At 35.3% G+C, this 72,089-nt stretch overlaps 6 protein-coding genes across 6 annotated transcripts in view; 2 read left to right on the top strand and 4 right to left on the bottom strand.

The window, feature by feature from the left end:
- The window catches only part of LOC143571071 (GDSL esterase/lipase At1g31550-like), a 14,293-nt gene extending 919 nt beyond the window's left edge, over positions 1-13,374 (bottom strand). Inside the window, exons 1-3 of the mRNA XM_077056586.1 lie at positions 13,119-13,374; positions 10,622-10,858; positions 10-158 (exon numbers count right to left, since the gene is read on the bottom strand). Coding sequence (XP_076912701.1) covers positions 10-158; positions 10,622-10,858; positions 13,119-13,374 — 642 coding nt within the window. The remainder of the gene's footprint in view (positions 1-9; positions 159-10,621; positions 10,859-13,118) is intronic.
- A 16,135-nt stretch (positions 13,375-29,509) lies between these two features.
- On the top strand, positions 29,510-30,747 carry LOC143571075 (putative UDP-arabinose 4-epimerase 3). Its single transcript, XM_077056591.1, has 6 exons — positions 29,510-29,596; positions 29,671-29,812; positions 29,896-29,990; positions 30,081-30,210; positions 30,296-30,440; positions 30,509-30,747. Exons 1-6 carry the CDS (start codon positions 29,526-29,528, stop codon positions 30,745-30,747), a joined length of 822 nt encoding a protein of 273 aa, XP_076912706.1. The 5' UTR covers positions 29,510-29,525.
- Positions 30,748-31,220: 473 nt separating this feature from the next.
- LOC143571074 (replication factor C subunit 1-like) lies at positions 31,221-37,193 on the bottom strand. Its single transcript, XM_077056590.1, has 20 exons — positions 37,169-37,193; positions 35,693-35,839; positions 34,961-35,583; positions 34,800-34,875; positions 34,655-34,716; positions 34,385-34,572; positions 34,197-34,294; positions 33,922-34,110; positions 33,739-33,860; positions 33,414-33,621; positions 33,100-33,323; positions 32,941-33,031; positions 32,663-32,844; positions 32,515-32,554; positions 32,301-32,425; positions 32,140-32,218; positions 31,975-32,067; positions 31,657-31,894; positions 31,528-31,581; positions 31,221-31,452 (listed from the first exon to the last, which is right to left on the bottom strand). The coding sequence occupies exons 1-20, from the start codon at positions 37,169-37,171 to the stop codon at positions 31,337-31,339; spliced, it is 2,958 nt and encodes a 985-aa protein (XP_076912705.1). The 5' UTR covers positions 37,172-37,193; the 3' UTR covers positions 31,221-31,336.
- Positions 37,194-39,067: 1,874 nt separating this feature from the next.
- LOC143571086 (carboxyl-terminal-processing peptidase 1, chloroplastic-like) lies at positions 39,068-44,173 on the top strand. The gene is made up of 10 exons (XM_077056597.1): positions 39,068-39,517; positions 40,656-40,775; positions 41,994-42,131; positions 42,212-42,316; positions 42,395-42,563; positions 42,640-42,761; positions 42,844-42,927; positions 42,998-43,036; positions 43,754-43,816; positions 43,913-44,173. The coding sequence occupies exons 1-10, from the start codon at positions 39,068-39,070 to the stop codon at positions 44,171-44,173; spliced, it is 1,551 nt and encodes a 516-aa protein (XP_076912712.1).
- Positions 44,174-45,873: 1,700 nt separating this feature from the next.
- LOC143571070 (protein MEI2-like 2) lies at positions 45,874-49,875 on the bottom strand. Its single transcript, XM_077056585.1, has 11 exons — positions 49,835-49,875; positions 48,621-48,730; positions 48,108-48,532; positions 47,850-48,008; positions 47,670-47,786; positions 47,437-47,588; positions 47,279-47,352; positions 46,497-47,160; positions 46,325-46,409; positions 46,174-46,242; positions 45,874-46,080 (listed from the first exon to the last, which is right to left on the bottom strand). The coding sequence occupies exons 2-11, from the start codon at positions 48,712-48,714 to the stop codon at positions 45,874-45,876; spliced, it is 2,046 nt and encodes a 681-aa protein (XP_076912700.1). The 5' UTR covers positions 48,715-48,730; positions 49,835-49,875.
- A 14,662-nt stretch (positions 49,876-64,537) lies between these two features.
- On the bottom strand, positions 64,538-69,589 carry LOC143571069 (eukaryotic translation initiation factor 4E-1-like). The gene is made up of 5 exons (XM_077056584.1): positions 69,245-69,589; positions 65,208-65,373; positions 64,991-65,116; positions 64,853-64,918; positions 64,538-64,765 (listed from the first exon to the last, which is right to left on the bottom strand). The coding sequence occupies exons 1-5, from the start codon at positions 69,541-69,543 to the stop codon at positions 64,715-64,717; spliced, it is 708 nt and encodes a 235-aa protein (XP_076912699.1). The 5' UTR covers positions 69,544-69,589; the 3' UTR covers positions 64,538-64,714.
- Between the last annotated feature and the right edge of the window lie 2,500 nt (positions 69,590-72,089).

Raw genomic sequence — 72,089 nt, 5'->3', positions numbered from 1 at the left:
GCTTCTTACATTGACAGCCGAGATGATGGTATCAATAACAAGCGGAACATATGGTTGGATCTCATCAATGTGCTTTCCTAAAGATAATGGAATATTGTAATCGTTACCACCAATTTCACCCATGAGTATCAAAGAATTACCAATGAAGTTTCGACAGTCTGCAACAATTATAATCCATCAATATTTGTATTTATGGGAACTTAGTAAGAAAATCTTAAATGTGAACTAGTAAACATAACCTACATCAACCCAATGTTGTAAAAGTCGTTAGGCGGTCCTAGACGGTCGACTAGGGAGTTGTGAGTACTCGGGAGTAGTCGGGGATTACTCGGAAAATACCTAAAGAATACTCGACCGAGGCAGGGAGTACTCGATTTAGACGGGAAGTAATCAGGGAGTACTCGGCCGCCTACTCGAGAGTTTTACAACATTGCATCAACCTACATCAACATTAATAAATTATTTGAAAACTTTTTCATTAAAAAATGTGTTGAAAAAAAAATATTTATTGAAACAGTGTTGTTAAAATAATATATACTAAAATAATAATGATTTTTCTATAATTATTTTCTTCCATTATAATCAAATATAGTTTTTTTCTTGCTTTTAAACAACTCATTACAATATTTTTCCTTTTATTTTTTAACCATCCAGTTATAACTTATAACTATTACATTTCACTTTATTATTAATACATAAAAAATTAAAAACATGTGCATTACACAAATTTAATAAATGCTTTTTAAATAACTCAAAGTTTAACATTAATGCAGCAAACACACGTACAGCATAGGAATCGAAAGAAATTAAGGGTCTGTTTAAATTATTGTTCACTAGATTTTATCCCCCGTATTACAGGGGTTGTTTTATATTATTCGTTTTTAATATTTATATATGTATATCTGGATTTTAATTTTATTTATTGTAAAAAAGTTAATAATTAATATACTTGAGGTTTGATAATAAAATGGTTTCAGAAATAAATGATATGTTATAATCCGGTTTAAAAGCTATCTGGGTTTGATGATACCCATTACCCGTTTATTTTCTTTATTATAAAATTGTTTCTTAATTATAAATAATATCTTTTGTTTTTAAATAAAAAGGATATTAATTTTTAGTATATGCCTATTTTATAGGATTTTCATATCAAATATTACAACCCGTTTAAAAACTATATCGGATTTGGTGACCCATGACCCGCTTATGTTTTTTACTATAAAATTGTTTATTAATTATAAATAATATCTTTTTCTTTTTAAATTAGATATTAAATTTTAGTATATCCCTATTTTATAGGATTTTCATATCAAATAATTGGTAAGATTAATTTTAATTTATTGAGATGTTATAACCCGTTTAAGAGCTATCTGGTTTTGATAAGACCCATACCTATGAATTTGGGTTTAATCAATGAGAGACCTCCATCTAAAAATCTAACAATCTGGTGGCTTCCACAAAAGAAGAAAGCGACCACATCGCGACACATGAGATTTTAGGGTTTTCGTTTATATATATTATTAGATTTTAACTCTTAACATGTACGCATTTAAGATCATAACTCACAAGTGTAATCTATTTATCCAAAAATAAGTCAAACGAGTTGTAATAATAATAATAATAATAATAATAATAATAATAATAATAATAATAATCTTAAATCTTTATTATACATAAATGAAACCTTTAAAAGCTCTCTGGTTGCTCCACATCTCCTCTCAAGCCAGATTGCTTTATTTGTAAATTGAGCATTCTCATGCATTTGACCTGAATTCACGGGTATGGTCTTATAACCAAACTCAGATAGCCCTTAAGTATGTTATAACCAATGTCGTAAAAGTAGGTACAAAGCCGAGTACTCCCCGAGTACTCGCTACAAGAAATGTCGCCGAGGCGAGTTTCTTTAACTTCACCTAATTATTAAGAATCGATCAAAGGTGATCAACCATAGCCAGAATCGCATCTAATCGGTGAACTTGGGCTGATTTTGACTTTAAAAAATAAAATAAAATACAATTCGTATTTCTATAATATTAAAGAACAATTTTTTTTCATTAATGACTAGCAATTTTTTAAAAATATTATTATATTCACATATTTTGTTATAAATATTATTAAGTTTATTATATTTCACATATATATAATATCCAAAAAATAATTTTCTCTATATCTATCATGTCCGAGTACTCCGAGTACACCCAACTCCTAGCTGGCCGATTAGGGTTCGCCTAGCGACTTTTGCAACCTTGGTTATAACATCTCATTATGCAAAAATTAATCTCACCAAATATTTGATATGAAAATCTTATAAAATAAGGATACACCGAATATTATATCCTTTTTTTTTTCAAAGGATACTATTTATAACTAAGAAACAATTTTATAGTGAAAAAATACGCGGGCTATGAGTCTCACCAAACCCAGATAACTTTTAAACGAGTTATAATATCTCATTTATTTGTGAAACCCTTTTATCATCAATCCCTAAATATATTAAAATTAAAACCCAAAAAATATATAAATATTAGAAACCCCGTAATACGAGGATAAAAGCTAGTAATAATAATAAACTAAATTGTAACATCTCAAAGTTTCTAATTATAAAAATAATGTTGTATTATTAATATTGTCACCTTTATTTTATACAATATTATGAACTAGTTCTTAAATGGGTTTATTAGATTTTATGTATTAAAGTTTATGGACTAAACAATTTAAACAAAGTATCAAGAGGGGTGCTAGTGTAAACATTCAAAGAAAGGAAGAGAGCCAGAAATAGGATAAGATTTTTTTCCCGAATACTCGTATATGTACCCTTACTCGTTCTATATGTACTCGTACCTGTACCTGTACCTGTACCTGTACTTGTACCCGTACCTGTCTATTCAGTACGGATACATGTATCCAGATTTATTGATTTTATGTACGGATACTTTCGGGCATAGGTACGAGTACATGTATAGGTAGCACAAGTATTCGGTACCCATTAGGAATATGTAGGGGTTTTTATTGTGATATCCAAAACTCATAACTCTAACCGTGTTTTTATTGAGATATCCTCAAGGCTTCAAGCAAGCTTTTCAAAACCATTGATAATCAAAATATTAAGGGGGTGTTTGGGATTGCTTTTAATATGAGTGGGAAAATTTAATGAGTTACATTTTTGTAACTTATTAACTTAATGAGAAGTCATATGGAGGTAAAATATGGAATCCCAAACACCCCCTAAGTACAAACAGTTCTAGTCAAACCAATCAAATCCTAGTTCTCTTCTTCTTCTTCCAATTAACAACTAGTAACAGTCACCATGAATGAATATTATATTATGGTTGATTTGTGTCATTTTTAATTTTTGTATTATGTTTTGGTTGTGGTGTTACGGTTTTGGTATTGGTATTATAGATAATAGATTGCGATACTGTACTAATATCGATACCAAGTTTAGTGAAGACTTTCTTAAAAGAAGAAAAAAGAGGCACCAAAGCGAGTATCATACTTAAAGTACCCAGATTTACTGATTTTCGGTATGGGTACTTTCGTATACATGTACGAATATGGTACCGATCTCATCCCTAGTCAGAAACACTTATTTCACCATCTTTATTTCCTTCTCTTCCAAAAAAATCTTAGACAGTGAAAGCTAGAGAGAGAGAGAAATTGGGTTTGAACTTTTGAGCTCGATTTCGAGATTTGAGCACATCATCCGAGATCATCGTGTAAAGAATCGTATTTCGTGAAGATCGACAGGTGGAATCATCAACAAAAACCTTAAGCACCATCAATTTGTTCAGAAGTGTGTTAGGCCCAAGTAAAGGCAAGAAACTATTTTAAAGTTCTTTTTTTGTTTTTTTTGTTAAGATCTATGTATGGAAACTTTAGGGTAGCGTTTGGTATACAGGAATGATAGTGGGAATGTAATGATTCATTTACATGGGAATGGAAAAAGTGGTGTTTGGTTGCTTAATGGAATGGAATCATTCATTACACATGGAATCTCATTCCATCAAAACCATTCATTCTCACCTCTCTTCTATTTTTTCATTCCATTCCCCCTTCATCATACTTTCTCAACAATACCACCACCTAACAACGACCACCACCACTACCATTGCTGTCACCACCACCTGACCGCCACCATCGTCGTTGCCACCACCTCCGTCACCGCCACTGCCGCCGCCACCACCGTCGTCGCAGCCCTACCATCGCCATCACTACTAATGCTACCACCGCCACCCCACCACAACCACCGCTCACCACCACCATCGCCACCGACACCACCATTTTCGTCGCCGGAGCTACCACCAACATCGCCATTGCAAGTTTTTTTTTTGTAAAAAAAATATTTTTAGAGGAGTGTTTTTATTATTTGTATTCCATTCCTACAATTTTTTTGTATACCAAACAAAATAAAGTAATAATTCATTTCGTTCCCATAAGTTAACCAAACAAGACAAAAGAATGGTAATGATCCATTTCATTCTCTTGTCCATTCCATTCCTTCTCCTATTCCATTCCCCCTTCATTCCATTACCTCTAACCAAACATACCCTAAGGGTTTTGTAGCAAGTTTGTAGCATTGTTTTTTAACGTTTTGTAGCAAGTTTGTAGCAATGTTTTTTAACATTTTGTAGCAAGTTTGTAGCAATGTTTCAGAAGATTTTTCAGCAAGTTTGTAGCAAAATTTTTTAAGGTTTTGTGGCAATTTTGTAGCAAGTATAATTAACACTGTGCCAATTTTGTCATAATTGAAATTTTAGCTTTTGTCATTATTGATTAATTAGTTTTGTTAATGTTATTATTAATAAGAATAATTTAAACCATTTTTAATAAAACAGTGACAAACTTGTCGTTAACTTGCAGGAAAAATTATTGTGGCAAAATTGTCGCACCATTAGCGACAACTAACAATTGTCGTAAATCTGCAGCAAAAGTTGTAGCAAATTTGCCGGAAACTTGATTTGCCACGGCTTTTTTTTCCTCAAACGTATTTTGTCGGAAGATTGTGGGTATAGGCTATTTGCCACAAGTTTGCTACAAAAATTGCTGTCGCAAATTATTCTGTTTTCTAGTAGTGTTGATAATCAAACCCTATAGATCGATAAACTAACAATCTTGATTTAAAGCAGGCATCGGAATGTCAATTATAGTAATATCATAATTGAGTTTTAGGGTTTCTCAAGGATAACAATATTTTTCGCTTTCAACAGGAGTCTTCGATAAATTTCGCTTAGATATTAGTTTTTGCATATACTATCAGCACTTAGACATAGTCATCCCCTAGACATATGGTTCTTGTTAAGCCGAAAATATCTACGGCTATTTTTGGCACTTATATCATAATTATTTTGTGAATATTTGTTAGTTTATGTTTGATTGTCTTTCCAAAGTATTCTCCTGATTTCACTCATCAGTTTGTATATTTATAGTTTGTACAATATTCAATGAAATCAAGGAATTATGTTATTTTACATGGTATCATACCCCACGGCCTGATCTCGATCACGCCTCCATCCTTCCTTCACTCTTTTCCAGCCACTTTCTCACCATCATGGAAGACGAATCTGATCCCAAACCACAGCCCCTTCACCCCGTTTACACCGTCACGAACATCCAACACAAGGTTCCTCCTCTTGATGGTACCGAAGTCACATACCCTACATGGGTCAAACTTTTCAAGCTTCATGCCATCGGGTACGATGTGCTAAACCACATCGACGGTTCGCCGGCACCCGAGAAAACGTCGACTGATTATTCTTCTTGGAAGAAAATTGATGCGGTTGTTTTACAGTGGATTTATGGAACTCTCAAACACGACCTGCTAGTTCGTGTTCTTGAAGACGAGTCAACAGCATATGAAGCCTGGGAATGAGTCAAGACTTTGTTCCTGAATAACAAAGGTCCGTGAGCCGCGGCATTACAACATGAACTCACCAACTTGACCCTCTCCGCCATGCCGGATCGTGAAGCTTACTGTCAGCGTATCCGTGAACTCTCTGATCAACTCACCGCGGTCGATTGTCCGATTAACAACACCCAACGAATCCTTTACCTGGTTCGCGGACTACCCCGTGAATACGATGCAGCTGCCTCAATACTTAATCAATTTCTTCCCCCATGGGAAGAAGCCATTGAACGATTACAATCCGAGGCTCGTCGGATCGCGGCTCGTGACACACTTTCTCCTACCCCCATGGTAGCCGCCACTGTCACATCACACCAAGATTCTAACAATCGGCGTGACAATAACCCTCCTCGTGACAATACCAGTCGACGGGGCAACCCACCCCGTGACAGTCACCCTCGTCGCGATTCCTGTCGTGAAAATAGCCGCCGTGATAATAGTCGGTTCAACAATTATCGTGGTCAAAATCAGTCTCAAGCCAGAGGATACCCAGCTCAACAATCTCAACCTGCACACTTTTGGGCTCATCCTCAAACTTATGGGCCTCTACTTGCTTATGGGCCATATTGGGCTCCACCTTCATGTCCCTTTCCCACTCAATCTTGGACTTAGCCATGGAATTACCAAAATCCAAGGCCCAACAAAAACCAATCAGCCCAATCACCACAATCCTCAGCACAGGCTCACTTAACCGAAACCGACCCTCTCGAACCGACTCAGTTGGCGGATGCTATTCATGCTCTATCCGTGAATCCAGGTGGTGATCAGTGGCACATGGACACAGGTGCATCTTCTCATGTTACTTATGACCAAGGTAAACTTAATGCATTTTCCTCACATTCACCAATATCATCAATATTTATAGGAAATGGCAATCGAATTCTAGTTTTAGGATCGGGAACCTCCACCATTCCTACATCCTCAAAATCATTACACCTAAAATCAGTCCTTTACAACCCGACCTTTATTAAAAATCTTATTTCTGTTCGTAAGTTCAATATTGATAATTGGACTTCCATTCAGTTTGACCCTTTTGGATTTTCTGTGAAGGATTTCAAGGATGGCACGATCCTGAGTCGTCACAACAGTACGAGTGATCTTTACCCGCTCACATCAAATGCTTCCGCCACCGCTTGTCTTGCTTCAACTCAAGATTCTCCATATTGGCACAATCGTCTTGGACACCCGGGTCAACCAGTTATGGAGTTTCTCCGTTCGAAGAATTTTATTTCTTGTAATAAAATAAACTCATCATTTGTTTGTCACTCTTGTCAATTGTCGAAACATAAACGTTTGCCTTTTTCTGATTCTACCAATTGCACTTTTTTACCTTTTTCTATTTTACATTGTGACTTGTGGACCTCTCCGATAGTGAGTCATGCAAGTTATAAATATTATTTGGTTTTGGTAGATGATTTCACTCAATACACATGGGTTTATCCATTAAAATTTAAATCTGAGACGTTCACTAAATTTACTCATTTTCATCAATTCGTCTCAACCCAATTTCACCTACCGGTTAAATCTTTTCAATGCGATATGGGGGGTGAATTTGACAACACTAATTTTAAGAACTTTGCCACCCAACATGGTATGCAACTTTGCTTTTCGTGTCCACACACTTCACAACAAAATGGGAAATCCGAGCGCATGATTCGGCGCCTAAACGAGATTATGTTCGCTCTTCTTACTCATGCCTCTCTTCCCTCCTCGTTCTGGGTCGAAGCACTCCACACGGCTTCATATCTTCACAACATTCTTCCCACAAAATTACATAACAACCAAACCCCCACATCTCTCCTATACTTACGCCAGCCGTCTTATGACCACCTTCGCGTGTTCGGTTACTTATGCTACCCAAACCTCTCTCCCACTCGCCCTCACAAACTTGCTCCAAGATCTGCACCATGTGTATTTCTTGGCTACCCGGCCAACTACCGTGGATACCGGTGCTTAGACATTTCCACGGGAAAAACCATTTTTTCCCGCCACGTCACTTTTGACGAAACTAACTTCCCTTTCGCCACTCCCTCTCAACCTCCCCCGTCACATTCTTTCCTAGACCCCTCACCCATATTATTTTCCCCATTCACGTCTTTCCCCACTGTTAACACGCCCCTCCACCAACTAAATCCTTTTGCCAATGCAAATTCACCCACAAATGGTCCTTCCATCCCTCCACTACAAACTCACGACACATTCCCTAATAACCAACCACCTCCTAATACCCCACCATCTCTCCCTTCTCAATCCTCACACCCTCTAAATTACAAAGACCCCAACCCGCCCCCACATCCACCCACCACATCCAATCACTCCATGCGCACTCGATCACAATCTGGAATTTTTAATCCCCGCCAACCTGTGTCGCTTAACACACAAACTTCCCCACCCACTCCGTCTATATCTCCGTTACCCAAATCACATCTTACCGCTCTTACTGATCCCAACTGGAAGGTTGCCATGACTAACGAATATGAAGCTCTATTGGAAAATAACACTTGGGAACTTGTACCGGGACCCACCGATGCACCAATTATTCGTTGCATGTGGTTGTTTAAACATAAATTTAACGCCGATGGAACTTTGGAATGGCATAAAGCTAGGCTTGTCGTCAATGGCAAAAGTCAAACCGTGGGTCTTGACTGTGATGAGACATTTAGCCCCGTCGTTAAACCCACTACGATTCGTACGGTACTAAGTTTAGCGGTATCCAAGGCGTGGCCCATCCATCAATTGGATGTTAAAAATGCTTTCTTGCATGGGCATTTGAAAGAAATGGTATACATGTTTCAACCACCGGGGTTTTCCTCCGACACGCACCCTAACTTTGTTTGCAAACTTAATAAGTCTCTATATGGCTTAAAGCAAGCCCGCGTGCGTGGTATCAACGATTTGCAGGTTTTCTCTCAACATGTGGATTCAAAAGTAGTGTTTGCGACACCTCGCTATTTATTTATCAAAAGGGTGACCAAATGGCTTACTTACTCTTATACGTGGATGATATTATACTCACCACATCTAGTGACACACTACTCCACAAAATAATCACATCATTATCCGCGGAATTCAAGATGACCGACCTCGGTAAATTACATCATTTCCTCGGTATCACCGTCGAACAACAGAAAACGGGTTTGTTTTTATCTCAGTCAATATACGCGGCCGACATTTTATCAAGTGCCAACATGTCAACATGTAAACCTGCTAGCACTACAGTCGAAATTGGGTCTAAATTGAGTGCTACTCATGGTGTGTTTTTTACCGATGGTTCTTTATATCGGAGCCTTGCCGGTGCACTACAATATCTAACGATTACCCGGCCGGACATCTCATATACAGTTCAACAAGTTTGTCTCTTCATGCATGCCCCGCGCGAGCCACACTTTCAACTTTTGAAACGGATCCTTCGCTACATTAAAGGTACATTATCGCATAGCCTCCTCATAACACCCTCCCCATCCACTAAACTGACAGCCTATTCGAATGCCGATTGGGGTGGGTGTCCCTACTCCCGCAGGTCAACCTCCGGTTACTGTGTGTATATGGGTGAAAACTTAATTTCTTGGTCCTCGAAACGTCAGCCTACAATCTCTCGGTCTAGAGCCGAAGCTGAGTATCGAGGAGTCGCCAACACCGTAGCCGAGATAAGTTGGATTCGTAATCTCTTACTTGAACTTCATGTCCCAGTTAGACATGCCACCATCGTTTACTGTGATAACATTTCAGCAATCTATTTATCCGCCAACCCTGTGAACCATCAACGGACCAAACATGTAGAACTTGACATACACTTTGTAGAGAAAAGGTTCGCCTCGGCACTCTTAAAGTTCTACACGTTCCAGCTGATTACCAATATGCGGATATCTTCACCAAAGGACTACCTAAACATTTATTCCAACGATTTCGTTCCAGTTTATGCCTCCGCTCTTCTACGGCTCAAACTGTGGGGGACTATTAAGCCGAAAATATCTATGGCTATTTTTGGCACTTATATCATAATTATTTTGTGAATATTTGTTAGTTTATGTTTGATTGTCTTTCCAAAGTATTCTCCTGATTTCACTCGTCAGTTTGTATATTTATAGTTTGTACAATATTCAATGAAATCAAGGAATTATGTTATTTTACAGTTTTTGCGTTTGCAGAGTTTTTGACTTTTTGCAAAAGCTATGCAAAAACTACAATAAATAAGCGATAACTTGGTCATATATAGCAAAAGATAGTGTTACGCGAAAACTTGAGCCGAATACAATACCTATAGAAGTTTTCGCCTTTAGTTTGGGTATTGACACGTAGACCTTCTACAGAAAGATAAAAGTTGTGCTATTTGGACCAATTTTATCCGACTAGCGCCTAGAGCCTTAGATCAGTCAAAATCGAGACACCTGGGATCCGATAAGCACCTAGGCGCCGATTAATCGACCACCTAGGTTAGTTTTTGCAACACTAGTCAATGAATGGTTGTACAACTTATGTGATGAGAGTGGTGAGGATCGCTAAGGGGTGAACGAACCCTAGGTATATATAATTTATGTTCTGAGCAATGACAATGATACGTAACGACTAACTCTAACATGCAGCATGTTATGTTTCGTGGTGAGCAATGTCGGGCGATGCGGCCATACCCAAAGTAGTTAGCACATAAAACTCATCACGATATTGTTTTAACGTTTTTAAAGCTTGAAAATCACATCATCAAGAAGCAACCGACCATACCTGAAGTAGTGTTGCCACAAATAAAAGGCAATGACTGTTTAAACCATTCTAACTGAACCCTTAAACATCCAGTTCTGTTAAACACAACACTTCCATACCATTGTTCTTCAACAAAGGCTGAATTCATTGCTGTAGTACCCGCGACCGCGTAGTTAACTCCTTGTCTCAGTGCCGCCACACCACTCCTCCCCTTGATGTTCAAATACGGTGGCATCAACCGAAACCCAAGACTATCCGCTACATTCAAAAACAAACTTATTTACACGACTTAAACAACTCAATTTAAGCAAAATGTTTAGACATATATGTATGCTATGTAGTAATATACCTACATATGATTTAGAGATTCATACACATAATTCACGCATGGGTCGTAGGTTCTGTAAATAAACAAATTTTAATGATTTTTTATAGAATGTTAAAAAGATATGAGTAAACGTTATTTCAATTACTTTCTTATATTTTAAAATTGAAAAAAAAAAAAGTGATTTGGTTTGTTTGGAAAAAAACTTCGTCGTCATATATTAGAAGTGTAAATAAAATAAAAACAAACATACTGTATAACTTTGTGCAATACCAACTTGAAGGACCTGATGATTAATACGAAAAATATAAGGGTGGTAAAGAAGATCTTAAATGACGGTTATGATGGAGATCTAATGTTGAGGAACCAATGCTGTTTTCCTAGTGCCTAAGTTATTTATTTATAGAATTTGTTATAATTAGAATTAGAAGTTGTTTATGTTTCCTAATTCGAGTATGTCTTGTTTTCTAAGTTTTATGTAGCTTAATAATAAGTTGTAATTTATTTGTTTCGTAGTATTACGTTCTTGTTTATTATTAATAAAAAGAATCGTATAAGTTTTATGCAATATCAGGTTCGGTGTTTAGATTCACTAGATCGAATAAGTTCAACACATACTTTCTCGTAATGAAAAATTATATAAATTCAATTTTGTTATATTAAAGTTTATGTAGACATAAACTCTTAGAGATTCTCAATTTATCTCACATCCCAATCTATATAATTACACTAAAAATTACTGTATTTCTCTCCATGTTCAATTAGATATTATTTTTTTATATATGTTTATCGTTATCTTTTCTATCTTCTCCATCCACAACCACTTTCAACAAATACTAAAAAATAAATGAGGGCAAACAAAGTTTCCCTAAATTTATTAAAAAAAATCACCATCTTTTCTTATATCTCCACTAACAACCTCATCCTATAATTTGCAAAATCCCCCCGCAAATTTTAAGACGTTGTGTTAAGGATGCTCTAGTTTTTCAAAGTTTGGCACCTCGCTTAATCAGCAATAGGAAAACAACTATTGAGTACTTTTCAGTTTAAGAAACATTTAATTTTCTTTAATAATAGAGCATGAAGTTCAAAAAAAAAATTAAAACTCATCGGTACGTACTCTCTCCTAGGGGCGTGCCAACCTCCGTTCGGGTCGGTTAGCACACTCCACCAAAACCAAAACCAGCGGATCAGTTATGGGAATGGACAAAAAAAAATCAAATATCGATTATCAAGCTTGGTTATGCTCGGTTTTTGTTATTTTAGTTAATTGTCAAGTGCTTTCTTTTTTGCTTAATTTCAAAAGCAAATACCATAAAAAGCCAATATACTTTCTGTTTTTTCTCCTCTTTTTTTTTCTTTTTTTTTTTATAAAAGTTCCCCCAACAATATTTGCACGTTAATGTTACTTTACATGGTAAATTTGAAGAAAGTTGTGAAAAAAAATCACTTTTTCACAACCCACAACATTGAAAAACTAATACCACAGTGTAAAAGTAGTCAAATATATTCTTTTTCTTTTCAACTGTATTTCCACACCTCATAAAAATATTGTAGCCACAATAAATTATGTTTTGAGGTTGTGACAATTTTGAATACCAAACCACTGGTGGGTCTAGAGCCTCAAAAAAATTGGTAAAGGGGTTTTTTATTTTTTTAAGAAGTAACATAATTATATATGCTAGTTTTTACAGTATTTGTCCTTGTTTCAATTAAAAATGGTTCGGTTATGATATTCTAAGCCTGTTTATGCATGTTACAAGCTAAAATATGTATATTCTAGCTAAGGTTTGCATAGAAATACATTGAAAAAACACGGAAATATGCATGATTTGGTTTCGGTTAAATTGATTAACCAAGGGGGCTAAACCCGATGACTCATTATAGAGCTTCACTTAACCATAGCCAAGTAGTTCGGTCAGATTTTGGTTAACTTCGAATAACTTTAATGGGCTTGTGGTTACGGTTCAGTTAATAATCACCCCTATTCTCACTTATGATCCATGAGTGAAGTGGTCATCGGTGATCTATCAGTGAACTAATTTGTTCACGACCGGATTCCCCATATGATACATAGTGTCTTTATGCATCCAAGCATTTAGTATCCATAAGGTTAGTACCCAAACTGTTTCAAGCCAACAAAATATACTAAAACACGAACATAAGAGTTTTCACATAGACCAATAAAGTTACCTAGAAAATCGATGATGAGACGGCCATTGGAGCAACGACCAGTGGACTGCCCGATGAAATTTTGGCCGTAAGGTGGACGGTCACATGAAAAATATTGGTTGGTTGCTAAAGCCAGATATTTTCGGTTGCCAGTGTCAGCAATGGAGTCACCGAAACGGATGATGGATGAATAGCATGCATTAGCATTATGCAGCCTACCACTCCATAACACCATCAAGAAACATGCAAATAATCTGGATATTGAACAAGTCCCCATTGTTGTATTTTATTAGCTAGATTTTATTTGTTACAAATTGTTAACTTATGCTACATTATATAAACAAAGGAGAATATTATTATATTATATGTTATATAACTAACAAGTACCATGAGAACACTTGCCGAAAGAGTAATTAAAGACAATTTTATTATATTTAATGGTTGGTGACTAATTAAAGACAATTTTATAAAATATTAAACACTAATAACGTGAATTATGTGGCACCAAAACTTTTAGAATATATAAACAAATAATAATAATCAAATTATTATTTTAGTCACCAGGCATGAATCATATGGAAGATGTCGCATGTACGTGTGTTTTAAAACCATAAATAGCAATCATTGTAACACATTATTCCAGAGGATACTTTATTGATCGACAACAATCTTGTATTTAGCTTCCGCATCTTTTAAGTTTGGAGAGTCTTGATGTTCCATTTTAATCAAACTATATTGTTTTAGTCGTGCTCACACTATTTTTAAAGTTTGGGTTGGGCGTTTCCCGGAGACTATACCGCCGACTGCCACTTGATAGTCGTTATGCCACCACAAGAGCAGAACTCTCTAGCGTAACACACGGTAGGATGAAAACCCGAGTGGGCTTAGGGTTCGAACTGACAACCTTTGCATAAGGCCTAGCTCAAATCCTTCATTGTTAATATCCATCCTAAAATAACAGAATTGGGATTCAAAGTTGAGCTTCCACTGAATAACTCAAACCTCTTATCACTAGACCACAAATAGGGATCATAAAAACCCAAGTTAAGGAAACATTAATTAAAATAATAAAAATCTGGTCTATTTGAAAGTGTTCAACTTTGTTTCACAAATGTTTCTTTCACATATGAAAAAATTCTGTTGTGTTTGAAATATTAATAAAAGAATCTTTGTCACTGTTGTTTTCAAACCTGTTTTTGTAACTTTATAAAACTTGCCGCTTGGACAAGTGGTCTTTATTTAATTTCCAGGTCTTCAGCCAGTACTTGTGGCTTCTAAAACAAAAGAAGAGGGATGTTGTTTGCTACTCAAACATTAGCGGCAAATGTTTTTCGTGCGGCAGTATTGTATGAAACGTTGCCAATGATAAGCGAGTCCATAAAAGAGTTTAAGACGTAATCATCTTTTAAATCTAATCGTTTTAGAGCCATGTATGTTAGAAAACAAAAACAAGTAAAATAAAATAAAAGTCTAAGGGATTTACAAATTTACATCATTTCCAAGTTTAGTTTGTTGGAAGGAGACTAAAACAAAATATTCACATTCCATGATTTGTGCATTTTCCTTTGCTGTAATTGTCAAACATATGTATTATTTATTTTACCTTGTTCATTAGAAAGTGAGATATCAATATACAATACTTTTTCTATGTATTATCCTATTTAACATGGTATCAGAGCAGTGATCCAAGGATCAATACTACTCATCATCTACCTTGCATCAACCCAACAGTCAACTAAACCAAACAAACCCCGCAAACTGCCATGTCTGATATAGACGACTATAACCCTTGACAACCTCAAAATCCAGATTGCAAACCTCCTCAAGAATGGTTTTAATTTCCAAACACAAAGACTGGATAGCAATACCATGAACAACAAATTTACAACCCAATCAACCATAAACATTCTTCAACCCCAAAAACAGAATCCTAATCAGGGTGTGGCAGCGGGCTTGGTGATCATTGAGCCAAGTGAAACCGGGAAAACAGAGGCAGCCGCCGCCGGAGCTAAAGCAACCGTCGACGTGGATAACGGATACGCCGCCGGTAATGGTGACTGCCAAATCAGGAAAAAAAGAAAGGGCGGTTCCTGGGTTGTGGAAAATCATCAAGAAATTGAACAAGATTTGATGATAACACACATGCCGGCACCACCGTGGGCAACTTACACGTCACCAACAGCAACTGCGACCAGACAAAGATGCCCAAGGATGTTTTTTCCGGCGGTATTGCTTCAGCCGGAGAAGCGGTGACTGGTATCTTCAACAGAGGTAATGGGTTTGAGAACTTATTCTCAGACCCTTGCATTTGTAACCCTAATTTTATAGAGCCTCATGTTCTAAGCCTTTTAAATTGTTCTCCGGTTGAATCCTTTGGTTGCACCATAGACCCAAAAGATATATTTATTAATAAAACTTGTGAACCATTTTACTTTTCTATTGAAACAGTTAAGGATAAAAACAAAAAAGGTTTCCTCGATGCAGGCACTAATAAAAATCATGTTATTTATAATAAGAACCAAAAAGAGTATTCTTCTTTAGATACTGGTCAAGAATTTAACAACAAAATTTTTGAAGAAGTTAATATGACCAAAACATATGAAAATTCAGATAAACAACCTTGGATTTTTTATTGTGGTGCTATCGATACTATGACTTTTGAACCATCTAATATTATCTTAAACTCAAAACCTAAAATCAATCACATCAAAACTGCCAATGGGGTATCGTTCCTGTAATGGGGGGGACTATTGAAATATCGCCAACTTTAAAACTTTCAAACTGCCTTTACGTCCCTTCCTTGTCACATAAACTATTATCCATTAGCCATGTGACAAAGGAATTAAATTGCACAGTTTTAATGCACCCGACCTTTTATATCTTACAAGATATCAGGACGGGGACGATTATTGGGCGTGGCACTGAACGCCAGGGGTTGTATTATGTGGAAGAAGTAACTCGCCATGGTACCGTGATGTTAGCCCATGTAACAATAAATAGAGAAGCTTGGTTATGGCACAGGAGATTGGGACACCCATCTATCAGTTATTCGCATATTTTATTTCCAAAATTATTTTCAATTAATGAAACTTTAAGTTGTGACACATGTCTCATGGCCAAAAGCCATAGACATAATTTTAAACCAAACAACACAGTTGATTTACCTTTTTCACTAATCCATTCAGACGTATGGGGGTCGGCAAAGATTATTGGGGGGCAAAACTTTCGTTTTTTTTGTTTTATTTGTTGATGATTGCACTCGTATGTCATGGATTTATTTTCTAAAAAATAAATCTGAAGTTTTTGATAAGTTTAATATGTTTTATACCATGATACAAACACAGTTCAAAACCAATATCCAAGTTCTTCGGTCCGATAATGGGGGGGGGGGGGAATTCGTAAACGATTCCATGAAACAATTTTGCCAAACAAAAGGAATAATTCACCAAACATCATGCTCCCATACTCCCGAACAAAACGGTACCGTCGAACGAAAAATCGTATTTTACTAAAAATAACTCGAGCTCTCCTGATTGAATCCCAAGTTCCTAAACCTTTTTTGCCTGAAGCTGTTGCTACCGCTACGTATCTTATAAACATACTACCAACAAAGACCCTTGATCTAAAAACCCCTCTTCAAGCCCTTTCAAAATTCACTAAACTACCACCACCCCTTACTCTTCAACCACGAATATTTGGGTGTTCGGTTTTTGTCCACATACCCAAAATCAATCGAAGAAAACTTGACCCATGTGCTGAAAAGTGTGTTTTTGTAGGCTATGGGGTCAACCAAAAAGGGTACCGATGTTATAGCCCAACAAAACGTCATATATACACTACCATGAACTGTGACTTTCTTGAAACAGAGTTCTATTATACCTCCCAACACATTAGTGAGGGGGAGAAAGAGAATGACACACCGAGTTGGTTAAAATGGGTTCCAAAATGGGCCTCATCTTCTGAAGAAATTAATCAAAGTACCCAATGTAAGTCACTGTCTTCACAACAACCCGGTGGGCCTTCAATTAGTGTTCCAGAACCAACTTCGCCTGACCTTAAGTAATTCTCAGATACTTGAAAATACAACTCATGAAAATATTGATATATCTAACAATCATGAAGTAGAAGAAGAACAAGCGGTGCAGGAAACAATGCAGGGAATGGTACAGGAGGAACAAGAAAACCCTATACAAGAAGAAACAAGACAAGAAGAAACGACCGAGAAATATGTCCTCCCACCAAGGGTTAATGGAGGAATACCTGCAAAAAGATACTCTCCAGAAAAACAATCCAAATCCTCTAGATACCCCATAGCAAACATAGCTTAAGCAAACCTATCCAAAGAAGCCAAAGCTTTCAACGCTTCATTATACACTGAACAAATTCCAAACTCTGTGGAACAAGCCCTAAAATCAAAGAGCTGGAAGGATGCTATGGAAACAGAAATGAAGGCCTTGATAAAAAAATGATACATGGGAAAATGCAATCGTCCACTAGGAAAGAAACCGGTAGGATGTCGATGGGTCTTCACGATTAAACACAAACCAGACGGAACCATTGAAAGATACAAAGCACGATTGGTGGTTAAAGGATATACCCAAACGTATGGGATCAACTACCAAGAAACATTCTCTCCGGTAGCTAAAATTAACACAATCAGGGTCTTATTTTCAATCGCTGCTAATGAAGGATGGCCTCTTCATCAATTTGATGTTAAGAATGCATTCCTTCATAGAGAATTAAAAGAAGAAGTTTATATGGAAGCTTCACCTAGTTTCACAGAAAATTTCAAAGCAAACGAAGTATGTCGTTTAAAAAGAACTATCTATGGCCTTAAACAATCTCCTAGAGCTTGGTTCGGCAGATTCACTTTAGCAATGACGGGATATGGTTTTCGACAAAGCAATTCTGATCACACCCTCTTCCTTAAAAACAGAGGTAACCTTGTAACTTGTTTAATCATATATGTTGATGACATGATAATTACAAGAAACATTGATGAAGAAATGCAAAAATTAAAGGCGAACCTATTTAAAGAATTAGAAATGAAGGACCTAGGAAGAATAAAATACTTTCTTGGAATTGAAGTACTAAGGTCTAAAAAGGGTATCTTTATATGTCAAAGAAAATATATCCTCGACCTCTTAGCCAAGACAGGAATGATCGACTGCAAGCCAGCGGACACACCGATGATGGTTAATCATAAGCTCCATGTGGAAGAAGGAGGAGAACTGGCAGACAGAGAAAGATATCAACGCTTGGTAGGAAAGTTAATATATCTATCACACACTCGTCTTGACATTGCATATGCAGTAGGGGTAGTTAGCAAATTTATGCACCAACCCCAAATCACTCACATGGAAGCGGTATGGAGAATTGTAAGATATCTCAAAGGGACAACAGGTCATGGGGTTCTTTTACAGCCAAACAACCACCTAAAAATCCAATTATACACTGATGCAAACTGGGCAGGGGACAAAGACGATGGAAGATCAACAACGGGATATTTCACACTAGTTGGTGGAAATCTAGTTTCATGGAGAAGCAAAAAACAGAAAGTTGTAGCACTATCTAGCACCGAAGCAGAATTTAGAGGAGTTGCATGAGGTGTGACAGAAGTTCTATGGATACGTAAACTTATGACAGAAATTGGTTTTCTTCAAACCGAAGCCAGTAGGATCATGTGTGATAACAAAGCTGCAATACAGATTTCAAAAAATCCAGTTCAACACGATTGTACAAAACATGTAGAAGTTGATAGGCACATCATCAAAGAGAAGCTCGAAGCAGGAATTATAGAATTACCTTTCGTCCGATCCGAAGACCAACTAGCAGACATACTAACCAAGGCCGTCAATGGAAGAATATTCAACAATTGCATTAGCAAGTTGAGTATTTGTGACCCTACTACTCAACTTGAGGGGGAGTGTTAGAAAACAAAAAAAAGTAAAATAAAATAAAAGTCTAAGGGATTTACAAATTTACATCATTTCCAAGTTTAGTTTGTTGACCGTTGGAGGGAGACTAAAACAAAATATTCACATTCCATAATTTGTGCATTTTCCTTTGCTGTAATTGTCAAACATATGTATTATTTATTTTACCTTGTTCATTAGAAAGCGAGATATCAATATACAATACTTTTTCTATGTATTATCCTGTTTAACAATGTAAACCTATACAGTGGAGTGTGGAGGGGAGGAGGAATACGTAGAGACAGGCCCAAGCTGAGTTGAGGAACGAATTAGGCAGAATTTGTTATACTTACACCTTTCTGAGAACATGATCGATGAAATTAATACATTGTCCAAAATAGTTAAAAATAAAAAAAAAATAGGCAAGGCTCAAGCTTGAGCTTCATATCTAAATGGGCTTTATTTGAAGCCTGGGCTCAATAAGACTCGACTTGTTTCGAGCTTTGTATCAATATGTTCTCCAATATTCGCAAGTCTCTTGGCTCATAACAATTCTTAGTTTTTGTTTAAATCTAATTTATATATATTATTTTCACATTGTTTAGAATTCAAAATTCATTGTAAAAGTTTCATCTTATTATTAATTACTACGTTTTATATATAGAATGTTTTTCACCATTATTCAAACTAATAAGTTTATTCTACTGTTCAAATTTGAATGAGAAAAAAGGTGAATATGTTGAGTGAAGTGAAGATGGTGATTACTAACATGATAAAGACAGGGGGCGTAACGGCATGAGGTTGACATGAGAGAACATCCGACTAACAAGTCACGGTTTATTGATTTAGGTACTGATGTTTCAAATGAAATTGACTAGCTAGCTAGCTATTGGTGATGATACATTTGAAACTGGAGCAGATGACTCAATGTATGATTTTAAAACAAGGAGCAGAAAGTTGAAAGAACTAAAGAGCAGGAAAAAAAATATGTTTTAAATCAAACTTTGTAAAAATTTCAGGGTTTCTCTTTGCAAGATGGCTCGTTATTTTTATTTCTTGTGTTTTGCAAAGAAATTTGAAATTTTACAACGTTTGATTTAAAACATGTTTTTTTGAGAACATCTCTTTGCAAGATGGCTCGTTTTTGAGAAACATGCTACAACTCTTGCAACGAGCCAATGCCATTTTAGTAATTTTGGCATTAGAAATAAAAATCAAACTTTGTAAAAATTTCGAGGTTTCTCTATGTTTTATGTTTGCTTCATTTTCCATCTGAGTATTTTGAGAATTGAGATTTGAGCATTTTTCAACAGTTTTGCGTTTTTGAGAGCTAGAGAGGTAGTTTGATCAAACAAATACACTCAACCTCTTTTATACTAACTTATGGGGTCAAAATGAGTAAAACCTGTTTCTAATGAAGAAATTTTAAAGAAAGTACGAGCGTGGGGTGTTTAATGAAAGCTTTTAGGACAAAAACAAAGGCAACACAAGTGAAGGGGGACTACATTAAACAGTAAGAAACCCTTTAAAGAGATGACAATGTTATTATATATAATCACATATATTTTATTGAGAAGTTATTTTCATATTTTAAAATTAAATTAAATAGACTAAAATACACATCACTGAAAAAAACATCAAATTTTATGCACTAGTTTATAGCTTACACGTGAATATTAACAATTTATTAAGTATAAATAATTTTTTTCAAACATCTAATTCTTTTGGCATTGAGCAATACAAGCTTGCATTATTTTCGTGGAACTTGATTATCCGACCGTTGCTTGCAATGCTGATGTCATCGGGCACAAGGAATAAATTAGTCACGACTAAATAAGTTTAATGTCTCGTAATCAACGCCCACGAGTAATTCATAAGTCCTTTAATCGCGACAAGTATGTTATAAGGTTAAACTAGTCACGACGAGCTAACTACTAATTAACTACGCGTCTAGGGATTATAAGGGTAAACTAGTCGTCGCGACTAAAGGACTTACGAATTCCTCGTGGGCGTTGATTACAAGGCATGAAACTTATTTAGTCGTGACGAGTAAATGATTAGTGAACGTGCTCGTTACGGTTAGTTTAAGGACACGCGGCAAGTTTTAATTGGTTCTACAAACTACTCGTCACGACTAGTTTATAATACCTATTTCTGAATTTTTTGCAAATGATACCTAAAACTAAAAATTCGTTTTCATAAATGCTTATTTTGGGAATTTTCCCATAAATTAAACTCGTGTGTAACGTATGACTCTTGAAAATCACTTTGTATGCTACTTTGGTTAAGTGTAGTCAGTGCCACACCCTGACCGAAAGCGACGGAACAAGTCGGGCGCGACGTGATTATTTCATTGCACACAACACTATTATAGTGACAATATTTAATCAACTCATCTATTTCATTTAGCATCAGATACAATAATCAAACTTGTTTCTCAGTATATTTTGCATAAAATATAATTTGTTAAATATTCAATCAACCAATAATCAAACCTGTAATGTTACATAAAATATATTTTGTCAACACGAATGTTGGTGAGTAATTCCATGATTTTTGTATATATAATATGAGGCAAAATCCATAACTCATATGTGAAACTGTAAATAATAGCGACAATTGAGGTATACAAATCATAAATAAATGAGGCTCTTTTCTAATAGGTAAAACTATCAAATTACAAGGATGAGCGTATGATCATACTTATTGAGGATGAGGAAGAGGCCGATCAACAAAAGCAATGAACATTTAGCAATTAATCAAGGGCGAAGCTCTTTGGGGACCCAGGATGGTCTCGGTCACTAACGTAGGTTGTCGTGGTCTACTCAAAAACAATTAATTAAGACTTAAATACCTATAAACTAGTACGGGTAAGTAAGGTCGTCTCCACAGGAACTCAAGGCAAGTGCTAATTTTAATATGACTAAATTAATTAATTAACTACGACGGACAGACGATGTCAAGCGGTTTTTAGAAAAAGATTTAATTAAAAGTAATTATTACTTAAAAAGATTTGTAAACAATATTAATTAAAAGTATTCATTCTAGGTTCGGGTAATGTGGCAGTTCAACTTAATCACAGATTTACTTGTGTTGATTGCGCAGTAATTACTAGAGCTACTTACCCGTATTCAGCGGGTCATGCATAGTAATGTTATGACTCCAAGATCAGCAAATATAGTTTTTAAAAGATTGGGTTTTGCGATTCAAAAAGGGGGTAGTGGCGCAGCTTGTTGCCCGCTTGCCTCCTGTTTCGATGTAATCCAATAAACAATTAACACAATGATAAATAAAAGGAGATACTGATCATATTTAAAAAAAAAATTACTAGACCTAGTAGTTTGATTGTGATGACAAACGATACCCCAACCGAATTGTTGACACAATTGAACTCGATCTACACAATTACCGATTTATGTTTTATGACAACTAATTAAGTAGCATGAACCGATGATTATAAGTTCAATGACACAAGAGCCTAACCCTAAGTGTTGATGAACAAAACCAAACAAGTGATGTACTAATCAATAATCGCAAATATAAATTGTTTAAACAACCAAGCAATCAATTAAACAAGATAAAAGCAACAACTCAAAATCAAGTTCATAACTTTAAGCATAGCAAATCTGATCTCAAGAGGAATTACAAAAAACCCTAGCCTAGAATGAAAAAAGGACTTAGCCGAACATAATCATAATGTCAAAGCACTTATCTTTGATGAACATGCAAACCCGAGATGAACCAGAAGCCTTGGAATGTTGAGAAGTCGTCTAACATAGCCTCTTTTGCCTCTGGAAATCGTTATTAGCCGAATGGGGAGGTTAAGGGTTTAAATAGGGAAAACCTAAATTTTTGGCCGACTTAAGCATCTTCTCGTATCGCAAAGATGTCCCAGCATGCTTCTTCGCGTATCGCAAAGGACAAAATAGTCGCGGCCGACATCCTGCAGCTTCACGTATCGCGAAGTTGCCCTTCTTTGCATCTTCGCGTATCGCGAAGATGTAAAACTTCATATTTTTCATTTTTCTTTTCTTGAATGCCTCGTGATGCGTGCATGTCCAATCTTTCACTTCTCGATCTTCGTTCCAAGCCCGTAAATATCCTCGTTAAGCTCCATAACTTCCAATATCCTGAAAACACATAACCAATGCTTGAAGTACCAATGTTCATTCGATTATTTACCTAAATATAACTAATTAATATATAATAATAACTAACTTTTTCCCAACCATCGCATCCCCACACTTAACCTTTTTTCGTCCCGAAAAAGATTTTGCAATGGAATCAGAATCAGAGATCATTCTCAAAATACTTCATAGATTATCTTAATTAAGCACAAGAACACAAAAACCACAATTGCGACCCACGCCTTAATACTTACCGGGAAAAATAAGGTGCGACAGTGTCATTAGTTCTTATGATTAAAATGGAACCCACACCTCAAAGCCCTGAAGCCGCCTTACCATGCTTCATTATAATTTTACCGAACCAAACCACCCCAACTTGACTTAAACCTTAAGATTAGACGATCAAAATTTTGCACATTTGTACAATTTTTCAAGCCCATATGTAATAGATAAGACAATCTTGGATATTTTTATCGAACCACAACCTAAACTTAAGCATTAAAGTCTACCAAAATGGCCATTAGATATGATTAAGGTGCAATTAGGTAACCAACTAGTAAATAGCCCCTACTACATGACATACCCCCGTTATCAAGCAATACCCCGAAGTCCATCACCATACGTGAGTAGGCACGAATTCATCTGTAGGGCTTACATATGACGTGTCCCGTGTGGTCCGTTTCTTAATGGTAATGAGACGCAAGCACGGGGACCCCACATGACTAACAGTGTGGATGATCAAGTCAGTAGTGAATTTGTACTTTTAAAGCACTTTTTGTGATCATGTTTATTGACTTTTGAATTGGCAGATAAACTGTGGGTTTACTCTTTTTAAGCTTTTTTAATATGAATAAATCCATTTAGGATTTAGGCATACCAGATGATAAACCCATACCGACCCATGGTCTCCGTTCCCGGGGCATCCCATCAATATAGGATTTAAGGCCATAAAACCATACGCCTATGAAGTGTTAGCTACTTAACTAGCAGTTTTTTCATTTATGTTTATATCACAAGCCATTTAGCATACTCTAATGTTAAGCCTATCCAAGCACTGTACAATAAACTATTCATATTAAAATATATTTTTTGTGATCTAATCTAATAGAAAGGCTTGAGTATGGCCTAGTCTTTCATTCCAGTCCTTACACAGGCTTAGCTAAACAAACAAAACCCTGAAGGCGTATCCCACTAAAAATCAAGCATTTAAAGTTTAATTAAGTCTACAACCAAATTATCCTTTCATTCTCAAGGCTGAGCTACCAACACATCCCAAATTAAGTGCGTCCCCGTTTTATTTATCTCATATTATATAATAATTTTGAAAAATAACCCCCCGATTTTTCTATCATTTTCCATTATTTTGCAAAAAATCTTAATTCAAGGAACATTAAAAACTTTTAAATTTTTTCAATTTCTCCCACATCCCCACACTTGAGGCAAACATTGTCTTCAATGTTTAAAATTTAAGACATAAAATAGGGACAGGGTTTAAAATTCACTTAACAATTTTCAAACCGGGCCTAATGTGATGGTGGTTATTAAATATATACAAAAATATAATTACACTTTTAACACAAAAACTAATAAAACAAATAAGATTATGAAAACGAAATCACCTGATAGAAAATAAAACTCTCATGTGCAACTCTCGGTGAACTCAGTGATGCTCTCGGTGAACCTTACCTCCTCAACTCTCAAAATAAAATCTGCAAACTCTCAAACATGTAGAAGCAAGCTTCTCACAAATATTAAAAATATAGGTCTTTTAAATCGTTTGCAAAACCATTAATTTTAAATAACCGACCGAGATTAATAAATTTCATAACCAAATTTGTTAAACGAGTAAAAATGTTAAAAGACCTAACTCACTTTCGTAGGAATCACGATTGCATTTAGCGTATGCAACAAGCCCTTTAAACCCCCTGGTAGCCCAGGTGGACGAGTATGGTCTCGTGAGGGTTTATAGTGAACTACACCCACAAAGTTCAACTACAACAAAAATATACACGTACCTGGATACAAGTCCGGGTTGCCTCCCGGTTAGCGTTAAGTTTTTGTTAAGCGCTTCAGCCGGACCTTACCTCATTTTTCGGTTATGGTGGTCTAATGGAGTGCTTACCTTCCTCCACCTCGTTCTTCTTACTCCTCCAGCATAGTGGTGCACTGTCCAGAACATTCCACCTTGGACCGAAGCACGCCAACCTTCTTTGCTCGTTCTCAAACCCTGGTGGCTTCTTTACCTTCTCCTTCTTTGGTGGTTTCTTCTTACTTGTTTTGCCAATCTCATTATGAATCACTTTTTCTCTTACAAGCTTGATATCACCTCCTAACGTTACCACCTCTTCAACATGAACCTCTACCGCATTCAGCTCCTCTTTTTCTCTCTCCCGCTTCGACCTATCAAACACAAAACTTTCTTCTTTGGTGTCATCCTCACTTACATGAGGAAGACAATTGTTAGTAGCACCTGCCCTAAAAGATTTATTTTCACAAGAATAATCAAATGAATTTGAAAAGATATGCAAAACTAACTTACGATTACCAAAGGCCATGCACACTGTTCCGTCTCGGCAATTGATTTGAGCATTAGATGTTGCCAAAAACGGTCTCCCCAATATCACTCTCGGCTCTTCTTCATTCTCTACCAGCTCATAATCCAAAACAAGAAAATCTTCAGGATAATAAAACTCACCAACCTTTAATGCAACTCCAACCAACTTCCCTCGGGGCCGTCTTCGAGTGAAATTAGCTAACACCAATGTGGTGTCAACTTCTTGTAAAGGTCTAAACTCAAACCAGTCATAAACACTACCCGGTAGAACACTTGCACTCGCACCATAATCAACTAACGCCTTGGTGGTCTTGAACTCTCCAATCTGAATGGGAATAAGTGGTGCCCCTGTTTCAAATTCTTCAACTGTGTCGCTCACCCCATGATCTTCAATGGTGATTGCACTAATGTGTACGTTTTTTCCATTTGATGAACTGCTACTCTGATGGCTCGGATTTTTCAATGTGTCACACGGTAGCTTTTTCAGGTCTTTCTTCAAGGTGGCCATTTCTTCCGCCAATTGACTCATTTTGCTTATCTCTTGCGGCATTCGCTTTTTCTCGAATCTCCATTCTTCGGCTCAAATCTTTCAAAAGTGTCAGAATTTCTGAATCTTGCGAAGAACTTTGGCCCTGAGTTACCCCTTGACTTTGTTGACCTTGCTGGTAACTCTTCTCATAACTCTTGTTATACCCCCCCCCCCCCCCCCCCCGACTCCTTTTGATTATACTCGCCTTGATCGCTACCCCTCTCGTTCCCATATTGCCGCTGATTTGACTGATAATTTGCTTTTTGGGAATTACCTTGAAAGTTTGGGTTTTGTTGCGTGTTTGGGTTTCCAAAACTGAACTTTGGGTGGTTTCGGAGGCCCGGGTGATAGGTGTTTGAATTCATATTATTATTGTACCTCTTCTCACCCTGAACAAAGTTCACCTCCTCTTCTTCCTCTTCTTCTTCGTCTTCCAACACTACCCCACAAATAGCCACTACATGGCCTATTCCACCACAACCTTCACAAACTGGATACGCCTTTCCTGACTTGCCTTTATCTCTCACTCCCACACCCATCAACTGATCCAACTTTTTCTCCAACCTAGCCATACAATCATCCGACTCACCGCTATCCACGACTTTAACAACCGCTATTTTTATCATGCGATTCGAATGAGCTTGCCTTTTCGAGTTCATTGCATGCCTTTCTAAGTGTTGCCAATCTTCATTCTCATCATTAGTAAAAAACGACCCGTTTGTGGTCGACTGAAGATCACGCACATCGTCACTCGACAACCCGTCATGAAACGCTTTGATCAACTCCCACAACGCAATCCCGTGATGCGGACAAGTTCTCAACAACCTCTTGAATCTCGTAAATGCTTCATGAAAATTCTCACCTGACCCTTGCTGAAAGTTTCTGATGGAGGTTCGAGCTTCGGATGTTCTTTGCGGTGTGTAATACTCGTCCAAAACTGCTGAGCCAGATCTTGCCACATGTGGATACTTGCTGACGGTAACGATAAAAACCACTGCTTTGCTAGATCTTTAAGGCTGAACTGGAACACGACTAGCTTGACTTCATCAGCAGTGAAACCTTGACTTGAGATGGTAGCACAAATTGCATTAAACTCACTCAGATGCAAGTATGGCTCTTCAGATGCTTTCCCATGAAAAGAAGGCATCTCGGTCAGGTTCCTTTGCCTTACTGAAAACGTTCTTCCTTCTCGGACCAGGATTACAATGGGAAGCGGGTTCGTGGCCACTTGTGGAATGAAGTGGCTTTGAACCCCCCGAATGGGCGGTGGAACAATGCCCTCGGAACCCCATCATCGAACTCATATTCCGGAAACTGCAGCTTGGGAATCTCTTGTCGTCTTTGGGCTCGGCGGTTTCTCGGTTGTTGAACGGGAGGGGGTTGTTGTTGTGGTCTTCTATAATACTGACCCCCCCCCCCCGATCATCCTCCATCTCTTCTTCATCCTCAAACTCATCAAAATCGTCAAATCCCCTCCGCCGATCATACTCGAACTCGAATCTATTGTGCGGTGGTTCAAACCTGATTGAACAATCATCTCTCATTTGATATCTTCTTTGAGCTCTCGGGTTTCGGTTTTGGTGAATGGGTGGGTTGAATAGTGGTAGGTCATGGATTGGTGGGTTTGTGGAATGTTTTGTGGGATATTTGGTGGAATGGATTGTTCTCGATTGTGCGGCTGGTTAAGGTTATCGGGTTGAAACGCCGGTGGAACCAGGTATGGGTTATCTTCTTGATGATTCATGTCTTCTTCTTTCGGTCTTGAAGTTTCACCCCTTCTTTGTTTTGCTCGGTTTCTTCCCGCGGCTTTCTCAATCTTGGGATCAAACTGCAACACCTCCTTGTCTCGAGCAAACCTCGTATGCATCAACCTAAGAGATTAACTGCACACACCAAACAAGCACACCTCGCATAAAATCAACGAAGAAAAGAAATTAAACTAAAATGAAACTAAATTACGCTAATTTAAACTAAACTAAACTAGCACTAAGCGCGTTGAGTCCCCGGCAACGGCGCCATTTTGACATAGGCTGTCGCTGTCTACTCAAACAATCAATTTTAAAGACTTAAATACCTATAATAAGTACGGATAAGTAAGGTCGTCTCCACAGGGACTCAAGGAAAGTGCTAATTTAATATGACTAAACTAATTAATTTAACTAAGGTGGACAGACGATGTCAAGCGGTTTGTTTTTATAAAAATTTTAATTAAAACTAATTATTACTTAAAAACTTTTGTGAACAATATTAATAAAAGCATTCATTCTAGGTTCGGGTTATGTGTTCCATACGTTAATCACAGATTCTCTCGTTTTTGGAGTTATAATAATTGCTAATCCTATAGTTTGATTTATGATACAAACGATACCCTAACCGAATTGTTGACACAAATGAACCCGGACTCCACAATTGTCAAATCTATGTCTAGGACAACTAACTCAATGATAAGGTTTGATAATTTTAGTTCAATGACACAAGAGTTTAAACCCTAAATGTTGATGAACAACCAAACAAACGTTACACAAATCAATAATCGCAAACACAAACTTTAATCAGCCAAATAACCAATTAAGCAAGACAAATTCATATAAAATCAATCAAGCTATAATCATTAAGCACAAGAATCTGAACATAACAGTATTACACACAAAACCTTAGCCTAGAATGAACACACACGACTAGCCGGGCATTGACATAATCGTTAAAGCACTTATCTTGATGAATATACAATCGTAGGACAAACAGGAAGCTTCGGGATGGCTGAAAGTCGATATATGCCGAAAAGGGTCAAAAAATCGTTTATATAGCGAAAAACCCTAATTTTTGCCGACATTGAGCATCTTCGCGTATCGCGAAGTTGCATGTCCTGACTTCAATTCAGATTCCTCTCGTCGAAAAACATGAAATTCATATATTATGAATTCCTTAACTCATTTTCTAGGCCGAGATATGCCCGTTTTACTAAAAGACACTTTCCTGATAACCCATTTTGTTCAGTTTTCACTTTAACTTCAGGTTTCTCATCCAATCATTTCCCGAATCCTTCCTAACCCTCAATATATGTTTCCCCATACTTCCATCTTCTCGAGGCTTGCTAAATCTTCATCTAGATGACTCTGAATTAGCTCGTTTAAGCTCCTTAAATTCCAATGTCCTGAAAACACGTATCAATGCTTGAAGTACCAATGTTTATTCATTTATTTAACTAAAATTAACTAATTAATATATAAAATTAGCTAACTTTTACCCAACCATCGTTACCTTGATATAATATGTTTCAGGTAAATAAAATCTTTTCTGAAAATGCATTTGACGCCGGTGATGCATTTTGCAGCGGTTGCATATGTTGGAGAGGGTACCCTTGATCCACTAAAGTAAGTAATCTCTTTATAGTTTAAATAATAATCATATTCTTAATCTTTTGTTAATTATTTGTAACTATATGCAGGTATTATCGCAATATTACATCAAATACTTTGATTGTATTGGAGGCCATGGCAGCACATAATGTTAATACTCTGATTTATTGTAGCACATGTGCTCCTTATGGAGAGCCCGAAAAGATGCCGATTACAGAAGAAACTCCTCAGGTACCAAGGGCATATATGTCATTCAGCTTTTTTTTCGTTGCAGCCCGTGTCTCTTGCTTAATGTTGTGTATTATAATTTATAGCATCCGATTAATCCCTATGGGAAGGCGAAAAAGATGTCGGAGGATATTATTCAAGATTTCCATAGAAACTCAGACATGGCGGTCATGATTTTAAGGTTAGAAAATGATTGGTTTTAAGTTTTAAGTTTTAAGTTTTAACAGTTTGTGATCATCGGGTTAATAACACGTTGACTTTTTATTTTCAGATACTTCAATGTGATTGGCTCGGACCCGGATGGAAGATTAGGCGAAACACCGAGGCCCGAATTGCGTGAACACGGAAGAATATCGGGTGTGTGTTTTGATGCAGCCCGTGGGATTACTAAGGGGCTCAAGGTAATTGTTTGTTCTGATATATATATCTTTAAAAACAAACATTATTTAACTAAGAAAAATGTGTTATTGGTTATGTGATTTTAAGGTTCGAGGAACGGATTATAAAACCTCGGATGGAACGTGCATACGGGACTATATTGATGTAACTGATTTAGTCGATGCGCATGTGAAAGCACTTGAAAATGCTAAGCCCGGGCGTGTTGGGATTTATAATGTAGGTACTGGAAAAGGTAATATTGTTATTTAGTTATTTAATGTCAATTTTTTTTTAACAAGTTTATTATTTTTGTTATGATAGGTAGATCAGTAAAAGAGTTTGTGGAGGCCTGCAAGAAGGCAACAAGGGTAACAATTAAAGTAGATAATCTGCCGCGTAGGCCCGGTGACTATGCTGAGGTGTTCAGGGACCCGTCAAAGATACGGCAAGAGCTTAACTGGTCAGCACAGTTTACCGATCTGGAACAGAGTTTGCAGGTTGCATTGAAATGGCAAAAATCGCTTCATAACGGATACGGGCCTGCGAGAGGTTTGTATTAACTGATGATACGGGGTTGAGTTTAGGGTTGGTTATATAGATATAGACACATTTGTACTAGAAACTGGTTACTGAAGATTTGAGGAATAATGGCTTTTTTTGTGTTAGACAAACATTTTTTATTTGATTCATTTCTATCTAATTATTTTTTGTAGTAGTTATGATGTTACTTACGAATTTAGTTTTCAAAAGACATGGTTTATGTATTATTAAAATCCAATGTTGATATTAACATCAATTTTTTTTTAAAGTTTCGTTTTCGTTAAAACCATTTTCCTCCACCGATCCTTCATTAACCGGAGCCTAACCTCGTTAGTTCTTGGTGATGTGGCACATGTTCTATGGCTTCATAAATACAGATTTGATTCTAATTTACTTTAAAATAAATATAAGTGGTTGTTAAAAAGGAGACTGCTAAATGGTAACCACTCATTTTCTCAATCCAAACACAAAAGGCCAACAAATATGAAATCCAAACAAAGGCCTCAAAAACATCACATTTTGTCATTTGCTTACATACCCAACAAACACTAACGAAAATGGAAACCATAACTCTTACTCAAAACACGTAAAAAAACCAACGTTTTCCGCTCATCTTTTTCGTTTAGAAGAACTGGCACCAGCAGCACCACGACCACCACCTCTTCCTCTACCTGCAGGAGCCCGCTTAGTACCCGCGGCCTTAGACTCCACTTGTAGTTGAATTCCTACACAAAGAAAACCAAATAAAGTATAAAATTAATATATGCAAGTAAACATTTAATATGTTTGTTTCAAGAAACCTTTGGAACTTAGACTCTGGACATCCACTTTTGGCTTTTCCTCTTCACCTTCACCTGCACCTTTCGATATTAACCGCAGCTAGTAATAATAAGTTAATAACATTAATCAAATATAGAAAATTTATATACCCAAATCCTCTGCATCCGAGTTGTTTTCATCATTCTGTGCAACATCACTGTCCGCGACCACACCATCATCGACCGGTTCCAGCATGGCTGCCACTCGTTTCTTTGGAGCCTTTTTAATACCTGGAAGTGTGATTAAATCTGCAGAACGAATCACACGTGTCTTACTCCCTTTATTATACGCCTTTGTTAGTGCGGCTTTTACAGCTGGCGCGACACCTTCAAGCGGGTTCGGACGCCCCTAAATATTACATAATCATTACGCTTTTATTAGTTTAAATTAAAACCGTAATATAAAAAACTAACGGTTATTAGTCATACCTGAAATTTAGACATGGCCATTAGTGACTCAAAGTCCTCCTGGCTGATAGAGTACTCATCCATAAACTCAACAACCTTTTCGACAGCTTCATCCTGTTTTAAAATAATTATTACGATTAATATAAAAAGTAACTCTTCAGCACGAGTAGAAATAATTAAACGAACCTTTGTCAGAGTATTCAACTTTAGTGGATCAGTCATGTGTTTGAGAAGAAGAGAGAGATACTCGAGACACAAGGTTGACCTAAAATAGTTAAACAAATGTAATCAATAAAGTTATTAATATAATTACTAACAAGTTAATAACAAAAGAAGCCTAAAATTACCTGCCCAAATTGAATTGCAGGGACGATAGCAGATGAACATGCGCATCTTCGAGAAGCCTGTAATTCTTTCCCATAGTAGAGTTTTTCCCTAACCACCCTCCAAATCTGTTAAAGTTCCTTTCACCCTACACACATATAAAAAAGAAATATGTCAAACTAAATAGATACTTAGAAACATGATATTTTAAGTGCGGTATAAGCATGCATTCATCACCGGTTCAAATGTTTCCCTGCTTCCATGGAGCAAAGCAGCCCTTTTTCATATGAAAAACAAAATCAAATAAAAAGATTATTAGTTTACAAAACAGTTGCATATACAAAGGTGTATTTTAAAATTGTTAACAAAATTTTGCATTACTTACGGGATTATAGAAGACTGAAAAGCGCTACTAGGAAAAAGCTGCCACCTTTGATATCGTCTTATTTGTACATTAATTAAATCTGCGTTTGCAATAGAATCAGCAGCACGTGCAATCAGATTCATCCTTTGAAGTCCATTTTCATCTTTCTTAACCGAACTTGGCCTGTAATTGAGGTAATTTTCCTGCATAATTTCCAACAAATGTTATAAAATATAGTAATAAACTAGCATATTTTACATTTTTACAATTTACATTTATAAATATTGTTTCAAAGATACCTGTACAATAAGAGGTACTAAATCTGGATCACTTGTGCTAAGATCGAGCCGATCATCCATCCGCAGGTTACCACCATTGTAGTCAAACAGTCTGCACAACAAAAATAAAATTAGCATGAATAACGTTTTGTAAAAAAGATGACGCGTATCAGTTCATACTTTTGAACAGCTGTAAAAGGTGACATGTCTTCATCTTTGGAGCTACTCTGAAGCCGTTGTCTTACATCATCATATTTAATTTCTCTCATAGAAAGACTCATATATTGCAACTGGTTCAAAGCCATACGCATGTCTCCATTAACTCTAGAACCAAGTTCCTCAAGTGCAACATCATTTACTTGAAGGCCTTCTGTCTTTGCAATTTGTGCCAATCTCTTTGCCATCTGTCATCACAAAAGATAAAAAACCGTTAAAGATTGTTTGTTAATGTTAAACTATTAAAATACACAGTATGCAGAGAAAGATCCCAAAACCTGTTGTTTTGTTGGCTTGTGGAAGTTGAGGGGTAAACAGTAATTCACAAGACTTTTTAGTTTCTGACTGTATCGGTCATTGCATATACAAATGATGGGTATTTTGGACATTTTGATGCTTAAGATTAGGTCAGCTACACCGCCCCTATCTCCACCAGACATACCATCAACTTCATCCATAATCAACACTGCCTTTGGATGCTTTGAGCTGCATTAATAATTTCAATAAAGTAAATTGCATTTAAATATATTATAACAATATTATAACAACAACAACAACAACAATAATAATAATAATAATAATAATAATAATATGAGTAGTCACCTATTCATGTCAACCTTCACAGATTTATTATTGACAAGTTCTTTTATAGAATTAGACGTCCTGCTACCGATTCCTTTTTCAATATTTTTATCAGCCTTTCCGCGACTATCACTAGCATTAACCTAAAAACACACTTGTTATATATAATTGTGAGTCGTACAAAAAACATACATATAAGCATACCTCAATGGTCTGGAAACCGAGCATCTCACTAACTAGCTTTGCAGATGTAGTCTTCCCTATGCCAGGTGTACCACTTAATAATACGGCTTTTTTTGCCCCTGAGTCGGTCGGCTTCTTACCCTTCCCCTTGCTGGCCCCGCTCAGAAAATTATTATCCCAGTTTTTCAACCAATCATGAAGCTGCTTCACCTGAAGAATTTTAAATAATATTTTTTACTTTTAATTGATATTTCTTTAGTGTTAACAAGTAAGAAAAAGTTAAATAAAAAAAATACCAATGACTGATTCCCTATGACGTCGGTTAAAACTTTTGGTTTGTACTTCTCTGTCCACGGAAGCGAATCGGGCCCGACAAGTTTACGAACTTCGTCCTCTAAAAAATGTCAATAAGCTTTATATTTATAGATGATAATAATATAATGCATTAATACATAAACTGGAAAATAATATTTTATGAGCATACTCTTTACTACTGCTTTAAGAGGACTTGGTTTTGGTTTCTGAGGACTCGGTTTTGCTTTCTGAGGACTCGGTTTTGGTACCGAAGGGGTAACTTTGTCCACTTGTTTCTTTGGTTCTTCCTTAACGGTGACTTTAGGTTTAGATGCACGAATCATCTCAAAAAGTCCATCCTCAGTAAGAAATTTTGTGCTTTATAAAAATTAAACAAAGTTATTATATGAAAATAGTAAATAAACTAAAATAAAAAAGACGTAAATGCAAGATAACATACCCTAGCTTTTTGGCAGCTTCTGATTTCCTTCCACCAATATCTTCATCACATAAGAGATAAGTCTTTCATAAAGAACGAAATAATGTTAATCACATATTATTAAGTATAGTGTTATAACAATAGTTACTTGGATTGTGAAACTAACCGTTTTCTTGCTGACAGATCCAGTAACACGGCCTCCGTGCCGTTTAATCAAATCTTCAGCTTCTTCTCTTTCCAAACTAAAATCAATGCATTATAAAACATATTATTATTGTTGTTATTAATTCAAACTAGAAACAAGATTAATCAAGATAAAAATTATACCTGTCGAGTGTTCCACTGATGACAAAAGTGGAACCAGATAAACAATCAGGAGCACCTTCCGGAACTTCCTTTTCTCCTTTGTGAGGAGGGTCTTTTCTTTCACCAAAAGGCATGAAACCGCCACGTCCACCGCCTCTTCCACCACCACCAGCCGCCGAACCACCCCTGCCGCCACGACCACGGCCAGCAGACTTAACCTCTTTAGCATCTTCATCATCACCCTCATCAGTCTCCACCTTTTTACCCCTGCCACCAGCTGCCCCGCCCCGTCTACTACGACCTCTGCCACTAGATTTAGGAGTTGCTGAGGTGTCATCCAAGTCATCGCTTTCTTCTTTGCTGGGAATGGCCTTACCTGTACCACTTTTTTGTTTTTTACTAGGAGTCGCTTCAACTGAGCTTTTTCCAGTTTTGGGTAAAACAAAATCATCATCGTCGTCACCCTCATCATCCGCAAAGTGTGGCTTCTTTACAGGTGGCGGTTTTACATCAGCAGATGGCTTTTCCACCTTTCTTTTTGACGCAGATCCCGATACTTCTTTTGCATCTTCTTGATTCTGTTTTTCAGAAGCAAAATATTTACTGGTTTTACGTCTCCCTGAACTTTCTTGACCTCCTTGTGCCTAACCAGTAACAAACAGAAACAACAGCCCCATATCAAACAAAATAACACTTGCTCAATATAGTTAATATGCATAGTTCGTATCAAAATTAGTCCTTTTCGCTACTTACTGGTTTTACAGGTGTTGAGGAGGTCGTATCTTTAGCAGTTGATGGTTTCCCTGGTATCACCAGTGCCGGTTTAGCAGGTTTTGATGCATTTCCGTTATCTTTTTCTTTGTCATGTTGTTTCATGAACCACTTTCTAATATCCCCTTGCTGTAAGAACATAAATTTGAAGTAAAAAAAAATACATTCTCCAACTAAAATATAAAATAAATTTTGCAAAAGAAAGTAAGCTGCGCTGTTGCGGCACTATGCTACCTCTTTTGCCACATACAAGTACTTAAAATTTTCAAACTAGTTACTTCAAAAGTTCAAATACAACATTATTATAAATTCCATTACCAAATTACCACCAACATTTTTAAATCACGGTGTTAAAACTTGTATTCTGAGAACATGAAATGAATTAGGCAACTCAACTACGTTTTGTAAAGCAAGTGAAATCAACAGTCAACACATAAGCATACATAAAACCAGCTAGTAATAAAGCAAGAAATCAACATCAACATATACATATACATATACATTCTATGCAGTCGATATCACCGATATATTGGTTATCGGTTCCTTGGTAAAATATTGGTCAGAATATGCGGTATTGACCAATATATCACCGATATTCCTGTTTTAAGTCTTAATTATCAATTTTTAATGTTCAATGTTAGCGTTTTATGGGTCTTAACCAGTTACTACTTGCTACGATTGTTAGTGTTTTGCAAGTTGCAAAAGGTTAATTTGGCATGTTAATGGTAGGAGAGTATACTGAATTATTAGTGCTAAATTGCTACATATATGAATTTCACATGATAATAAAATTACTGATATCTCACCGCGATAACCGATATTCCAAATATCGGTTCTTGACCGATATCTGATATTTTTCCGCATTAACTGCTTAGGGGGTGTTTTGCCTAGCTTTTTTAACAAAACTTGTAGCTTTTTTTTTCACAAAATAAGCTTAAATTGGTGTTTGGTTTAGCTTATTAAGCTTATGCTTATAAGCTTATTTAAGCTAATTTGAAGAAGCTTATTTGAAGATGGTTTTTTAGCTTATTTGAAGAAGCTTATTTGTGTGAGGGTGTAAGTTACTCATTTGCCCTCAGATGGTGGTTGATTAATAATTATTGAAGCAACTTATTACTATAACAAATTAAAGAATGGTGGATTTAACAACTTATTATCAACTTGTAGAATATAAGCTAATCCAAGCACTTAAAAAGAGCTTATCAAATAATAGAAAATAAGCTATAAGCTACTTCAACATATAAGCATAAGCCAAAAAATAAAAGCTAGGCCAAACGCCCCCTTAGTATACATTAAACCAGCTAGTTATAAAGCAAGTGAAATCAGCATCAACATCAACATATACATATGCATTAAGCCAGCTAGTTATAAGGCAAGTAAAATCAACATCAACATATTAAACATATTATATTACACATATACATTAACACAGGCAGCTAGTAATAATTTCTAACTTACCATTATTCAAGCTCCTATCTTGTTCTTCTCAGCAGGTTAAACTGAAAAAAAAATAAAAAATCAGTAATTAGATTTTACAGGTGCAAGAAACCAGCATTGTATGATAACAGTACACAAAATCCAACAACTTAAAAAAAAAAACCCAAATTGATTAAAATCAGTAAGACATACTCATGTTTCAAAGAACCCTCCTAAAACCCTAATTCACAAGTATAAAAATTGTAACGAGAACCCAAATCATCCGATAACACACACGTCAAAACCCTAAATTATAAACCTAAATTAATGTACAATTAAAGCTAATTGCAGAATAATAATAATAATCATAATAATAATAGTGATAATAATAATTATAATAATAATATCTGAAATCGAACTTGATTTACGTGGCACGGGATTCGTGTTCTTGCTTAATGGAAACACATTCTTGTTGTTGTTGTTGTTAGGGTTTAAGCTTCGATGACACGAGTGACCCGACCCGTTTGATCGTCTTATTATCTATAGCTATGGGCTATTTGGGTGAGTGAGGGAGTGAGTTTCTATGAATGGGTTCGGTTCGCGAGTTACGAGTACTTAATATAGACGGGTTAATGAAATGAAACCAGTATGGTAAATTTTAAGGATTAAACAAAATTATTTTTCAGAGATTATATATGTTAAGTATCGTAAGTTTACTAAAATTCATAACAAAATACGCGAATAATAATCAGTGTTTTAAATACCGGTTCATACCGGCCGTTTAAACTGGTAATACCTGGTGCCGGTATTTTGACCCTGTTTTTTTTTTTGGTTTGTTAGCCGGTAGTTTTTTCTAAAATACCGGTTTAAAGCCCACGAGATTTTTGACATTTTGTGGCCTATATTTTTTAAAAATTACTTTTAATCTAGCGATTAACACTGAAACGAGTATACTTTTGGATTATTTTCGAACTGGGTTGTACCATTTTTTAGCCTAATCCAGTATGAGTTAAAAGACGTTTTTAAAACATTGATAATAATGTAGCTCCAAGTTAACCATTGGAAGGGTACTGAGTAGTAAGGACTCGGATAAGTTGATTGAGTTTTACAATACTGGATGTAATATTAATTGATTGTTTTATCATTTTAACGAATATAGAATGGATGTCATTCCGCCGCATACCTTTTTTCATTTAACGTCAAATTAATCTACTACTAATAAGACCACACCAATATCAAGCACGTAACTTGTTAGAGATTGATTCGGGACGACACTCTTCTAATAGACCTATAGAGTGGGTTAGGCTCCAAGAACAAAAGTGAATATATAAAAAGACTGAAGTCGAAACAATTTTCTGATTATTTTTATTATTCTTTTTATCAAATAAAGATAGGAAAAGATAAACAATACAACAACAATCATGCTCAGCAAAAATTCACCAATAACAAAGCTATTAGTAGAGTCTGGGAAGGGTGAGATGCAGGCAAACCTTATCTTTATCCCAAAAAATAAAGAGGTTGCTTCCAGAGAGATCCCGACCGAAAAACCATATGTATAAAACCGAATGAAAGAAACACAAAGTCCAACCACTATATATCTATGCAACAGAGAAAAAAAACAAAATAATACAATAAAAATGGGTAATAGTAATAATAGTAACCATGGTTGTACTAATAATAAGTAGATAAATAAGTATAGTGATAATAGTAATAACTAATGGGAAATAAAATAATAATAATAATAATTTAAAAAGTATTACAATAATATATCATTTAGTAGACAAGCCAGAGAATGGGTGAAGCTGCAATTTGTATTTTTCAATACCCGGAAATAGAGTATTTAAATGGTATGACTTTTAAAGGACCGGGATATTAACAATAGTTGATTGTTCAATATCCGAAACCGGGTATCAGAAAACCCGATTTGTTACACGCCACAGAATGGGCCAAGCTGCAATTTGTAAACTTTTGTTACGGCCCGGCCCAGACACCAACGGAGAAATATCAGAATCAGCATCCTTCCACACACACACACAAAGAGTAAAGAAGAAGATGAGGGTCTTCCTCTGTAATAACTCACCACCATCTTCCCACTCATTACCAACATCAACCTCTCAAAAACCGTCGCTAATTCGTTCACTCGCCGCGTCTGCACTCTCCTTCAACCTCATCTTCTTCTCTCCACCGTCCATCGCGTTGGATTCCATTTCCATTTCTCCAGCGGTTAAATTAGAGTGCCGTGAAGAAGATGAACTAATTCAAAATAATAATAGGTTTCAAAACGCGCCTGAATTGGTTACTAATGAGGAAATCGTGAAGGAAGCTTGGGAGATTGTTAATGACAGCTTCCTTCCTACCGATCGAACCCGGTGGTCACCGCAGTCGTGGACCGTAAGCTTCTATCCTTAATTGTTATTATTGTTATCATTTGATGATTCAATTTGTTAGCAAAATGATTTCTGTTTTGATTGATATACTTATATAATAACTGCCAATGTTAGGGTTTGAATAAACCTATTGACGAGTAAACGAATCGGATTATTCGAGTTTTGAAATTTTGAAGCTGGATTCGAATTCGATTACTGGACTCGAACCGAATTGAATGGATTTCGAGGTGTTCGAGTCTGGTTTTGAATGTTGAACACGCTAAATGAACTAGAAGCCAACTACAGAAACTTAAAGCTGGTTGCTAGATTATGGATTTAGAGTTATACGCGTTTATTGATATTGGCTATTGTATTGAATATTAAAGCCGATTATAGATTATGGATTTTGGATTTTTGTTTGATACTTTTAACTTTAACTGCCAATTTTACGGTTTGAAATTTTGATTGAACAAACTGCTTCAGTTATTTGCAGGGGTGGGCAATAACCAAACCCAAAATTAACCGAAAACCGAATTAACCGAACTGAACCATTCAATATGCGAAAACCGGAAATTAACCGGATTATTCGAGTTTTGAAATTTTGAAACTCGGTTCGAATTTGATTACTGAACTTGAACCGAAGTGAATTGGATTTTGAGTTTTTCGAGTCCTATTTCTAACAATGAACACCACTAGTAGTTTACAAACTGCTCTAGAAATCTAAATCAAATAACTAGCCATTAAATGAAGTAACAAACTGAATTAACTGAATTCAACTACAGAAAACTCAAAGCCGATTACTAGATTATGGATTTAGAATTTTACGCGCTTATTGATATTGGCTATTTGTTTATTGGTTGCATCGTTGAATTGAATATTAAATGTCAGAATTCAAACTCTTATTAGAAACTCTTTTGTAATTGTGTGTGTCTCGAGATATATACGTGTGTATAAGTAAAATAAAAATAAAATGCATAATTTGAATTCAAATCTAATATACGGTCACAAGTTCGTATTTGATTAGTAAGTTCAAATCAAATTCAAATCAGGAATTTAAATTTGAATCGAATTGAATTTCAAGTTTTATGAGTCAGATTCGAAATACTGAACACCCCTATTTGTTACTATATCAATTAATGACATACGTTATGTTCATGTTATAGCAAAAGAAGGAAGATGTATTGAGTACATCACTGCAAACAAGATCAAAAGCTCATAATATAATCCGAAGGATGTTATCGAGCTTAGGTGATCCATACACTCACTTCCTTTCTCCTCCAGAGGTAGTTACTTCTCAGAAGCCTTATTTGATGATCTATCTAGATTAATTATCTGCATTTAGATAAAACAACGAGTATTGAGGACCCGCTCGTAATCTCATCTTTAATTTAGGTAAACCATAGGAACAACTCATGTAGTTAGTTCTAAAAGATAAGCTAAAAAATAAATATATAGTTTGAACTTTGAAGAGTGATGGGATCATATTCACTTTTTTATGACATCCGAATGTAATATGTGCTTAGAAATCTCGAACATTAAATTGCCTATACTTTATAATTGGACTAATTATTCAAGCGGGCTTGAATTAATATGGTATATAATAATAATAATAGTTAAAAACTTTAAAGTATAGGTTTTTATTTAAATAAAGTATAGGCAATATTAATAATAACAATAACAATAATAAGTTAAAAATTTATGAAGTATAGGGCTTATTTTAAATTAAACAAGGCCTAAAGGTTATTATGTATTTTTCATAGTTATTAAAAGCCCTCGCTTCTTGCGCATAGGCCCATTTTTCAGGCGAAGCTCAATAAATGCGCTTCTAGTTCCTAGGCGAGCGCTTCAGCATTGTCCATGCAAAGAACATGAGAACATAAAAGCCGAGCAAAAGAAACGTAGGGGGTGCTATTGAAACTTAGATCTAGGAGAAGTCAAAGGCATTATATTGATACATTTTCTAATTCAAGTTTTGGAATCACGTTTGAATCTTGACTATTTTAGAACTTTTGGTGCTAATTAGATGATATTAAATGTTATAAATAACTTTTTTTTCTGCTATTTGAAGAATAGCATTATTTTTCATATACATAATATATTTTAAATGCTTTATTTAAGTGCACTTATTTTTCCTCAGGCCCTCGCTATTTTTGCGCCTAGGCCGTAGGCGAGGCCTATGCGCCTTGAGTGCGCCTAACGCATTTGATAACTATGGTATTTTTACTAATACTCTTAAGGGAAGAAAACTAAAATATATCACATGCAATTAACTAATTAAGGGTTGTACATATAGCTTGTGAAGAATGGTCGCACCCTATGCATTAGAATCTATAGAAAGTTAAATAGCAAAATGCACTCACATTTGAAACTTGCTAATTAATAGTAGGGAAATACCCCTGTAGATTAATAACTCTGAATATGTGCTCAAACCTTTTGTACTCAATGATTGTATAATTGTTGTTTTCACTTACAAACTTTCCAGTGTCTTATGGTATTTGAAGTTCTCAAAGATGGCACGATATGATATGTCTGGAATTGGAGTAAACCTTAGGGAAATCCCTGATGAAAATGGTGAAGTCAAGTTGAAGGTTTTAGGGCTCATTTTGGATGGCCCTGCAAATACTGCAGGTGTCAGACAGGTGCTCACAATTCATAATCCAGTTAACTTTAATTTATTAATTCTTAAATATCAATTAGCTCATTTTGAATTTTGTTATAGGGAGATGAACTATTATCTGTCAATGGAGTAAATGTGCAGGGGAAATCAGCGTTTGAAGCTTTCTCAATATTACAAGGTCCCAGTGAAACATCCGTAAACATCATGGTACGATAATTAATAATTAATATTTTTATGTTATTATCCTCATTTGATTTCATTACTAAATGTCTGAGTAACATTTAGGTTAAGCATGGAAATTGTGGCCCGGTACAGTCTATTGATGTTCAAAGACAACTTGTTGCTAAGACACCTGTTTTTTACCGATTGGAACAAACAGATAATGGTGATACGAAAGTTGGATACGTGCGTTTGAAGGAGTTTAACGCACTCACTAGGAAATATTTGGTTACAGGTATATATTTTCATTCTTAAATTACATATAGTTTTCTTATATCATCACATAATGCTAAAACGACATGTTTTGACAGCAATGACGAGACTTCAAAACATGGGTGCATCATTCTTTGTTCTTGATCTTAGAGATAATCTTGGTGGATTAGTACAAGAGGGAATTGAAATTGCCAAATTATTTCTCAACGAAGGGGATACAGTAAGTTAAATGTTAAATGGTAAAAATTGCGTACTTTTGTAAGAAATGCTGCATATGATTTTGATTAACCGGTTGTTGACAGGTAATATATACTGCTGGACGGGAACCGCAGAATGTAAAAAGTATAGTAGCAGAAACATCGCCTCTTATTAAAGCTCCACTAATTGTATGTTATCTAATACTTGTTCGTTATTATAAAATCTAAGAACTTAATATTAATTTTCTATATCATGCAGGTTTTAGTGAACAAAAATACTGCTATTGCAAGTGAAATAGTGAGTATTGTGTAATTAGTGACTGAGAAACAGTATTTGTAATACAATACTCTGAGGGTGCGTTCGTTCACAGAATAGATGGAAGTGAAATTTGCATAGGATTTGGAATTGGAAGGAATTGGATTTGGAATCTGAACATTCTAATAGAAATTGGAATTAATAGGAATTGGAATTGAAATCCAATTCCATTCTTGATGTGTTCGTTTGACAAATGAATTGGAATCGAAGTTGTTTTTTTTCTTTTTTAAACGAGGATAACGGTGGAAACATTTAAGTTTCTTTAGATTTTTTGTTTTTTATTTATATTTTGCGTTACGGTTTTTTTTTTTTGAATTTTTTTAGGGGTTTTCCATTAAGACCAAAAACCCCTAAAAAAAATTCAAAAATAATAATAAAAAATTCATAACTCAAAATATAAATTGAAAACAAAAAAACTAAAATATTTTATTCGTTGTTATCGTTAAAAAAAACTCGAGAAAATATTCTAACGAATTCACTTGAAATCCTCCACATTTTGGAAGGATTTAAAATCCCTTTCTTTAAAGGAATTTGAAAGAATTGAATTCCAATTCCTTGACAACCGAACACACGAAAATGGAATTAAGATTCCAACGAAACGAGCACGTCATGTCATGGGATTTTAATTCCAATTCCTTTGAATTCCCACGAATTCTGTGAAATGAACACATCCTGAATCTTTGATTATACACGATTTAGGTTGCATCCGCACTTCATGACAATTGTAGAGCCATTCTTGTTGGTGAAAGAACCTATGGAAAGGTCAGTTTCTCTGTCAATTAAATATGTTATCTTGTGATTATAAACTTGTACCACTTTTTTATTTGCTAATCTGATAACATTGTTGGTTATCATCAGGGTCTGATTCAATCTGTATTTGAACTTCATGACGGATCTGGTGTGGTGGTGACCGTGGGGAAATATGTGACACCGAATCATTTGGATATTAATGGGAATGGAATAGTTCCTGATTATGATAAGTTTCCAGGTATTGTTACCGACTTTTATGATGCAAAATGTTTCGGATTTGCAACTTTTACTCTTCTAATGTTATATGTTTTTGCAGCATGGAACGAAGCTGCTGAACGATTATCAAAGTGCCAAAAGCAACAAGGATGACATGTAAATGTTTGGACTAGAAACATATTCATCAATTGTATATTTATTTCTTATAATGCAAGTTGCTACAGAAAGAAAGAAATACACAAAAAGGTGTCGTTGCGATTATCTTTTGAAAGACTCAAGGCACTGATACGTATCTGGTCCCTTAGAATCTATTCCCGCCTAAACCCAATTTACCAAACAAGCGGACAGTTTAAGTAGAATTTAGTGGGGCAGTTTTGTTCTAGAACTGCCAATTAGGTTTAGTATTAATAGGGGTATCTTTGTTTTATTAGTTAGGTATGTTTATGTTTATCAGAATTAGGGTTCTTTAACCTTGTAATTGGAGATCAAGCCTATCTCAAATGTGGCTATTATCTTAATTTCAGTACTTTAGATTTCTGGTTTCTACTAGGCACGCTGAAATCAGTGTTGTAAAAATCGCTAGTCGGATGGTGGGATGGGGACTAGCGATTAGTCGGAATTAGATCAATCACCTTGAAATTAGTGTTGTAAATATCGCTAGTCGGATGGTGGGGTGGGGACTAGTGATTAGTCGGGATTAATCGGATCGGACTTTAATGTATAATTTTCAATTATATATATAAAGGCACACATTTTTATATGTAATTTTTAGTTTTTTACGTACATTAACACATTTTGGTCGGAATTTGGTTGGAATCTCGCTGTTGGGCGCCGGTTTTTGATGGAATCTCACCAGAAATTGTTGATTTTGGTCGGAATTTCACCGAAAACCGCCGGTTTTTGGCCGGATTTGACCACTGAACGATTAATTGGCCAATTAGCTCAAAATTAAAACCGTAGATTTTAGTCAGAATCTCGCTGATAACCGCATATTTTGGTCGGAATTTCACCAGAAAACGCCGGTTTTTGGCCGAATTTGACCACTGACCGATTTAATTGGCCAATTAACCCAAAATTAATCAATGAAATGAGGATTAGCGACTAATAGAGGAGTAGTCGACGCCTAGTCGGGATTTTTACAACACTGTCTGAAATCACATTATTTACAAGACCCGGCAAGACTTGGCGTACATTTTTTCTTCGTTTCCGTTTAGTTTCAAAAGGTTTTAGGGGCACTGGACGTGTTCTTGACACGCCTGACGAGTCTTGGGTCGCATGCATGCTAAATAATAAGTCGACTTTGTCAAGCTTGGTAAGTTGTATCGAAAACATTCATAATCAAGTAAACACAAGCCAGAAACATTCATGTCAACCAACAAATCTGCCAAAAAATTGATACATTAGAAAGCATGGGATCTAGTGAAACCAACAGACCGCATACAAACCGTCACAAAAACCAACGTATCACTTCCAAGTTCTAACCATCCAACAAACAAACCCCAAAACAAAGAGGCGAAAAACAGGAGATTACACCCTAATATTCTTATATATGCAATCTCCACCTATACAATTTCAAGATCATTCACCTCTTTCAACCCACCAAATTACCAAAACACCCTTCTTTTCTTCTCAAAAACCGACCCGCACCCGGTTTTACTTCAATGCAGGTTTTCTAGTTATATACACATAACTTACTATGTACCGTCAAAAGTCAACCGTTTTCAGGCTCAACAAAAAAATGACCCGTTGCACGTGTTCACCAACATTTAAAAACAACCATCGTCCGGTGGGCTAGCCAGCGGCTCCCCTGAGTACGGATGTTCCTGTAACCATAATATTATTAAGGTTGACTTTTATGAAGTCAATGTATTATTCGTTACCTGATCAACAGCATCAGTCCCCTCAGATTGAAAAAGCAAAGGCCGACATTGCACATCTTCGTTCATCAAACTGGAGTTTTGAAAATGGGTTACGAGTGCCGCCTTTCCTTGGATTCTAGCATATGCTAACGAGGCTAATTTTTCACTGTTAAACTTCTCCCACCTTTTCCCATTGAAATCCTAAAACACAAGTTACATAGATTCATTTTATGGTGGTTGAGGGTATATCGGTCAACAAGTAAAAGAAGAAAAAATTTATTCACTAAAAGGAACCTGGTAAAACTGGATAATATGCATCGGCGAAATCATATTGATAAACGCGTACCCGACATTGCATTTGTTCTGCATTATTAAAATATTAAAATAACTAATGTTACATTTCTATGTATAGTTTCATATATGTGTAGTTTTATTAAATTTATACCTTGAAGTCGATCGGTAGGTATAGAAAATCATAAGTACCGCAATGACGTTCGTTAATGGCAGCTAGAAGCATCTTTGAAGTATACCTGAAAAACAACAAATGCATATTAATATTAATATTAATATTAATACTTGATACAAATGAAAAGGTTTAAATCATATAAAAGACTTACTTATTAGGGATGTTTTTAATCATTAAAGTTGTTCGGTTATCTTCGCCGTTGATAATCTTGTCAAGATCGAGATGAAACTGTTTCATGTTATCCATCTGGTTTGCATTGTGATCAACCCAATGGTTTCGGGGGCTGTCTATATTTAAGGATCCTAGTCCCGGGTAATGTTCGGTACCTAGGAACACATGACCAATCCTAGGAGACATGTTGCCGAAACTCAGGGACCTGTTTTCAATAACGATCATCGACCCGCCCGGGTTTAAGAAACCTAGGCCAGCATAAGTTGGTGGACTCATGAATAACGTTTCGTGAGGCTCGTGATTTTGAGTGAAACGTCGGTCAAACGGGTACCCAGATGGAGCTGACCCAACAAACGGGCCCGGTTGGCCCGTGAACGGGTGAACCATGGTTGGTGATTGAGCGGTGGTCGAGAACCCGTGACTAGGTTTGTTAGGACTTCCCCAGAGAAACTCTGGGCCCGATAACGTTTCGATTCCTGAAGTGGTTGATCCTGGTGCACTAAAACTGGACACCGTGTGATCCTTGCCAATTGGTGCTATTCTTGCGGGTTGTGTATGCACAGCAGAAACCAACCCGGGTAAACCGTTCGGGCTCAATGAGGCGAAAACCGGTGAGTTGGTCAAACTTTGTAGTGGACTATGTTCTATAGGACTACCAAATTGTGGCCAAACCCCTGCAGGAATGACGAAACGCGTATAAATATGCAATTTGGTAAACTAAAAAGACTAGCGGGCCCGCCAATTTTTAAGAAAGTGTTTGACCTGGAGGTGAGCTGGCAAGTCGAAAGCTTCGAGTGTCGTCTTGGTCAAACTCATGACTTAGTTGCAGCATTTGACTTAAAACAATTATTAAGGGGCATTTTAGTCATTTACTAATAGTCGGACATAAAAGCATTGATGAAAACAAGAAAGTAACTTACTTTCGGCGGGACCCACCGGGACGACTATGTTCAAGCTTTATGCGTTTCCCGGCTATCTCACTCCGGTTGAGAGCCCGCAACGCTGCATCCGCAGCTCTAATGTCGTAATATTCAATAAACTTATGGTGCCTTTTGTACGGTGTCTCCCTAATCTGTTATCGTGCATCAAAAATATAAATATTAATTTAAGAAAAAACTTTATTAATAAAAGTTATTACTTTATTAATTATTACCTCCTTAACCTCACCATACGCGCCAAAGATTTTAACGAGATCGTCCGACGAAACCGACGGGTCTAAGTTAAAAATAACCAATGTTCCTTGATTTATATCCTTGTCAGATGGATTATCCTGTTTATACAATGAGTCTCAAATTATATATTAATAATGTATGTCAGAAAACGAGATTCGAACCTTTGGAATCGAGTAGTGAATGTCGAGCTTCCTCCTCCTTAGAGGCTTATTCTGTAACGCACGCATAGCAGTTCGAGCCGCGCGAATATCATAATAAGATATCATCACAAAACCTCGATGCTTACACGCAGTGTAAAGTGTTCTAATATCACCATATTGCTACAAAATGCATAAAGAGTCAGTTTTATCATTTATGGTTTATCTCAATGGTCAACGGAAGTCAAAGATCGGTGTCGTAACGTAATATACTATAACTACCTCAAACAAAGTTCTTAGTTCTGAATCCTCGACGTTACTGTTAATGTTGCGCACAAATAATGTTCTAGAAGGATGCTCGCCATACGGATGTTGTACCCCTGAAACGGTCCCCACACCATTCGATATATTGTAGTGGGCCCCACCATTCGCAACAACGTCACCCAAACTTACTCTTGACATGCGAAAATTCAAGTTATCCATCATATCATATTCCAACTCCATACCTCCACCACTTCCAAAAAGATCAAAATCGTCTAACTCGTCAACACGGTTAGGAGTCATATTTGGGTCAAACCCGTCCATCGCATCGGCTAAAAGATCATCTTCACTAGGTAACAAGCTCCCAATTGCATGATTTTCAATATCTTTAAGCAAATCATTGGTTTCTACATATTGATGATGTTCGTTTTCGGTATTGTTAATCACTACATGTTGAACAAAAGAAAGTCAAAGTTATGACCTTTGACCACAAGTCAATGTAGCTATTAGAGTATTAGACAAGATAATGCGTACGCTTTTCATGAGGTAAAACAGGTAATGAACTTGAGAAAAGCGTGGCATCGTCGGATCCGGACAACATCCCTCTCACCGCCTTTGAATAATTCATTTTTATTACAAACGGCCTACGGCACAAACCATGAGTCAAAGAAAGTCAAATTGCAAAATGTGGGCTAGCTTGTGGTCAAATTATTTATTATAAAGTACATTTGAATCAGAAATACAAGAATTTAATTGCCATAATCAAAACTTGTCATGTGAATCAGTGAAAGTACATAGAAAAGAAAAGGCCATGAGCCCATGGCATATATAAGTGTGACACATATAAAAAGGGACACGTTAATTACAGAACCAGTTTTAAGCAGAGAACCGTGAGAACTGGATAATCCATGGTTCTCACATTTGTCTACTTAAAAAACTAGTAATTTACAACTTTTTTCAAAATGATTATATGCATTGATTTACCTATAAGTTTCAAACAAACACTTGCATATAGAATCAACTTACATATAGAATCAACAACCCAAAGTACAAAATTACCCTCTAGGGGGGTGGGGGGGGGGGGGGTTGTTTGGATGTGCATTTAAACTCATAATTACAAGTTTTAAAATATTTAGCACAAACTGCTTCAAAGTTTAGATTATTTAATGTCAAAAATAATATAACTTACACAAACACAGTAGCAGTTAATTATTACTTATTCACAAAAATGTAATATGATCATCTAAACATTCAAACCCCAATAACTTCTTTCATAATGCAACATCCAAACACCCCCTAAAATGGCCACAAATCATTGCAATAAAATCTTCTATAAAAAACAATTATATAATAATAATAATAATAATAATAATAATAATAATAATAATAATAATAATAATATTTTAATCCAACAAATCCCCAAATGAAAAAAAAATCAAGAAACTGATCACTGATCACAACATGCAACATAATCAAAGCAATATTCAACAAATAATCAAACACCCAAAAATCATTCTGTTAAAAATAATAATAAAAAAAAAAGTTTGTAACTTTAGACACAAGAAAGCAAGAAAATGATAACCAGGAGATGGGTTTTTGATAAAGATGATAATAATCAAACACCCACTTAAATCTATGAAAGATTTAACCGAAAAATGTGTACTTGATCGGATGAGTGTACGTGTTTTTTGTGTGTGTAAATTTGACTTGAAAAAAGTGTAAAAACACACACACACAAGACAAGATACTTACACGTATGTATCCGTATCTATGTTGTAGAGAGAGACAGAACTAAAAACTGAAGTGAAAAGGTTTGGTTTTAAGACAGTAGTGGAGTCTTGAACACCATTTAAATGTACTTTCATGTCCGTCACCATAAATATATATTTTTAAAATATATATACCACTTGTAATTACTCTTTTGTCCTCAAGTTGGATGTGTAATACCAACTCTTTACTTAGGGTTGTCATAACATGTCGGGCACGACACGACACAGTAATCGTGTCATTTTTTCCAAACACGAACCTGTGTAATAGCAGGTTAACCTGTTAAGACCTGTTTAAAGACACAATGAATAATACATGTGTAACAAAATCAAAATTTTCAAAACGAGCATAAAAGTCTTAATTAATAATTAATAGATAATCTATAACATATTTGAAACAAAAAACCACAAATCCATAACTTACTAGAAACAAAAGACGACAACAACATAACATACTTGAAACGAAAAACCATAGATGCAAATCATAACATCCATAAAAATATAATATCGTATTCTAACGGGCATAAGTGAAATATCGTTTTTAAGTATTACAATTTTTTCCATCCTATAATTTACAAAAAATCATTATAATTTTCTCTCTCCATCCTATAATTTACAAAACATCACTATTTTTTCCTCAAGTTTACTAAAAATCAATACATTTTCTCTCTCCACCCTATAATTTACACTCACAATCACTCAAAACCACCCTATAATTCACATCAACTTCTTTATATTTATCTTCATCTTTAAAATGTATAGTTTTCTATATTATCTAATATATATAAAAGAAGTGTTTGGTGCCACTAAGTCGTCACTGGACCACTTTGCAGCACCTTACTTGTCCTTAGTATTTTGTTTTTTTTTTTTTGCTTTTTTTCCGTTCTAGTGTCATAATGAACATAAAGAAAGCAGACCGAATGACAATTCTGTTTTTCTTTTGGCTGTTTTAATTCCAATATCAAAACATACGTGACGGAAACCGACCAAATTCGCATAGACTCAAAGTCAACGCCCGGGACCGACAACATTCAGTCTTACCAACACGCTCGAGTTTACCGACCGACACCACCCCATTGGTCCAAATTTTTATATTTTTTCTCTTTTTTTGGCTTTTGTATAGTGACAAACATAACCTAGCCGGAACCAACCGAATTCGTGTCAAGTCAACGTCTTAATGCTCGGGACCAACGCTTGAGTTTTATCACGGCCCGGATTTACCGACCAAACAAACGCCGTTTTAAATAATTTATATTTTTTATATGTTGATTGACAAATATATTTTTTTTATATGTTATGTGTCTATACCATAACAACCGTAAATTATACTAACTAAATTCGCGTCAACTCACCGACGTAATGCTCTGGCTTTACCAACGCTTGGGTTCTACCAACACCCGAGTTTTAACGTTGACGTTTTACCAATTGCCCCGGCGCAACGCGCCGGGTGAAAATCTAGTTTTGTATATTCATGAGGTTCTTTGTCTTCGTCTTTATTTATATAATTTAGAGTTAAATATAGAGATGTACTATTTATCGCCTGTATAAATATTTTATGAGTGTATAAGAAAGAGAAGATATAGTAAAATAAATGTTTACGAGTGAGATAAAAAGTAGATATAGAGAGCATGATGCGATACGTTAAATAAAATTTAATGATAATTTAAAGAAATATGATATTTAGTTAAATTATAGAGACGAAGATAGAAAAGATGATATGAATACTTTTATGGGTGGATGGAGAATAATCAACCAAGTGTCAAAGACAGAGAGTGTATGAATATTTTTTTAGAGTAGAGATGCATGGGATTGTTACTTTTCTATAATCATACCCGAACCCGAACTAACCTGATCAGAAAAACCCGAACCCGAATCTAAATAATTTGGGTTGGTTCTCGGGTTTGATTTATAAGTTTCAGGTCAACCAGAAAAACCCGAATTAACTTTTAGTTTTGAAATTAATATATTTTTAGGTATAATAGGCTAAGACTTATTGTTATTCCAACTATTATGGATCGATTGTTTATTGTTAATTTATGTTTTTCGTTTATTACTAATAGAAACCATAATCGAACAACTAAATCACGCCAGATTGAAGACGATTATGGTTCGATTTAGTTTTACTCTTTTGACTTGTTTTATCAAGTTATGTTGGTTTATTATTTGATTATTTGCGTTACTAGCAAAGATGAATATGTTGTTTTAATTTAAACATTGTAGTTTTATTTTTTTATTTTGTTTTTTGTTTGTTTTATAGGATACTTGAAACCCGATTAACCCAATTCGAAAAAACCCGAACCCGAATTACCCGATCCTGAAAAACCCGTGAGAGATTTAGGTTGTATTTCGGGTCAAGATTTAAAACTTTGAAAACGCGAAGAACCCAATCCGGAAAAATCCGAAATTCAAAAAACGAACCCGAAAAACATCCCTAGAGATGCATAGAGATTTATGACTAAAACGTATAAATAAAATGATTTAAGTGGTGAAGGCTTTCTTTCTACCAACAATAATGAGAACAACATATCTAAAGTTTTTTAAAAGCTAAAGAAGTTTTAAAAAGATAGAGTGATGTTGAATAAATTAGAAATCGTACAAAAAAATATATAATATTAGACCAAAGCGCTTTAAAAGAAATAACATGGTTTCTATAATCACCAATAAGGAAATAGAACTCCGTTTTAGGTTCTATTAGATAGCCCCCAATATGTTATTGTTTTTTTTCTTTATTTGTCCAAGTAAGAGTTTATATATTCATATTACTAGTTTTTATCCCCCGTATTATAGGGATTGTTTTACATTATTTGTTTCTAATATTTATATACTTTTTTGGAGTTTAATTTTATTTATTGTAAGGACGTTAATAATATACTTAAAATTTGATGATAAAAGGGTTTCACAAATTAATAAGATGTTTTAATTCAGTTTAAAAGTTATTTGGGTTTGATGAGACCCATGATCCGCTTAGTTTTTTACTATAAATTATTTCTTAGTTATAAATAATATCTTTTTTTAAAAAAATCGGATGCTAATTTTTAGTATATCCCTATTTTATAGGATTTTTATATCAATATTTGGTGAGATTAATTTTTAATTTAACGATATGTTATAACCCGTTTAAGGGCTATCTGGGTTTGGTGAACTCATACCTGTGAATTCAGATAAAATGCATGAGAAGTATTCATTTACAAATAAAACAATCTGATAGTTTGAGAGAATGTAAAGATGTTTCATTTATTATTATTTAAGATAAATTATGATTCTTTTAAAATTTTTGTGTGAAAGAATCCAACTTTTTGGTAGTTGTATTTGGGGGTCTATGACTATGTGTGTTTTTACAAGAAAGAAAGTCCATCTAGCATTAGATCATTTTAAGAGAAAATAATTTCATGACCATAAAGGCAATTATTTCAACGTAGGAGGATCATAAACGTTAGTCTACATGCCCTTTGGAGGATAAGTTTTGATACAACCACCGACCTAACACGCGTTTAAGAACATTGTGCTTTGTTCATTTTGTTACGTTCTTGGTCTAATTTGCATCTCATACCAACAAATATTGTGCGCTTTACCCCCACAAGCAGTAGCTTACGTATGTGTTTTTTTGTTGCAAGAATTAAACTACCCAAGAATTACGCATCCATGCACACTTGGAATTCTCCTCTCATCTACAACCATTACGTTTAAAACACGTTAGTGATATTCAAGGCTGGCCATTCTTAATTGGTCAATCTGTTATGTATAGAAGAAAATGATGTGATTTGCCTAAGCTATCACTAGCTCCATTGGGCCTCCTAAATCCAGATCCAGAAAGTAATCTTCCAACTACATATTTTTGGTTTCATAACTTCAAAAGGAAATTAAAGATTAACTCCTAATTCATTTAATAATTTGCATTTTACACTTCCTGCTTAATGATCATATGCACCACAAATTTAAACTTTCCAATTACAGCTTGTTAGTAGCAGTGGTTAAGCAGTTAATGCGGATAAATACCGGATATCGATCAAGGAGCAATGATATCTGAGATATCGGTTACTGCTGTGAGAAATCGGTAGGATATAGGTAATTTTAATATCATGTAACATTCATATATATTATATATATATATATATATATAACATTTTAACACTTATAGTTCAGTATAGTCTCCTACCGTTTACAAATTAACATTTAGCAAATTGCAAAACACTAACAATCATGGCAAGTAAGAATTGATTAAGACTTAAAACACTAACATTGAACACTAAAAAGTGATAATTAAGACTTAAAACACTGATATGAGGAATATCGGTGATATATCGGTCAAATATCAGTTCAATATCGGTCAATATTGCTGATATTATCGGTATCGATATAATAGACCGATATTTTTACTGATATTTCGCCAATGGACCGATAACCGTGATCAAAGGCGGACCCAGAAATTTTTGCTATGGTAGACACAAAATAGATCGGAAAAAAAAATAGTCCGGGTTAAAAAGAACAGGGCCAACCAACAATTATGAAGGTCGAGAGCGGAATGAACTTTCCAGACACATAAAAAAGTAAATTAGTCTTTTTGTTACACACACCATAAAAAGTCAAAATACATACTATATTATGTATAATATACATTTTATCTAATTTTGTTGAAAAAAATAAACCCTAAATCAAATAAAATAAGTTACACATAAAACTTTTTTTTTTTGAAAGACAAACAAATTCATTCACACACTTGCCACGAGTTAAATACATTTGTCCAATACATTCACACACAAAAAAAAGCAGAGAACAAAACACCATAAAGCAAGAAAAAGGCTAGAATACCTAAAACCTTAAAAATTAAAAACTTTCCAAGCCGTCCATATTAAATATTCAAACATTAAATCAAATATAAGTGATTAAGTAAAAAACAACTTAATATCTTTTAAAATTCAATATAATAAAGTTTATTAACTATTTGTTGCTAGGTGCTAGCAGTCCACAAGTTTATCAAAAGTTAATAAAAAGAAAAAAGCATTTGACAAAATTAATAAAACATATATGATTTCATATCACTCATCATCTTCACTTTTACCTTCCCAAATCCCCACGCATCTATGAATTTACTCTTTTCATGGCATTCACTTCCGACGATCGGAAAAAATAATGAAATATAGTTTTTGAACTCGTTCTCTCAACTGTGGTTTCATCCTTGCCATAATCCGACGGTGCCACAGTGGGCACGGGATGATTGTTGAGTCATTATATACTAACGTGTTGGTACAAAAACAGTACTCCGGTAGCCGGACAGCGATATCAGCTGCATATTAGAGTAGTGGTAGACATCTATCCAATTTTTAATATCCTCTTGACAATTTTCCCAATATATTTGTTCGTTTACTTATTCATCTAACAAATTTTAATTCATCTAAGAAATATTTTCTCAACATAAATTATCATCTTTTTGCAGATTTTTGTTTGTAAAATAACTTTTTGATGGTTGTATCTATGAGATTGCACATCTCTCTCTTATTTTGTAGTTTAGATTTTATATAATCATTAGGTATAACATAAGTATTGTAAGTGTGATATTCTTGGCTACATATAGAATGAGATCTCACACAAGTTGAAATTTTTAATCCTTGATAAGTGTGGAGATTGGGTCATTAGTTTCATTTACGAGAAAGGTTATCTTGCGCTCATACGGACAACCATTTTGGCATAGATCAATAAATTTTATTTTGATGTCTATCCCACATCGGACGGGAAGTGCTAGTTTTGTACGAACCAAGCCTATAAAACGAGGCCATCGGGTACCAAAGATTTCCGCACAACCCATGAGTGATGTACTTGCCTAAGTCGATAGATTTTAATGCAAGTAATAGCTCATCAGGAATACTTGTGACTGAGTGTTCTCACAGAGGGGATTAAGGAATATTTTTGACACCATACCGCGAGGAATGAGGTAAGTATTTTAATATTTTAGTTTTTATTGTTTTCACTAATATATTATTATTTAGATTAATTAATTTTTTATATTTAATTTTCTATTTTGCTTGTCATTTACATTATTTAATTTATTAATTTTAGTTAATTACCTCAACTATATACTCTGATGCAGTCTTATTTGAATTTAGATTTATATTATCTTTTATTATTTGCTCAAATTCAAGTTTTTCTAATTTTTAGTAAGATATTGGTTTAGTATAAGTTAGGGTTAAATATTGTTTAGTTTTTCAGTTTTTGATTAAGTTTTGATATAATAAGAACAGAGTTCTTGGAACCTATAACTCAATTTATTGCCTTTGATTAACCATAAAGTGTCTCGAGTCACTAATCGCTTTCAAAACTGCATCAGTTGGTATCACAGTGATCAATAACTAAAGACACTTTATGATTAATCAAAGATGATAAATTGAACCATAGGTTACAAGAACTATGTTCTTGTTATATCAAAACTTTATAAAAAATTGAAAAATTAAATAATATTTAACCCTAACTTAAACGAAACCAATATCCTACTAAACAAATAAAGATAAAAATTAGAAAACTTGAATTTTGAACAAATAATAAACGTTAATATAAATCTAAATTTCTCTAAATATTTTTGGATGACTATACTAACCAAATGCAAATGTGTCTTAAGAAATGCAACGAAAATACATAATTATTTTTTATCAATTACCTGAACACAAAAATGTGTAATGCAAGTTCATACATCATTACAGCAAAAGTATTACTATTAACTAAAATATAGTTATGCAATATATATAAGGTAAGAATACTAAGAAAACCAAATGAAAATTAAGAATCATGAGACCAATGTAAACCACTTATTTTCTTACAGTTGTTTTCTTTTCTTTTTCTTTTTATCAATTACCTAAATACAAAAAAAAGAAAAAAAAAAAAGGAAAGAAGTCAACGAAAATAAGATATTTAAAAAAATTACACTAGAAAATAAGTGGTTCATATTGGTTCTCGTTGTTCTCAATTTCACAGTTGGTTCTCACATGATCCTAATCTTATCTTATATATACACTATATGATTAGCATGACATTATTTTACTTTTCTCATTCTCAAAACATAATAACATAAATAGTGTTATAGGATTTTTGAGGAATGATAACATTTTTTAATGTTTCTCTCAAAGATCTTTTGTTTACACCTTCAGTATGTGCTTTTATGAACAAAATTGCTTCCTTTTGTTTGTAGATACGAAATATCTAAACAACCCAATCCCGAGTGTCGTTGGGACATTTAGAAAGCCCAAAACGATGAACCTAAGGAAGTCATTTTGTACTTGAAAGTCGTACCTTTTTGCGTAAATAAGAAACTCTGAGAGAAGCATTATAAGTTTATAACATGTTATCTTTCTACAATAAGCGTATGAAACACCTATACTAACCGACTGCTATTGTGTCTTGGGAATGAGTAGAGTACAATAATAGTTGCGTTCATCATATGAGAATGCATAATTATTTTTATCAATGCGAAAATATGTGTAATGTAAATACTAAAAAAAAGTTAATATAGATACTTAAATGCACTGAAACAAAACCAATGATAATCTAATCCTTGAATATAACGATTTCTAAAATCTTGCGTAAACATTAAAGTAGGCTTTGAGTGACTTTCAGGTTGCAACCCATTTGAACCGCCCGTTTTCATAAATGTTCAATTTAGCTAAATTTCTATGTGGCCCGTTTGAGATATACCACAATCCAAATTGACCATTTCATAAATATACGATGAAAAATTGCAAATTTTAAAGATTATATTGTTGTGTTTTATTTTCAAATATAATATGTGTACCAAGTTATTATTTTTTTCGGGCCTGTAATTAGCAAAAGATGGACCCGAGTCATTATCTCATCCAATCAACCACCAGCAGCAAACACTGGTGTATGTCTTGGAAAAAATTGAAAAACCATAGGCTTTTCCAGTGAGGTCATCAACGATTCCTAACAACAGACCTTCAGAAAATATCTATAACGGTAAAAGGTCATTTCAGAAATAGATTTTTTCTAAAGGACCGCTGTTATGAATCATTGATGACCTCGCGGGAAAAACATATGGTTTTTCAGTTATATGGTTTTTCAGTTTTTTCCAAGACTTTTACAACAATGTTTGTTGTTGATGGTTAAGTGGTTTAGATGATGACCCGGGACCCTCTTTTGCCAACTACAACCCAAAAAAAACAATAACTCTATACACATTTTATATTTAGAAAATAATACACAACAATATATTCTGTAAAGATTGCAACTTTCCGTCGTATATTTAGAAACAGTCGATTTGAGTTATGTTGCATTTCAAACGGATCAAATATAAAAATTAGCTAAAATATGACGAAGTGAAATGGGATGATCAACCTAAACCGGTCTTATCTATTTTAATGATTAAATTTGAAGGATTTTAATATGATAATTAGTAGTTCATAAGATTGTACCAAACGTGTTTCAACTTTCAACTGTGATCTTCTATAACGACCCGGATGTCTTCCAACATCAAAGTGCACATCCAACTATCCAAGACGCTTGTTATGCCTGCTTCAATCTTTGGACCAACTTTGACTAGGCCAACACCTTTTGGGGTTCCTGCTCATCATATAGATCGGATCACATTACAATAGAAAATGCTAAATTTAAAAGAAAAATGTTATCTTTATGTTTTCTTTAACAGTCTGTTGTTTCACCAAATGTTAACCTTTTGAGTTTATAAAGATACTTGTTAGTATAACATCGTCTATTTAAATTGTACATTGGATCAAATGTACATAAAAAAAGTCTCAAGACTTCCCTTGATCAATAAAACAGTCACCATAGTTGCAATCCTACCGAAGCTCATCCAAATTGTTGACCAAAAGTCGAGAATGTACCATTGTACCTGGTGTGATCGGAATGGCTTCTGCAGCCACACTTTTCAGTGGATTCTGAAATAAATTAATCTTCTGTAAAAATTCGCAAACCTAGCATCGTTTTCTTTTACTCTGCATAAATAAAAGGATGTCATACTTAGTGATAATAAGATATCCAGGCACTCAATTGTTGGCGGATTCAAATCTTCAGCACTAACTGCACCAATACAAGATTTTGACCCAAAAACACATCATCAATCATATGAACATTACCAAATGACACAAGTTGTCATCTGTTGGAAAAGACGTGTAAAGTTGTAGATGATATCCGTCCATAGTCATCATAAATCTGTTCCCAGCCATATTTCTGACGTCGGGCTTTTCGTCTGTAGCCCCTTCATTGACGGATTGGGCCATTGGGGACACTGATTTATTTTGTAGTGTATGTCCTCACTTTCGTGCCTTGGATGATTTGTGATATACGTATAGAAGAAACATGTAGGTTATTGAGCAACAATGCATGTAGATGTGACAGCACAGAAATGGCATATGTAGTAAGCGTTGTAAGGATTTCTTTGCTTCTATGGCTTCAAAACTTTCTATCGCAAAAACGACATACTTGACAAGTATTCTATATAATGTTTTGTAACCAAAAAGGAGAGAGTTGCATTTTTGGGCAAAGTGTGCTATCTAAATGTCCCATTATACATCACACCCTTTTAGCCCCCACTTCAGTCACTATTACTAAGTCTGAATTTATTTAATAACTTGTAACCATTATTCAACAGTTAGTGTGTTATAATATGACTTTAGATGATGTGGCGGCTCAACTTCCTAGTGTTAGGTCTTTGAACTCAGAAACCTGACATGAGGTGATTAGGGTAACAGCCGATCATTGTTTAACTTGTGGTAAGTTATGCAAAACATCACAATTTAAGGGTTAATGTGTGTTGTAAACCGGTCCAAGGATGCATTTGCTCATTTACCAAGTGAAACTGGTATATTCTAAAAATGCCTTTGTCGGAAGGTGAAATTTTGTTGTAAAATGAGAAGTATAATGTGCAGGTAATATAAGTTTAAGATCACAATACTATACTGTTAACTGCAAATTAATAAAACAAGTTAAAAAAAGTGAAAAAAATGAACCCTTGGGCCTTGGCTTAAAGATATGATCAATTTCTGCATTCAAGAAAACAGAGCTATAATCAGGGCAAATATATGTAACAAATCATGGATTAATATAGTCATTTAGTAATTATACCTAGCGGATCCTGAAAACAACTCTAATATTCCACAACAATTCTTCCATGAAGCCTTTTCAGGCGGTCGAGGAGCTGAAGTTAGCAGAGGCTGCATATGATTTAGATATATGTTTAGCAATCACCATTACAGAATACACGTCACCAACTAACAGTATTAAATGTAAATTTAACCGAATATTGAACAGAAAAACGAGATATTTAGCATACCTGTCTCTCGTCATCATCACTCCTTCCACAATATGGGCATCTACCATTTGTAGAATATTGTAATAAGTTTTCCTTCGGTTTTGGAGAATCCAGTTTTTGAACTTCATTTTCTTTTGACAGATAATCAGTCTCATTGATAACTGTATGCTCTAAGCACGTTTCAGCCACTGCTAAATCATCTTTTTCTTGAACTTTTATATTATTATCTAACTGAGAAGCGACTTCAACCAACGTTTGATCAACAGACACAACCGGATCAACAAAAGTAGGAGTCTTGAAACCCAAGTCTTCAACTTTATGAGTCCCCTTTTCAGGTGAAGACTCAAATGGTTGAGATAAGTAGTCAGCAACGGTAGGAGGTTCCAATTCCATCATTGCTGCTTTATCTATCTTGACTTTAGCTTGTTCTGTTGAATTTTGCGGTTTATCGATCTCATTGATAACTGTATGTTCTATGTGTGTTTCAGCCACTGCTAAATCATCTTTTTCTTGAATCTTTGTATTATTATTTAATTTAGACGCGACTTCAACCAAAGCTTGATCAACAGATGCAACCGGATCAACAAAAGTGGGAGTCTTGAAACCCATGTCGTTGGCTTTTTGAGTCTCATTCTCAGATGAAAACTCAGATGGTAATTTAGACGCAACTTCAGCCAAAGTTTGATCAACAGACTTAACCGGATCAACAAAAGTGGGAGTCCTGAAACCCAAGTCGTTGGCTTTTTGAGTCTCCTTCTCAGATGAAACCTCAAATGGTAGTTTAGACGCGACTTCAGCCAAAGTTTGATCAACAGACTTAACCGGATCAACCAAAGTGGGAGTGTTGAAACCCAAGTCGTTGGCTTTTTGAGTCTCCTTATCAGATGAAAGCTCAAATGGTAATTTAGACGCGACTTCAGCCAAAGTTTGATCAACAGGCTTAACCGGATCAACAAAAGTGGGAGTCTTGAAACCCAAGTCGTTGGCTTTTTGAGTCTCCTCAGATGAAAGCTCAAATGGTAATTTAGCCGCGACTTCAGCCAAAGTTTGATCAACAGGCTTAACCGGATCGACAAAAGTGGGAGTCTTGAAACCCAAGTTGTTGGCTTTTTGAGTCTCGTTCTCAGATGAAAACTCAAATGGTAATTTAGACGCGACTTCAGCCAAAGTTTGATCAACAGACTTAACCGGATCAACAAAAGTGGGAGTCTTGAAACCCAAGTTGTTGGCTTTTTGAGTCTCCTTCTCAGATGAAAACTCAAATGGTAATTTAGACGCGACTTCAGCCAAAGTTTGATCAACAGACTTAACCGGATCAACCGGATCAACAAAAGTGGGAGCCTTGAAACCCAAGTCGTTGGCTTTTTGAGTCTCCTCGGATGAAAACTCAAATGGTAATTTAGACACGACTTCAGCTAAAATTTGATCAACAGACTTAACCGGATCAACAAAAGGGGGAGTCTTGAAACCCGAGTCTTTGACTTTTTGAGTCTCGTTCTCATGTGAAAACTCAAATGGTTGACATAAGTACTCAGCAACAGTAGGAGTTTCCACTTCCATCATTGCTGCTTTTGAGAAATCCATCTTGAGTTTAATTTGTCTTGGTGAATTCCACGGTTTATCGATCTCAATTTTGGAAAGTCTGTCTTTGGCAGACTTTTGAGTTGTGACTGGTGTTAAAGATTCATATCCAGATGAACTGCCTTCTGAATCCTCCGTGTTGTCCTCCGGATGATGAGCCCTATGTTGGTCACCATAACTCTCTCCTGTTATAGTTTGTTTCATCCAAATATATTGTTCAGAACAACAAATGATTAACTGATCTCACAGATATCTTACCAAGAAAGAAGATAAACACTAATTGAAATTCAATTTAAATCTAAAACTAATAATGTAAACGAGCGAGCTGAGCCTGTACTCGAGCTCGCTCGTCTGGTTTAACTTATAGAGAGCTCGAGCTTGGGTTGTTTTGAGATCGGCTCATGAGTAAGCTCAACTTTTAAAACATATGGTACAATCATTTTAAGCATATTGTTGACTTTTAAACCAACGTTAATATTTTTTTGATACGTTAATATTTTTTTGAATTTACACCATAAAATGAGCATTTTATTCTCTTTAATTTGAGTATGATATTGCTATTGCTTTTTCATTAATTCAGAATAATGAACATGTTACGTAATTACCATTGTCTGTGTTTCCCACCGCATCGCACGGGAACCTTTCTATTATAACATAAATCACAATTTTGTGTATAATAATTAAAAGGTAGATATATATGATATAAATATAAACAACTAACTGGCTTGTTTATGCTCGCTAGCCGGCTTGAGCTCGATAAGTGAAGCTCGGGCTCATGCTCATTTATTTAACAAGCTTATTTTTAGGCTTGAGCTCGTTTAAGCTTGGCTCGTTTACACTCCCCCATATCAATTTGGTATGCTTTAAAAAAAAGCCTTAAAAAATTTTATTAAAAAAAAAAAAAAACTCGGTCTTTGAGGCATTTCATCGAACATCTACCGGGCGTCAAAGCTGCAGCACCTTTTTGGAGGAAAAAGATGAAATTTAAGGGAAAAAAAACTCATACCCACGTAGCAAATCACACAGAGGAAATAAATTTGTGCATGAAGCAAATATAAAACATAGAGAATATGAAAGAAAAGTGTAAAAGAAATATAATATAAATACCAAGAAGACGAGAGCGAGGCTTTCTATCGGGTTTAGCTTTATTCTTTTTCTTATTGTTGTTAGGTTTTCGCCCTGATGGCATGATTGGTCATCCGGTGGATGATTGCAATTCTGATACGGACTCCAAATCAATCCACTTTCCGACGTCGGTTTTTGGTTGGATCGCCTTCATTTTCTCTCAATGCCCAATTTATGAGTTTTTTTCTTTATATGATGTTCAAACCATGACAAGTTTTAATAGCTATATTAAAAATGTTGCATGTAAAAAGAAGTAAAGAACCCAAAATGAATTCATATTATGCTTTATGTATGCTCCTACACTTTTTTTTTCTTTTTTCCGGTTTGTTTTTCAAATGTAAAACGTTGCTGTCTGCGAAACATATCTGTGCGACAGACATCTATAAAAAAAGGATGTGGGCCAAACCTCTTTGGTATGTAAAAAGAAGTTTTTTTTGTTTTTAATGTCTATAGAATGTTAAAATAATTGGTGGTGGTCAGGGCCGTTTCTAAGAACCTCTTAAAATTTTGGGGCCTAGAACGAGTAAAAAAACGGACCCTTAAAATCGCGTTTTCAACTATGTAATAGATAATTTGACAATTTTATCAATAAGGTTACCTTTTAAAAGCCCAAAACAAACAAATAATAATAAACATGTTACTAAAATGACTCATATAAAACATAAATAAAAGTTTTTTTCTATAAAAGAAAGAACACTAATTGTGGGAATTGAACCCCATGACCTGTGTTACCACAGTTTGAACACTTTCCTTCAATCAAAGAGTCATTTGTAGGTTATTTTATTAAAATAAAATTATATATAAATTTTATTTTTTAACAATTATGGGCCTCTCGAGAAAGTGGGCCCGGGTCTATCGCCCTCATCGCCCTCCCCTTGGGTCAGGCCTGGTGGTGGTGTACGAGCTGACAAGCTGTGGTAGTGGGTGGTGGACAGTGATAATGGTAGTGGATGATGGTGGTGGATGATTGGTGGTAGATGATGGTGGTAGGTGGTGAAACGATGGTGGTGGAGAATGATGGGTGGTGGTGGTAGTGGACAGTAGGTGGTGGCGGGTGTGAAGAGGTTTGAAAAAGTTGAATATTAACTTATTTTTTAAGACCATAAAAGCAATTTGCAATTTTCAGATCTTTAAAAAAAAAAAAAGAAGCTGTCCAAGTATATGTTTGCACGCCACAGACATAAACCCATTGCAGACCTTTTAAACAAAAACAAGCACCAAGTTAAAAAGTATTATTTGTCAAAACACCGTCGCATTAATGTTCTCGTGATGTGATGCATGGTTCATACGTGACGCTAAACATGCATTAAAAGTTGAGGTGACAATTCATAGGCCAACCTTCTGTTGTGTTCTCGTTAGCCTTTGGTTTGCAAGATTCCCAACCTTCTGTTGTGTTCTCGTTCATAGCACCAAGCCTCTCGCCAGTTCAAATGGCGAGACCCTTGACTAAGCATGAGGGTGACCAGATGATAAATGTGACATGGTGACTGGGCAACGACACTTCCCATCGCCATTTCAAATGGCAGCAGGTTACATCGTAATAACAACAGTTCAAATAGCGAGCGCCTTGACTAAGTGCGACTCTCTCATGTTGACTGACTGTCACGTTCATATTAAGCGCCTCAAAAAGTCACGCAAACTTTCAATTAATAAGTTGTTTCCTATGCTTCTTTCAAGAGAATTTAAGAGTAAAGAATTTAAGCGCTTTAATAACAGGAAAACAGAAATCTAACGGTAGAATACGCAACAAACTGTCGGAAAATGTAACATGGATTGTAAAGAAAGATGGTCAATTAAATCCATCAATATCAGAAAAGAAAAAAGATGTTTAAACTTTCAAGTCCACCTAAAGTTGCAATTTTAAGCACTACAAAAACATACACACCTCACACTGTGTACTTGTTTTTCGCACCTCTGTCAAGCTTCTGCGCATCTTCCTGTGCAACAAAATGCAGAACGTAAGTAACAAAACAATCATCGAAATCCAAATATTTGACAAGAAAATGAGTGAGTGAAAAGGTTACATGAAATATGAAGCCTATTGTGTCACTGTAATCAAGAAACTCTTTCCACTGTTTCCCTATGCTCATCTGCAAACAAATACAATATACGCTTAGAGATGACCATCTCAAAACATCGGTTGGCTTTAGTTAATATCATACCTGAGCACTTTCATTGGCAGCATTCTTGGTCCACAACGATATTTTTTCCTGCCTCGGTCTGACATTTACAACTGCTCCACATATATCATCGCCATGATCAAACTGTTCACCGATCATTGCTAGCAACTAGTGTGCAGATAATGAAAGTTAGCAAGAGTATATACACAAGACTCTTGAAATGAAAAAAAAATGATAAAAGAGAGATTTAGGAGAGTACCGTATACAGCCAGCAATTATCAGACTTTGACTTGGGAAAAGTCATAGTCCACTTCCCACCGTTAGCACACACGGGGTCCTCCCACTTAGGCTCAATTTTATCTTTGAAGCAATAAAAGTCGGCTCCATTAGCCAGCTTGCTTGGTCGATGTATATTGTTGTAAAGGCTGCAGTTTAAAGAAATTAGCCATAACGATTGAATATAAAAAAGATATGATAGAAGATCCTAAAGCTATCAAACTTCAAATGCTCGAAATAACCTGCTAATTGAAAAATATATATTCTAGATTCACATGTAATATATGATATTAAGATGCGAAATTCAATAAAAAGATAGAAGAATAGTATTTTGAATATCAAGGACATTTTGGACATTTTGCGAATTGGAACTAATACACTCAAAACAAGCTCAAGTACACCAACAAGAGATTAAACCTAAATATTTAAATTAATGTAGCCTTTGTATAATTCTATCTTGATTACAAGTCTACAACTTGATCTTTTAGTTAATCATATGTAAATTTTCAACTCAAACTAAATAGCAATATAGCGGAGTCTTAAATCTTTTGATGTACAGGTCAAAATATGTAATTTTGTGTGTGCCGAGTTGTGTCTAATCATGTTAATAAAATCCAAGTGTTTCAAATATGATTACAAACTATATTATTACAATGCATATCTAACTTTTGAACAATTTGAGTTATAAATGTTGGTATGCATTCAAACATACATCATGAAAAATCCGACCCGTCTCCAACATTTACAAAGAAAAGACAAATACACAATACATACATAACAATCATAAATTCATAATATCCCCCTATGTTACCTACTTGATGATGAAATGCGTCAATATACAAATAGCAAGATGTTACACGGCTGTCTCAAAACACAAAAACAATACTATCCTAATTCCTATATAGTTATATGAGATGAAACATAAAAATTATGTTAAATGCTTGTAAATGATAATACATACACTTGTATAATTGTATCCATATTGAAACATACAAATCAAGTAACAAATTCTTGAAACCCTAAGTCAATAACCAAGTCTTACCAAATAAAAATATCATCCACTTCAATCGTTCTTGAAACACACATATATCATTCAGAAAACCAAACCATTATTCAAAAAATCAAAAAACCATTCAAAAAATAAAAAAACCAAGCCAACAAGAAACAAATTCATGAAACCCTAATCCAATAACTAACTCTTAACAAATTAAAATCCTCATCCACTTCAAACGTTCTTGATGTATACATCATATAAGAAACAACATACAAGTATTACAATCCCTATCTAATGTACATCAAATTTTAGTTGCCTCAAAAAAAATATATATATTCTAGATTCACATGTAATATGATATTAAGGTGCACAGTTTAATTAATAATAGAAGGATAGCTATAACATGAATGTCAACAGTATTTTGGACCTTTTGCAATATGAAACTAATTATCTCAAAAAAAAAGGTCTAATGGGCTTTGAATAACTCTATTTTGACAACAATATGTATTCTAGATTCACATGTAATATGATATTAAGGTGCACAGTTTAATTAATAATAGAAGAATAGATATAACAGGAATGCCAAGGGCATTTTGGACCTTTTGCAATATGAAACTAGTTACCTCAAAAAAAAGGTCTAGTGTGGGCTTTGAATAACTCTATTTTAACAACAACTTGATCTTTTACTTAGTCATACGTCTGTTTTCTAATCAAACTAAATAGCAATATAGCATTTTTCTTAATCTTAAATTTTGATATACAAGTCCAAAAAAACTCAAAACACGTAATTTTGTGAGTTTGTTGGGTCGTGTCCAATCACGTTAATAAAATCCAGGTGTTTTAAATATGATTAGAAAATACAAACTAAATTAAATTATTAACACAATGATAAACCCGACACGTTTCTTGTCTTATTAACTTTTCTTTATGTTATCCACAGACCCATTAGAATAAAAAACTACTAATATTAATACAAATCTTCACATTCATTGAACTCATACAAGCTAACCAACATTCACAGAGAAAACACAATACAAAAATACAAAACAATCACAATAATGCAATATCACTCTATTTTACTTATTTGATGAGAAATTACATCAACATACAAATCGAAAATATTAAGCAGTTTTCTCAACCACATAAAACATGCATATCTACATAAGATGCAACATTCAAACATCTTAAAGACGCCTGTAAATGATAATACATACAGATATCATTCAGAAAACCTAACTGAATCATAACAAACTTAATTAAAACCCTAATTCAACAACTAACAAAACTAACTCCAAATTCAACTTCAAACTGTTAACAATCATGTAACTAAATACTAATTAAACAAATGTAATTAACTACCTCCAGAACTACAGAAACAAAACTAACAAAACCTAACTGAATCACAACAAACATAATTAAACCTAACTGAATCACAACATAGGGCTGGCAATTTGTGTCTTAGTAGGTTTAACATGGTAGAAACGGCGCGCTTAACACAAGTATCAAACATGAATATGACTCGTTTAACTACTTTATATGTCATGACTATAAGACAGTTTTAAGTTTAATGTACCAATAAGGGAGAATGATGGAGTCTAGCCTAGTAGCCTACTAATTTCAATTATTTAGGAAAATAAAAAAATCACATACCACACGTTTTTGATTAACAGGTCTTATTGTCTCTTAAATAGGTACCCAATTGTCAGCCCTAACACAATTAAAACCCTAATTCAATAAGTAACAAAACTAACTTCAAATTATTAACAATCATGTAATTAAACACTAACTAAACAAATATAACAAAAATATCACACAAATCTTCACATTCATAGAACTTGTACAAGTTAACCAACATTCACAGAGAATAGACTACAGTACTGCACACAGATACATAACATTATAGCAATCATAAAATCACCTTCTTACTTTTTTTATGAGGGACTGCATCAACATACAAATGGCAATATGTTAGACAGTAGTCTCAACCACTTAAACAATACAATTGTACGCAACGTTCAAACTTATATAGATGTCTGTAAATGATAATAAATACACTTGTATAGTTGTATCCATATAAAACATACAAATATCATTCAGAAAACCAAGCCAACAAGAAATAAATTCATAACACCTTAAGTAAATAACTAAGTCTTGATGTAGACGAGGCCTGTAAATGAACCGAACATTCAGTGAACTGTTGGTGAATCGTTCGGTGGGAAACTCGTTTAACAAACATGACACGTGTTCCGTTTGTTCATTTATGTTCATGAACGTTCGTTTATGTCTGTTTATTTATGTTCGTTTATATATTAATAGAAAATAATGAAATATTATCTGGATGAATCATCTACTTAAAGGTTTTATAGTTGTTAATTTGTGTTCAGTAAAGTGTTTTCATTTATGTTTGTTTGTGTTCATTTACATTTGTTCATATACGTTGATCTATGTCCGTTTATCTTTGTTCAATTATGTCCGTTAGATTTTAAACAAACGAACATAAACAAACACAAATGCTCATTTTTTAAATAAACGAACACGAACATAAATATTTGTTCGATTAAGTAATCTGTTCATTTAAAGTGAAATGAACGAACACGAACACTCCCTTGATCGTGTTGGTTCGATTCATTTCCTTCATTTACACGCTTTCATTATTCACATTGATGAATACATAGGTCTCAATCTCTAGGCTCTGCCGATTTTATTTGTGTCCGTGACCCGTTCGTGAACACATTCATTTCCTTAATGAACGAACACGAACATAAAATCTCATTCGTGAACACATTATTTCCTTAACAAACGAACATGAACAAAGCCTTGTTCGTGTTCGTACGGTTCGTTTACAGCCCTACATTGTAGACAACAGATTAAACATGACATATTCATATTATAATCGAAAGTAAACACATCAAAGCACGTAAAAATAATCAAATAACATAATCAAAACCCTAACTCCAAATTCAACTTCAATTTATCAACAATCATGTAATTAAACACTAATTAAACAAACATAACACATCAACTACCTCCAAAACTCTTCCACAGTGGCAAAAGTGTAAATAGGCCGCATAGAACTACCCCAAACAGCCTGTTTACCCTTAGCGCTAGGGTTATCAAACCAAAACGTCCACGAATGCTCCAACATATGCTGCTGCACTACGGCCGTGCCGGAATCCGCCGCCGGAGCGTCACCGTCGCCTCCGCCGTCGACAATCTCGCCGTCTTCCGGCTGCTCGCCGTCGGATTCTTCTTCGCCGTCCGATCGAGCAACGGCGATGGTGTTGTTGACCGTCAGATCCTCTGGTTTTGCTGCTTCTTCGACCATTTTTGCTTTCTCTCTCTAGAACTTGGTGTTTCTCTCTCTAGAATTCAGTTGATCTGGAACTGTAATTGGACGGTGGATGTGTGTTGTAAGAATAGTTGGGTTGGTGATTGGGCTTTGTTGGGTGGTTAGTGATTAGTTCGTCCATACTGAGCCCAATGAGAATAAAGAGTTTTGGGTCTGGATAGAGGATCACAGAATACCTGGTTCCGGACCCGACCCGATGCTGAACCGGAACCGATTCCTACCCATACCCGATTTGCAGGTAGGACCTAGTATTAGATTTATCCCCTGAGACGACCCGGAACCGGAAATACCCGGTCAAAACCCGACCCTATCCTACCCGAAACCCAAAAAAACCGTAAGGCTGGCCAAAACCCGGTCAAATACCTAACGATACCCAGAACCAGTTCCTACCTATCCCGGTTTTGACTTTTGTTAACCATACCCGGAACCGGTTCCGGGTAAAAAAACCCCAATTTGTGCACCTCTGGGTCTAGAGATGGGTAAAGTGGTTTTTTTTTTTTATGAAACGGCTTCGGGTTTGGTTAAAGTGTTTATTATGAATGGATGAAAGGTTTGTTTACATCTCAACCTCCCTATCCTGGGTCTGCTGATAACTTTTGTTATTTGTGGGATTTGTTGCTAACGATTAGTAAATCGTTGGTATATAATTTGTCTTGTTAGAGCATTCACATCTAGGGATGAGCGTTTTTGGTATCAATATCGTATTCGGTACCGGTATTCCCCGAATTTTGCACGAAATACCGATACCAAATATTTCAAATTTTCAGGATCGAGATTTTCGGGATAGGTACCGGTACTTTCCCGAGCTCGCCCTTATTCACATCTTGCCCCCCATTAATAACATTATTCTTAAATTTGAGGTAAAAGGATTAAAAAACAAAAACAAATAAAGCACCTCTGCATCTCATTCCCATCCTCATCCGTACCCGTATTTTTATGGAAACAAATCAATCCCTCAAGCTTGGTTCTTATCCCCCATCGCCCCCCCCCCCCCCCCCCACCCCACCACCAACAACACACACACATAAAGATGTTAGGGGTCCGGGTAGGCTATTTTTTAAAAGTGAGGTTGCAACTTGTCTCACACCCGGTTACCACGGGGACGAAAACGTACATTAATATTTATTTGAGGTAAAAAGATAGTTATTATATTTAGCTGATCTTCACCCTGCAAAAAGTTCTCTAGTTTTTAAAATAATATTTCTTCTTATCTTTATCTATTACTTCGATTACATACTTTTAATTGTCGATACACATGAATAACTTATTATTGTTTTTTTAAAGCACAGAAAATAATATAAAATTTAACACCACCTGTCTATAAGAACATATAAGCGAGAAAAAAAAAAGAAAAAAAAACAGTTACATAAAGAAGCGTATATTTTTAAGCCACTCGACCTAACAAATCTTAACCTTTTGATTTCTATTAACAAACAAACAATGAAACAAAAAATGGACTACATATGATCTACATCTAATGATCTACATCAATATATTAGAGGGCATTGAATTGGTTCTATGAATTTTCTGATAATGGGTTCTATTGTTGTAATAAATAAATAAAATAAAGAAAGTTACCTCCAAGAAGTCGGTTGTAAAAACAAAAAATCCTGCATATATTTTTGGCATTTTATAATTGGTTGATGCAAGCCAGCTCACGTGAACAAATTCAATGGATCAAAGGTACAAACAGCAGATTTCATCAAACAAATATATACGGCCCACCTAAATTATTTGAACAACAAATGTACCAATTAATAAACAACTAAAAACTATTACTTAATAATAAATAGGAAAATTGGTTTTAAATAATCTCAACTATCACTTTTTGGCAAATAACATGTCCAACTTTGCACTTGGCTGGTGGCAGTCCTAACTAAAGGGGCATTTGTTCTTAACGGGTCGCGACTAACAGATGTTAACCCCGTTAGTGATTTGCTGACGTTGACCTTCTTCTCCTGCTGGAAACTTGCAACTCGCCTCCATTCTCCCTAATATCATCACAACGTCTCCCTCCCTCTTCAAAACACATCGGAAATTTGAAAATAAAGTACATTACATCTTGTTCCATGGCCAACCCCTATATACCAGACCCGATCTTATTTTTCAAAAATTCGAAATCAATGTTACACGATCTACAAAATAAGCATAAGGCTTTTGTTAAGGGGGTCAAAACGAGCCGAATGAAGTGTCAATTACCTCGAATGACGCACGATTGACGAGGGGGGACTTCGCCGGAGACAACAACGGTGACACGCCGGTTAGGTTTCGTATGAGGGGAAAGATAGATAGAGAGAGACGGCGTAACGATATTAGGGAGAATGGAGGCGAGTTGCAGGTTTCCAGCCGGAGAAGAAGGTCAACGTCAGCAAATCACTAACGGGGTTAACATCCGTTAGTCGCAGCCCGTTAAGAACAAATACCCCATAGTTAGGACCGCCACCAGCCAAGTGCAAAGTTGGGCCTGTTATTTGCCAATAGGTGATAGTTGGGATTATTTAAAACCAATTTTCCTAATAAAT

Source organism: Bidens hawaiensis, unplaced genomic scaffold, assembly GCF_021521415.1.
Source record: "Bidens hawaiensis isolate Kalapana, Puna unplaced genomic scaffold, B.hawaiensis_p1.1 tig00025189_1, whole genome shotgun sequence".
Classification (NCBI taxonomy): domain Eukaryota; kingdom Viridiplantae; phylum Streptophyta; class Magnoliopsida; order Asterales; family Asteraceae; genus Bidens; species Bidens hawaiensis.
This window is presented reverse-complemented; position numbering and strand designations above follow the sequence as displayed.

Excerpts from the sequence above, each read along its gene's own strand:
- LOC143571075 (XM_077056591.1), top strand. The coding sequence starts at position 29,526 with ATGCATTTGACGCCGGTGATGCATTTTGCAGCGGTTGCATATGTTGGA. Across the intron at positions 30,211-30,295 it reads GGATTACTAAGGGGCTCAAG|GTTCGAGGAACGGATTATAA; the intron begins GTAATTGTTTGT and ends TGTGATTTTAAG. Across the intron at positions 30,441-30,508 it reads TAATGTAGGTACTGGAAAAG|GTAGATCAGTAAAAGAGTTT; the intron begins GTAATATTGTTA and ends TTGTTATGATAG.
- LOC143571074 (XM_077056590.1), bottom strand. Across the intron at positions 34,295-34,384 it reads TCTTAAAGCAGTAGTAAAGA|AGGACGAAGTTCGTAAACTT; the intron begins GTATGCTCATAA and ends GACATTTTTTAG. Across the intron at positions 34,111-34,196 it reads TCATAGGGAATCAGTCATTG|GTGAAGCAGCTTCATGATTG; the intron begins GTATTTTTTTTA and ends AAAATTCTTCAG.
- LOC143571086 (XM_077056597.1), top strand. The coding sequence starts at position 39,068 with ATGGGCCAAGCTGCAATTTGTAAACTTTTGTTACGGCCCGGCCCAGAC. Across the intron at positions 42,564-42,639 it reads TAGGAAATATTTGGTTACAG|CAATGACGAGACTTCAAAAC; the intron begins GTATATATTTTC and ends ATGTTTTGACAG. Across the intron at positions 43,037-43,753 it reads CTGCTATTGCAAGTGAAATA|GTTGCATCCGCACTTCATGA; the intron begins GTGAGTATTGTG and ends TACACGATTTAG.
- LOC143571070 (XM_077056585.1), bottom strand. The coding sequence starts at position 48,714 with ATGAATTATTCAAAGGCGGTGAGAGGGATGTTGTCCGGATCCGACGAT. Across the intron at positions 48,533-48,620 it reads TGTTTTACCTCATGAAAAGC|TGATTAACAATACCGAAAAC; the intron begins GTACGCATTATC and ends TTCAACATGTAG. Across the intron at positions 46,243-46,324 it reads ACCTACCGATCGACTTCAAG|AACAAATGCAATGTCGGGTA; the intron begins GTATAAATTTAA and ends TTAATAATGCAG.
- LOC143571069 (XM_077056584.1), bottom strand. The coding sequence starts at position 69,543 with ATGGTCGAAGAAGCAGCAAAACCAGAGGATCTGACGGTCAACAACACC. Across the intron at positions 64,919-64,990 it reads CTGCCAATGAAAGTGCTCAG|ATGAGCATAGGGAAACAGTG; the intron begins GTATGATATTAA and ends ATTTGTTTGCAG. Across the intron at positions 64,766-64,852 it reads CAATAGGCTTCATATTTCAT|GAAGATGCGCAGAAGCTTGA; the intron begins GTAACCTTTTCA and ends TTTGTTGCACAG.